Raw genomic sequence first — 65,851 nt, forward strand, 5'->3', positions numbered from 1 at the left:
GTGATTTTTAGTTCATCTATATTAAGAATAAAATAAGGGGCCCGGAGAGATAGCACAGCAGTGTTTGCCTTGCAAGCAGCCAATCCAGGACCTAAGGTGGTTGGTTCGAATCCCGGTGTCCCATATGGTCCCCTGTGCCTGCCAGGAGCTATTTCTGAGCAGACAGCCAGAAGTAACCCCTGAGCATCGCCTGGTGTGCCCCCCCCCCCAAAAAAAAGATAAGGAACAAAAAAATAAGATAGGGGCTGGAGCACTGGCGCAAGCCGTAAGGCATCTGTCTGCCTTGTGTGTGACAGCCTAGGATGGTCGGCGGTTGGATCCCCTGGTGCCCCACATGGTTCCCCCAATCCAGGAGTGATTTCTGAGCGCATAGCCAGGAATAACCCCTGAGCGTCACCGGGTGTGGCCAAAAACAAACAAAAAACAAAAGAATAAGATAGTTATTTGCAGAAAAATTGTTGGTCAATTCTTTGGTAGGTAACATTACTACAGAGAAAAATGTCATGAAAAGTTTCTGCTGAGTGGTATCTGAATCCTCGTCCATTTGGAGATGCAGATAATCTGACCACCTCTTTCACAAACAGGAGAGTAAGAGAGTACCAGGCATACTGCTGTTTGGCATTTTAGCTTTGGTTATCAATACCTTACATCCTTACATTGAAGTTATTTTTATACATATGTATGTACGTTTATCACCTTACACTTGTGAGATTGGTACAAATGAAAGAGTGGAAATAATCAATGTTGGAGGTGATGTGGGGAAAAGGAACTCTAATACACTATTTCTGGGAAAATTGTCTGGTCCAACTTAATGGAAAAGAGTACAGAGACTTCTCTAAAACTTAAGAATTGAACTTTCATTGATATAATGACTATTTCTTCTCATTTATGCCAAGAACCCAAAAGCAATATATTGAAAAGACGTTTTTACTTCTTTACAATTCTACAACTGAACTTCATTACAATTCTATTTACAGTTGTCAAAGTATGGAAACAAATCAATTGGTCCAAAACAGATAAATGAGTAAAAAATATCTATGATAAAAAACACATGTCTATAAGTGGTATATTACTCATGTATACAAAAAATAAAATCATGCAGCTCATTAATATGTGGATAGAATTAGAGGGTAACATGCTGAGCAACATCAGAAGGGGGACAAATTCAGAATTATCTTTCACATGCAGAATATCAATACACATAATAATGGAATTAAAATTTTCAATGGTATCAGTCCCTTACAGTAAGCCTGCAAACTGAGTTTATCAAGGAGTGGGAAAATAAGGAAAAAATAGGAGAGGACATGAGAATGTGAGTGGAGAAATGATAATCTAGTAGAGGGTTTGGTGTTGTAAGATTTTAAGCCTTAAATATCATATCAACAGTGTTTTTTAAAAAACAGTATTTAGGTCATGATGCCTACATAAAAATCAGAATAAAGAACTGGAGTAATAGTGCAATTCATTTGCCTTGCACGTGGCCATTCTGGCCTTGTTCCCTGGTATCCTTTATGGGCCCTGAACCTGCTAGGAGTGTTTTGAGTGCAGAGCCAGGAGTAACCTCTGAGCCCTACTAGCTGTGGCCTCAAACCACACACACAAATGGAATTGGAAGAATGTGTATATGTTGCCTATAGTAGACCTTTTGTTATATATGAACACATTAATATATTACCCTAAATTATTCTTTTCATTAATTCATTGACAGAAAAAAGATTAATATTTATTCCTCCTTGGCTATTGCTTGATTCTATGAAAGCTAGCTTTATATTGCTATTATAAAGAAAATAATTTCATCTAAGGAAAAGAAGAAATTAGACAATCATTGCCACTAATCTATAAAGTTCAATGTTTTGGATTCCTAAGCGTACAACGAATTGGTGCATTGCACACAGGTATTATTTCATCTACTCTGCTAAGATAAGTGCTATTTCAAAGGTATAATGTTCCAAAATGAGCCACTGATATAAATAACTTTTTAAGTTATATGGGCCTCTGGTAGTTAACTTGAGAATAACCATTCATATATGTTCCATTAGAATCATTAGTAAAACTAGGTCAGAAAGAGAAATATTCTCTTTTTTTTTTTTGTGAAGTTATAACAGTGATACTCAGGGGTTACTCCTTGCTTTGCATTCAGGAATTACTCCTGGTAGTGCATGAGGGAACATATGGGATACTGAAGAATGAATCCAGGTCATCTTCATGCAAGGCAAGCACCTTACCTGCTGTAGTATTCCAGACCCAGGGAATATTTTCTTTAAAAATAAATCTACAGCTTAATTATTAATGCTATGGTCAAAAATAAATCTGGATTCTTTGGGTAAAGGTTAGTAGAAGAGAGAGGAGTAATGTAATTAATGGAGGCTGAGAATTCATGGTCAAAGTCTAAGGTAGAGTTTAGGATGAAGGAATAGTTTATCCTCAACTTATTTGTCAATAAATTACTTCAAGAGGAAAGGAAGAATTTTTGTGTGTGTTTATGTTCACACCAGGCAATGTTCAGGGTTTGCTCTTGGCTCTGGACTCCTGCTGGACTCTAGGAACCATATGGAGTGGCAGGGATTAAACTTGGTTAAGAAGTGAGCAAGGCAAGTGCCTACAAACTGTAACATGTCTTAGATCTTCCATTTTTGACTTTTTGTTATTTACCTGATAGCTCTCTGAACAGTTTTTTTCTTTTTCATTAATAATGGAAAGAGTAGCACACACTTTAATTCTTCTCTAACTGCTGAGTGAAAAAAATGGTATGGTATAAAACATATTTGTTATGATCAAGTCTTTTTTGTTCTTCCCCTCCAAAGGACTAAATATTATATTCTGGAGTAACTTGGGAATAAAGTTGAAAATTAAGAAAAATGATACCTAAGACATGACTGATTCATAATTTATATTCAAATTTTATCAATAAAATAATTGCTTTATCTTAAAGTGAAAAAATTAAAACACAGGGAATATAGCAAAGGAAATGTTTTCCAATTACATGTCACCAAACTCTCTTTTCATCTTCTTTACCCCTACTTTTTATTGATAATTTCCAGATGAATTTAATTTTCTTGAAAACCAAAATCAACATTTTTCTATCTTTAAAAATTAAGTTTTACAATGACTTCTTCTCTTCAATGCATTTTAATTATACATTCCTACTTGTCTATTTTCATAGCCTCTTTGCTTAAGTAATGACCATAGGCATTACTTGTCTTGATGTATTCCATCTGTCATACCATAATGAAAATCTTGCTATTTGCCACAACAGGACTGTGACAGATTTGGGGGGGGTCACACCCAGCAGTGCTCCGGGGTTACTCCTGGCTCTATGCTCAGAAATCACTCCTGGCAGGCTCAGGGAACCATATGCTATGCCGGGGTTCGAACCACCAACCTTCTGCATGCAAGGCAAACACCTTACCTCCATGCTATCTATCTGACCCCAGTGTGACAGATTATTTTACTTCCTGGAAATTAGTTCTTGTAAAAGAGGGATAGAAGTAAGAATTAAAAAATACATATAAAGACAGACATAATCTGTATATATGAACATTGCGTGCAACAAACATTCAGTAGCTATTATTACCCTGAAATTAATTTTTCATTGTGGCATAATTAATACATAATTTATAGTACTTACAGGTGTTCAGTACAAAGACTAGAAATTTGTATATCACTGGCAACCATGAATTTGAAATCAAGTCTTCAAGTCTGTGCTTGATACATTGTGTTATCAACTATTTTATACTCACTTAAAATTCTTCAATATTATCTTGTCACATCTTGCAACAAAATGTTCTTATTTCCCCAGGCTCTGTCTTATGCAAATAATTCTTTGAAATTAGATCATGAGACTCTTTGCCCTTCTTTACCTATGGTTTACTGTTTCCTCTGGAAGAAAACCAGGCATCTACTGTAGCAGACATCCACAGGGTTAAATCTAGTTGCTGAAGCCACTTCCTCTTCTCCTCCCAGTACCCCTTTTCACAGCAGGCTGGGCACTGCCCCAACTGTCTACCAAAGCCAAATGCTTGAGGAAGGAGAAACTAAGGAACCAGCCATGAATCCCTTCCAGAAAAATGATTCCAAAGAAACTCTTTTTTTACCTGTTTCTACTGAAGAAGTACTCCTTCAGCATACCAGCATTCCAAAGAAGCAACCTCCGGTGAGTACCATATTTGGTTCTGTGTTTGACAGGAGCAGACTTGTTCTTTGCTCTTTTTCCCTCCTTGAACTCTGTTGCTGCAGGCTGAATATTATTAAAGTATAAAACTGATCTTACTGGAATCAAAATTAAACAAAATCAAATATAAGCAGAAGTGTTCTTTATTTAGAAGAGAAAGCAGGAAGAAGAATTAGAGTTCTTCAGTTGAGATTCAGGACTTTGCTATATTCTATTGGGTATTCTGAATTTTTTTCTGTGACAAAATAAAAGCAGTGTCCAGGGGAACTTGGCAAGCACTCCTATCTAGAGAACTGTATGTGATTGTTCTTTATTTACTAATATAAAACCTCAGTCCTTACTTCCCTGTATGCACAGCCTAATGCTGCATACCAAGGAAATTTTTATAGCTCTATTCTTGTTTATAATGGGACAGAATCACAAACTTAAAGCAATGTTTTATATTATACACGTTTTACTACATATTCAAATTGAATTTGAATATTCAAAATATTGAAAGTTAAGAGGATAAACTAATAATATTTACTGAGTTCTTACCACTGATCAAAAGCTGATAGCATTTCCACTTCTTTGGACTAGCTAAGTAAAAGTATCAAAACAGATATGATGACATAATTATAATAATATGTTAATATTACACATGGGTATTAAGGAATGCATGACAGTAAAACATAGTTAGGGAATGTGTTGAGTAAAGTTTAAGTTGCATAATTATTGAGCTGTGATCTGAGAAGGTTAGAAGCCAGTTCATTCAATCAAGTTATTATAGTAACATATTAAAATTTAGGAGAGTTGTTAGTCCATCCATATAGGTTAAAAATGAATACATTTATTTAATACTTTAGTTACTTAACTTCCCAATCAATTTAAGATTGTCCAGATGGTCCAGAGAGATAATATGGGAGATAAGGTATTCATCTTGTATGTGGCCTACCCACGTTCACCACATATGGCGCCACATATGGTTTCTTAGCCATAACTAGGAGGGAGGGATCTTTAAGCACAGAGCTAGGAGTAATTCCTGAATGTTGTGTATGTAAATATTTTAGGGGATTATTATGTTACTGACCCTAACCTGATTGATGATTGTGCCCTACCCTAGGGTATGACCTGGCATTCTGCCCCCACCCTAGGGTGGTACCTGATTCTGCTTCCAGCATTGGGTGGTATCTGATCCCACCATTGGGTGGTACCTGATTCTGGGGGATAAAAACAAGGTCTGTGGAAGGCGAGAGGCTTTTTGCTGGAACTGAGGCTGAGTCTATGGACTTCAGTCTTGTCCACCGAATAAAGCTAATATTTCCACAAGCCTGACTGTCTGCGAGCTTTTTACCTGCCGCTTCACCTCAGGACCGCTGGCTGAACAGGGTGGCAGATGCATGCTCCAAGCTGGAGGGGAAAGACCTCATCCTCCATCCTTCCATCAGTCAACCCTGTCAAGGGCTGACTTGCAACACCTGAACACCAACAAAACTAGTGATTTGGCTTCCAAATCACTCTTGCATGTTCCTTATCCCATCCTTCCCTCAAAAATACAGCTCATAAAGTTAAGAGGTAATTTCTTGTGAAAGTAGGAATAGTGTAAATCTCATGAATAAGATTTCCATGTGCAAATCTGGAGAGTAGATATCATAATACCCCTCTCCTGCTAGTTAGATTACTGTAATGACTAGAGGTTCTCTGACAGATACAATGCATAGTCCTTTTAATGTACAATATTATTAACATGATAATGCGATAGGAATTCTGTAGGAAAGCAGGTCATTTAATTTTTATAAGATTTAAGCACTTGCTCAGGTTAATTTTAAATGATCAATCAGCTTAATTTAGTAATATATATATAGAATTCTTGGTCTGATTCTAATAGATGCTTAATGTTATTCCTAATATTCCATGATTCGATATCCACGCACAGTTAGCAGGGCATGTGGGGACAAGATGTTAGTCCATATAGTAGAGCTAAAAAGGATATAGGCATTTAAATGCAGCTGTTTAGACGTGAGGTGCTTCACAGGCCAACTCTTTGTTTTAAAGTATTCTCCTTTTCAGAGTCCTAGGCTTTCAGCTAGTAGTTGTGGGAACATGAACAGGTCTTGGTATCTAGGATCATGGAAGAACTGAGTAGACCACGTTAAATAAGTAAGGACTGGCTAGGGAGATAGCACAAAGGGCTGGGGACACATGCTTAGAAAACAGAGGTTCTGGGTTCAATTCCTGGTACCACATGATACCCAGAGCACCACCATAGTGACTCTGGTGGACCCTGTTCTGGTTGGCTTGAGCATCAACAGTCTGAAGTGATTCTTGGTTCACTGAGAATGACTTGGAAACTCACCTAAATAATAGTAATTAATAAATTAAGAACAAACTGATACTCTAAAAAATTCTATTTTTCATAAGTTTGCAAATTTAAGTATTTAGTGTGATAATAGCTTAATAGCTATTTCATGATATGTGGAGGTCATTGTCTCACATTACCTCTCATACTGACATAAATTAATTTTATCTGTTATGTGGAATTCAAGTTATTTAAATTGAGAAATTTAAATAAATAGCATCTAATTTTTGAAATATTGATTTTATTTTTGTTTTATAGAAAATCTGTGGCTCCAATTATCCACTGAGCATTGCCTTTATTGTAGTGAATGAATTCTGTGAGCGCTTTTCCTATTATGGCATGAAAGGTAATTTTGAATCCCAGAATTGTGTTGTTTCCCACCCATTTTTAAATATATAATTACTTTATTTAAGCACTGTGGTTATGAAATTATTAAATTGAGTTTGTCATAGAATATAAACCATCCTTCACCAGTGCACATTTCCCGCCACCAGGGTTTCCATTTTCCCTCCCACCCACACTCCCCAACCTGCCTTTGAGGCATGCATTTTACTTCTTTCCCTCACTCTTCTTTTTTGATACTGTGATTTGTACTATTGCTAATGAAAGGGTACCATGAATATCATGTTATTCCCTTTTAGCATCCAGTTCCTGTCCAGAGTGATTAGTTCCAACTATCATTGTCACCACGAACTACTTACTATCCGAATGGCATTCACCATTCTTTGTGGCAAGCTTCCTATTATGGACTGGTCCTCCTCTTGGTCCTCATCTCAATTATCTCTGGATATTGTTTCACTGCTATCTTTATATATATATATATATATATATATATATATATATATATATATATATATATATATATATATATATATATATATCCCACAAATGAGTCCCACTCATTCTTACCCTCATTTCTAGCAGCCTGATCTTTCAGAATATTCTTATTTTCTTTGTCCACCTGCTTTGTCTTCATCTAAATTTGTCTTTTCTTTTGGTCAAGACTTCCAATAAATTCTTAATAAAATTTTTTCTAGTAAATTTTATATCTCAAGAACAGAATTATCTAAAGGAGGCAAAATTCAGGAAGTAGGAGCTATAGCAGAGCAGAGAGGGTATTTGCTCTGTATATGGCTGACCCAGGTTCGATTCCTGCCATTCCATATGGTCCCCAAGCCTGCCAGGAGTGATTCCTGAGCAAAGAGCTAGGTGTAACCCCTGAATGCTGCAAAGTCTGGCCCCAAAACCAAAAATAAAAGTTTTTTTTCAGCCTATCAGATTCTAAGTGGGGCAACTCATTTTATATCTAGAGTTCCATTCCTCATACTGTTTCTTGTCTCTGAGCTCTGTTTTTGCTAAGTAAGAAAAAAGAAGAAATATTAAAACTATAGTATTATCTTTGTGATTGAACTAAGTGGTTTATGAACATAAAAATTTGATATTTGAAGCATTTTATTTGTACATTAAACATAGATCCAATCACTCTTTAAACTAATATAGATCCTGCTTTAGTTCCCACAAAATTATGCCTCAATCACTTCACTGATAGGAGTATTGAAGGCTAAGATTATTGCCATTCCATATAGTCCCCAAGCTTCCCAGGAGTGATCCCTGATTTCAAAGACTTAAAATTAAATGTATTTCTCTTCTATAACCACTTTAATACATCTGCCTTATTTTGTTTTTATCTTTTATTTTTTTTCCTTAGCTGTGTTGACCCTGTATTTCCTTTATTTTCTGCACTGGAATGAAGACACCTCCACATCTGTTTACCATGCATTCAGCAGTCTCTGTTATTTCACTCCCATCCTAGGAGCAGCTATTGCTGATTCATGGTTGGGGAAATACAAGTAAGAAAAAGTGGGCAGAAGGGTGGCATCCTCATAAGTTTTACAGATTAATTTCACAAATCACTTGAAGCATCTTGCTTCTAAGCAAGAATGGACTTGTGTCATCCACAGTGGATATTAATCTTCTTAATAATGCTGATGATAACACATAGAGTATATATCTTCATTATTAGTTTTTCTATTATTTTACCATAATTAGTTTTTATTCTATCAAGAGAGAATTTTATTAAATATAATTTTCATATTCAATTTTATAAGTTTAAGGATAAAGAGATTGAAGAGAGGTTATATAATATTTGCCTTGAAGTGGACCCCAAGTTGATTTCTGATGTTCAGGTGGTCTTCTAGGCACACTAGGAGTAATCCCTGAGAACAGAGTAAAGGGTAATCATTGAGTACCACTTACGTGGCCCAAATCTTCTAGCCCCAGATAATTTTTGCTAATATCAAGGGCAATAAAGATGCTACTGACCAGAAAGTATATAGTTGTAGGTACTTTAATATAGTTATTTATTATTTTTTAAACTTCTCCAAATCAAATCATCCAAATTCTTTGAATATAATTCTTCTGAGTTCTTCTTTCACTTTATCATCTGTTTCACTTCTCGAACTTCTTTATTTAAGTATCTTCTTAAGAAGATAATAATTATTTTCATGAGCTAAACTAATGATCTAATGGTTTGGTATTTTTTAACTTCTTGAAAGTAGCACCAAGATACACTTAAGAGATAATGTTATAGAGGGAAGCTATAACCAACTATAATTAGCTTATAGTTGCTCACTATAACACTACACACATAAGCTAGAGGTGAATCTTGAATATCTAGTACCCAGTTATTGTTGATGGACTTTTTTATCTATGGATTTATCTAAATTAGTATTTTTCAGAGAGCATTTTGTTGAAAACAAGTTGGATAGAATATAATGACTATTATGTAGGAAAGTAATGGTCAAGTAAGTGTGGAAGATGTTAAAGTGAACAAAACTGAAAAGGTTTCCTGACTTATCAGTTCTTATAGTCTTGACTAAACAAATATGTATTATAAAAGTCTCTGAGAAGGTTATGATGCATAGTGTTTCTTGGACTTGATGATGGAAATGTTTTGCAGAGTATCTTGAAGATCTACTGTTTCAAGGAATCATTTTTTTAAACTGCCTATGCTTTATATTATTTACTTATTTTTGGGTTTTGGGTCACACCCAGCAGTGCTCAGGGACTACTCCTGGCACTACACTCAGAAATTGCTCTTGGCAGGCTTGAGGGACCATATGGGATGCCAGGATTCAACCCACAGTCTTTTTGCATGCAAGGCAAATGATCTACTTCAATGCCATTTCTCCAGCTTCATATTTTATTTATTATTTTTAATAATATCTTTAAACACCTTGATTATAAACATGCCTGTAGTTGGGTTTCAGACATAAAAAGAACACCCCCTTCACCAGTGCAAAATTCCCACCACCAATGCTTCTTATCTCCCTCATCCTCAAACCCCTACCTGTATTTGAGACAGGCATTCTACTTCTCTCACTGACTAACATTGCCATGGTAGTTGTTAGTGTAGTTATTTTTCTAACTGCACTCAGCACTCTTTGTGGTGAGCTTCATATCGTGAACTGGTCCTTCCAGGCCCTATCTCTGGGCATTATTGCAATAAAGTATTTCATTTTTCTAAAACCCATAGATAAGTGAGTCTCTCTTATTTTTTTTTTTTTGTGTCTCTCTCTGACTTATTTCACTCAGCATAATAGTTTCCATGTCCATCCATGGATAGGAAACTTTAATGGCTTCATCTCTCCTGACAGATGAATAATATCCCACTGTGTTTATGTACCACAATTTCTTTTTTTCTTTTTTCTTTTCTTTTTTTGTACCACAATTTCTTATCCATTCTTCTGTTGAAGGGCATCTTGGTTAATTCCAGATTCTGGCTATTGTAAATAGCACTGCAATGAATATATGTGTAAAGAAGGTATTTTTATATTGCATTTTGTGTTCCTAGGATATATCCCTAGGAAAGGTATAGCTGGATCATAGGGGAGCTCAATAAAGGCTGGACCAGCTGACATTCCCGCCAGTAGTGAATGAGAGTTTCTTTCTCACTACTCCCTGCCAGCACTGATTATTCTTGTTCTTTGTGAAGTGTGCCAGTCTCTGTGGCGTGACATAGTATCTCATTGCTGTTTTGATTTGCATCTCCCTGATGATTAGTGATGTGGAGCATTTTTTCAGTGCCTTTTGACCATTTGTATTTCTTCTTTGCGAAATTTGTTTGTTCATTTCTTCTCAACATTTTTTGATGGAGTTAGATGATTTTTTTTCTTGTTAAGTTCTGTCAGTACCTTGTATATCTTAGATATTAGCCCTTATTCGTTGGTGGCTTTTGTATTCTAGACACTGCTTCCTTTGAGATGCAGAGGTTTCTCAGCTTAATATAGTCCCATCTGTTTTTCTCTGCTTTGACTTGTTTGGAGAGTGCTGTTTTCTCCTTGAAGATGCCTTCATTTTCAATGTCATGGAGTGTTATATCTACATGTTGTTCTATATACCTTATGGTTTCAGGCTTGATATCAAGGTCTTTAATCCATTTGTATTTGACCTTTGGGCATGGTATTAGATACAAGTCTGAGTTTGCTTAGTTGCAAGTGGTTGACCAGTTGTCCCAATACCACTTGTTGAAGAGGCTTTCCTTACTCCATTTTTAATTTTTTGTCCTTTTGTCAAAGATTAATTGATTGTATGCCTGGGGAACAATCTCTGAATACTCAAATCTATTCCACTGATCTGAAGGTCTATCTTTATTCCAATACCATGCTGTTTTATAATTAAATTTAAAGTTAGGGAAAGTGATGCCTCCAATATTCCTTTTCCCAAAGGTTGCTCTAGCTTTTCATGGGTGTTTATTGTTCCAAATGAAATTCAGAAGTGTTTGATCCACTTTTTTGAAGAATGTCATGGGTATCCTTAAAGGGATTGCATTAAATCTGTGCAATTCTTTGAGGAGCATTGACATTTTAATGATGTTAAACCTCCCAATCCATGAGCAAGGTATGTGTCTCCATTTCCTTGTGCACTCTTTTATTTCTTGAAGAAGGGTTTTATAGTTTTTTTAGTATAGGTCATTCACATCTGTAGTTAAGATGACTTCAAGATATTTAAGTTTGTGTGACACTAATGTGAATGTTTTTTTTTTTTATTAACAATAATATTGTTTTTTGTTTTTTTCGGGCTACACCAAGTGATGCTAAGGGGTTATTCCTGGCTATGTGCTCAGAGATCAGTCCTGGCTTGGGGGACCATATGGGAAGCCGGTGGATCAAACTGTGGTCCATCCTAGGCTAGCGCCAGCAAGGCAGATGCCTTACCACTCGGCACCACTGCTCAGGCCCCAAGGGGTTCTTTTTCCTTTCCTTTCCTTTCCTTTCCTTTCCTTTCCTTTCCTTTCCTTTCCTTTCCTTTCCTTTCCTTTCCTTTCCTTTCCTTTCCTTTCTTTTTCCTTTCCTTTCCTTTTCCTTTCCTTTTCCTTTTCCTTTTCCCTTTCCCTTTTCCTTTCCTTTCCTTTCCTTTCCTTTCCTTTCCTTTCCTTTCCTTTCCTTTCCTTTCCTTTCCTTTCCTTTCCTTCCTTTTCTTTCCTTTCCTTTCCTTTCCTTTCCTTTCCTTTCCTTTCCTTTCCTTTCCTTTCCTTTCCTTTCCTTTCTCCTTTCCTTTCCTTTCCTTCCTTTCCTTTCCTTTCCTTTCCTTTTTCCTTTCCTTTCCTTTTCCTTTCCTTTTCCTTTTTCTTTTCCCTTCCTTTTCCTTTCCTTTTCCTTTTTCTTTTCCCTTTCCCTTTCCCTTTTCCTTTCCTTTCTCCTTTCCTTTCCTTTCCTTTCCTTTCCTTTCCTTTCCTTTCCTTTCCTTTCCTTTCCTTTCCTTTCCTTTCCTTTCCTTTCCCTTTTCCTTCCTTTCCTTTCCTTTCCTTTCCTTTCCTTTCCTTTCCTTTCCTTTCCTTTCCTTTCCTTTCCTTTCCTTTCCTTTCCTTTCCTTTCCATTTCTTTCCTTTCCATTCCTTTCCTTTCCTTTTTCCTTTCTTTCTTTCTTTCCTTCTTTCTTTCCTTCTTTCCTTCCTTCCTTCCTTCCTTCCTTCCTTCCTTCTTTCTTTCTTTCTTTCTTTCTTTCTTTCTTTCTTTCTTTCTTTCTTTCTTTCTTTCTTTCTTTCTTTCTTTCTTTCTTGTTTTGCTAGTAGTTTATCAATCTTATTTATTTTTTCAAAAAAAAAACAACTTTTGCTTTTGTTGATATTTTGGATGGTTTTTTGATTTCCAGTTCATTGATTTCTGTGCTAAGCTATGTTATTTCCTTCTACCTACCTATTTTTTGGTTTCTTTTGTTGATCATTTCCTAATTTTATAAGCTGTGCCATTAAGTTATCTATGTAGGCCCCTTCTTTTTTTCCTGATCTGTGCTTGTAAAGCTATAAATTTCCTTCTTGATATAGCCTTGCTGTGTCCTATAAATTCTGATAATTTGTGTCTTCATTGTCACTTGTTTCCTGTAATGTTTTGATTTCTTCCTTGATTCCATCTTTGAACCTCTGATTTTTGAGTAGAGCGCTGTTTAATTTCCAGGAATTAGATTTTTTCTTCAGTGTCCCTTTGTAGTTCACTTCTGATTTTAGTGCTTTGTGATCTGAGAAGGTAGTATATGCAATTTCTATCTTCTTATTCTGGAGAATAACCCATGTACATTGGAGAAGGTGTAACTAGTTTTCTGTGCGTGAAGAGATCTCTCTCTCTCTCTCTCTCTCTCTCTCTCTATATATATATATATATATATATACACACTTTCTTCCATTTCTCTTTTCAGAGCTAGGATATTCTTGTTGGGTTTCAGCCTGGTTACCCTATTATGGGGTGACAAGGCAGTGTTAAGGTCTCTCACTATAATTGGGTTGCTATTGATGTCTTTTTTCAGATTTGTCAACAATTGTATTAAGTATTTTGCTGGTCCCTCATTGGGTGCGTATATATTTAAAAGAGTGATTTCTTCCTGCTGTACATATCCTTTGATTAGTATGAAATGACCATTTTGTCCATTACAACTTTTCTGGGTCTAAAGTTTGTGTCATCTGATATTAATATGGTCACTCCAGCCTTTTTAAGGCAGTTGTTTGCTTGGAAGATTTTCTTCCAGCCTTAGATTTTGAGACTGTGTTTTTTCTGACTACTTAGATGTATTTCTTGCAAGCAGCAGAATGTTAGATTCAGCTTTTTGATCCATTTAGCCACTCTGTGTCTCTTAAGTAGTGCATTTAGTCTATTGATGTTGAGAGAGATAACTGTCATGGGATTTAGTGTCATCTTTGTGTAGAAGTTTGGTGTGTCTGTTTGTTTGTCTTGTTTAAAGTAGACCTTTCAGTTTTTCTTTTAAGACTGGTTTTGAGTCTGTAAAGTTTCTGAGCTGTTATTTATCTGTGAAACTATGTATACTTCCTTCAAACCTATTGTGACTCTGACTGGATGCAGTATTTTTGGTGAAACATTCACTTTGTTAAGTTTTGTCACTATATCCCACCACTGCCTTCTTACCTAGTGGGTTTCTTGTGATAGGTCTACTTTAAATATTAAGGGTGATACTTTGAATGTAATTTCCCTTTTGATCTTGCTGCTTTCCGTATTTTATTCCCATCTGTTGGATTCGTCATTGTGATTAGTATGTGTCTTGGATGCTTTTCTTCAGATCTTTATTAGCTGGTACTCTTCAGGCATGCAGGATTTGGTTGCATGCTGTCTTTAGCTCTGGGAGTTTATCTTCAATGATGTCCTTGACTGTTGATTCTTCTTTAAGATTTTTTTCCTGTGTCTCAGGGACTCCAATGATTTTTATGTTGCTTCTGTTGAGTTTATCAAAGACTCCTATTTTCATCTGTTCACATTCTTTATGTACTTTTTCCATTGTCTGATCATTTGCATTAAGGGTCTTTTCCAATCTCTTCTTCTATATGGAGTTGTTTTGCATTTCATCTTTCAGCTCGCTGATTCTGTCCTCAGCTGCTGTTACTCTGTAGGAAAGGTTTTTCCATTGAAGTTTCCATTTTGTCTACTGAGTTTTTCCGACCTGTTATTTCAGTTTGGAGTTTTTTTTATTTCTATCTTTATGTCTTCTTGATTCTTATTTGTGTTCTGTTCAACTCGATCTATGGTTTCTTTGATTCCTATGAGGATCCTCTATATTTCTTCTCTAAACTCCTTCTCTGAGAGGCTAATTAGGTGGTTGGCACTTTTTGGGTAATCAGAGCTGCCATTTTCATTCTCTATGCCTGGTGTTTTCTTGTGTTATTTTCTCATTAGCACGCTCTTGTGTTTTTTTCTAAGTGTTATGGTGGAGTATACATTGGCTAGTTGTTGTGTGCGGCCCTGAAGTGAAGTGGCTGCACTCCTCTGGCTCCACCCTACTTGGGCATTTCCAGCTCACCTCCATCACCTGCTTCAGCCTGGAGTTCTGAGCTGGGGTTGGTTTCAAAAGCCATAGAAATGTTCAGGTTGCTGGCCCTTGCAAATTTGCAGTGATGGCAGTGGCCCTGCCTATTCTTTAGAGACATTCAATGATCACAGCCTAAAATCAAAGAATTACTGATTGATTTTACATGATGAATTAATGCTTAGTTTGTGATTTTACTCCAGATATGAGTATTTTTAAAGATAATCTCAAGGAATCACTTTCAATAAACTTTGACTTACTTCTCCCTTGGCATATATATATATATATATATAATATATATATATATATATAATTATAAACACAGTGCTTCTAAACAGTTTCTTGACTTGGGAGAGGGATACTAGGTAGGTTGCTGAACTCTGCTGCTTATATGTCACCAAGACATTCCAGATAAAAGATTGGCACAATGTGTATATTGAAAAGTATAAGATTTTATTTATTCATTATTAAAATAAAAGTTTCACATTAATAATATAGTATTTCAAATAATTTTCTATAAAATAAGGGAATTATAATATCATGCTTTGGTATTTTTTCTATTTTATATGAAAATTAAAAACTTGAACTTATACTGTAGATATAATTCTATTGGGGTACTTATTTATTTTCAAAATTTCTTTGAGGGTGAGAGCAGTAACAGAAGCTGAAAAACATGCCTAGCCTGTGCTAGACCCTGAATTCAATCACTTACTGTTCGATCCCCTGAGCACCCTGAATGGCCTGATGGACCTCAGACACCACTGATTCCAGCATCAAATCATTGAACCTGCACTCCTGAAAAAATTATTACTATTTTTGGAGAGGAGAAAAAATGACCCAGTCTCTCATTTTTCACAGGTGTCATTTAATGTGGCCCCTATAAATAACAACAATAATTTTCTTTTTTATTGAAATATAAACTATGAAAATTCCAAAACAGTACAGCTCAGTGAATTTTTACATGTAAATCCAATCAATTATATCACACTCTCTAGTTTATTTATCCATTATTTTTCCCTTTGCCTTCAAGTTTTCCTTCAGAAATAGTCTATACAAATAGGCACACAAATTTTTGATAGCTCTTAACACAAAATTATTAATAAACCTCCTATCTTCTCTGACTTTTTACCATTATTTTCACTTTTTAAAAAGAATATTTTTGTTGCTTTCTTTTATCATACTGTTATTTGTTAGGGGAAATAAACATAAAGCAATGCAATCTAATCTGAAAATTCAATTTACTCTAATCAAGGTTAATTCAATAAAATTGATTAAAGCCATATTATTTATATGAAGATCTATCAGAGTCCAAAAATAAGGGGTCTGGGAGAGAGCTCTAAGGGAGAGAACCCTTGCTTTGTATGTTGGAGCCTAAGAAACCTGACCTCACTAGGAGAGATCCCTAAGCACTGAGACAGTAGGATCACCTGATTACCACACAGTGTAATTATCCTCAGAAAAAGAAAAAGGCATAACACCTGTTTCATATTATTCTATTCACTTAGCTTTAATGCAGAGCAGGTTTTGGTATGTGAAATTTTACAGTAAGTTCTACAAATCATTGTTTCATTCTATTAACATCTTTCTAACACAGCTGATAATGAAATAATTGTTAACAAATTTCAGTTGTCTTCAAAATTCTTATTAGTTTTTAATTTGTTATTTTAAGTTTACCATTTTTATATTCCTAAAACTTTATGAGATTTTCTGTAATTTTCTTGTTCTCTTCTTTTTTTTTTTTTTTTTTTTTTTGTGGTTTTTGGGTCACACCCGGCAGTGCTCAGGGGTTATTCCTGGCTCCATGCTCAGAAATTGCTCCTGGCAGGCACGGGGGACCATATGGGACGCCGGGATTCGAACCGATGACCTTCTGCATGAAAGGCAAACGCCTTACCTCCATGCTATCTCTCCGGCCCCTGTTCTCTTCTTTTTACTTTTTTGGTTTCTTCTGTATTTGACTTCTCTTTTGCCTTTTGTTTACTTCACTCATTCCTAGAAAATACCCTCTTTATTCATATCTTCCCTTAGCAAAGCCTGTGGTATTAACTATGTATTTGTGCATTCTTTTGCATATTACTTGAAATACTTGGAATACTTTTCTCATCTCTCTAAATTTATACAGATAAAAACATTCCTTGAGAAAAATGACTTAGGTCAGAGTATGCCATTTTGTTTTTCTTAAGTAAAAACATTCTCATTTAAATATGAATTCATCCTGATCTCTGTTTATGTATGGGTTGAGTGAAAGGGGGAAAGGAGGTCAGTATGAGTAAAAAATTGAAAGAAATATTTGTTACCTTTAACACTAAAGGTAAAAACTTGCTCTTTTCCTAATTTTTTATTACATTCACTTTGTTATTTTTCCTACTTGCCTTTTTGGGATAATTCCTTCAATTTTTATCCTTACCATCTTTCACTCTATACAGATAGTAAAAAACAGGGGTCCTCAAACTTTTTAAACAGGGGGCCAGTTCACTGTCCCTCAGACCATTGGAGGGTCTGACTATAGTAAAAACAAAACTTATGAATGAATTCTTATGCACACTGCATATATATTATTTTGCAATGAAGAAACAAAAACAGATAGAAATACAATATGTGGCCCGCGGGCCATAGTTTAAGGACCACTGAAACAATATGAACTTTGAATATGTCTCAATCTAGTATCTGATTATATGTGTATTCCCACTGACTAAACTCTCTCAACAGGACAATAATCTACCTTTCCTTGGTATATGTACTTGGCCATGTGATCAAGTCCTTGGGTGCCATACCAATACTGGGAGGACATATGGTACACACGTGAGTAATATCATGGAATAAACTGAACCAATTTTGTTCCCTTAAACAGGTAAATGTCTCACACATTTATTATAGATGATTTTCTATTTTCTTACTAGAAATGTACCTTCATTTCCCAGCCAGTTATATTGCCAAATTTTGAAAAAACGATGATACATTGTGTGATACATTGAATTCAAATTATTTACTATTTTATCTGAGTTTTCTTTTTGCTAAATATTTTGGCACTCATAGGATTCTCTTCATAAGAACTTTTCCTATGCTTAAAATGATCAAAAATTTAACTCAATTAAACCACTTATTCATCTGTACTTTACCAATTTTATAATGTCTTTATTATATTGTTTTGTTTTTGTTTTTGGGTCACACTTGGTGATGCTCAGGGGTTACTTCTGGCTATGTGCTCAGACATAGCTCCTGGCTTGGGGGACCATATGGGACACCAGGGATCAAACTGCGGTCCATCCTGGGTCAGCCATGTGCAAGGCAAAAGCCCTACCGCTGCGCTATCGCTTTGGCCCCTCTATTATTTTCTATAAAATATTATAGAGGTCATATTACAATTAAAATAACTTCTATTTATTTACTTATTACATTGCTATATTCATTCCTATTTTATTAATATTCCAATTTTATGGGATAAGGCACTTTTACTAGATTTTAATGTCAATTGGTGCATTCAGCAGAGAAAATCACAATTTTTCAAGAAAAGGATCAAATGTATTTATATCAACAGTATACCAATAGCTTGTTAATTATATTAGAATTCTTCTTCCCATTAAAAATACCTGATATCTCTGGAAACAGCCAAGATGCTCTTCAACAGACCAATGGCTAAAGAAACAGTGGTACATATACACAATGGAATATTATGCAGCTGTCAGGAGAGATGAAGTCATGAAATTTTCCTATACATGGATGTACATGGAATCTATTATGCTGAGTGAAATAAGTCAGAGAGAAAGACGGAGAATGGTCTCACTCATCTATGGGTTTTAAGAAAAATGAAAGACATTTCTCAACAATTTTCAGAGACAAAAGAGAGGAGGGCTGGACGTTACAGCCCACCTCATGAACCTCACCACAAAGAGTGATGAGTTTAGTTAGAGAAATAACTACATTGCGAATTATCTTAACAATGAGAATATATGAGGGAAATAGAAAGCCTGTCTAGAGTACAGGTAGGGGTGGTGAGGGGAGGAGGGATATTTGGGTCATTGGTGATGAGAATGTTACACTGGTGATGGGAGGTGTCATCTTATATGACTGAAACCCAACCACAATCATGTTTGTAACCAAGGTGTTTAAATAAAAAATATTAATAAAAATACCTGATATATATTAATTATGGCAAACTTTTATATTAAGAGTTCATAAGGTTTTTTAAACTGAAGAGTCCCTGTGACAGAAAATATATTTAATTTAAAATAAATAAAATTAATTTTATTGATTGATTGATTGATTGATTGATTTTGGGGGCACACCGGTGACGCTCAGGGGTTACTCCTGGGCTATGCGCTCAGAAATTACTCCTGGCTTGGGGGAACCATATGCGAAGCCAGGGGATGGAACTGCAGTCTGTCCTAGGCTAGCTTGGGCCTTACCACTTGCACCACCGCACTGCCCCCTGAAAAAATATTTAAAACCACTGCTAAATCAATATTTAAAATAAAAGATTAAAAGGATTTTGAGCTTTGAAGCTCACGAAAAAAAACCTTCCTATGTAATGTATTCTGGTAGAAATTTAAGTGTCATAAAGGCTATAAGGTTCCCCTCATAACTATTTTTTAGGGTGAGAGAAAGTACCCACAAGATAGAACATATAAAAATCTTTGCAATTTAGGGGCCGGAGAGATAGCATGGAGGTAAGGCGTTTGCCTTTCATGCAGGAGGTCATCAGTTCGAATCCCGGTGTCCCATATGGTCCCCTGTGCCTGGCAGGAGCAATTTCTGAGCATGGAGCCAGGAATAACCCCTGAGCACTGCCGGGTGTGACCCCCCAAAAAAAATCTTTGCAATTTTATGTTTCCCCAACCTATAACTCTATATTCTATTTATATATTTTTCTTGAGGATCAATATAGTTGATAATGTCTCCTCTCCGTTTCAGAGTTCTATCATTGGTTGGTCTGATTCTGATAGCTTTGGGAACAGGGGGTATTAAACCCTGTGTTGCAGCCTTTGGTGGAGACCAGTTTGAAGAACAGCATGTAAGATTTCTTTTGTATCTCTATTTTCAAAAATGCAAAGAAGGCATTTAAGGAGGAACCTCTTAAGTACCTCATTTGCAAGATTGAAATAATTCACTTGTCCTATTATAATCAATCAGTTGTGTTAGTGTTGAGGTTCAGTCATTAAGAGAGGAAAAACTGAAATATGTTCAACACAAAGTGGCCAAAGAGACATTTCTTGAAGATAAGGAAAAGAGAAATTTAACCTGGGAAAACAAGAATTACTGAGGATATTCTAACTCTGAATTTAATTATTTGTCAATAATTAAAGCAATGAGTGACAGCTAGTGGAAATTAGTTTTTCACATAATGAAAGAGAAAGCCTCAAAATAATTGAAACAGTGGATTTTCTCTCATTTGAGGTATTTAAAATGTATTGTGGCTAGCACTCTGAGCATGGGAAGTGATAAGAAGTGCCAAGATAATGTAAACACTGCTATATAATAATAAAGTAATAAAAATCCCTACTTTTGAGATTCTGTATGAGAGGGAAATAATCATTTAGATAAAATGAAGTGAGTCTTTATAGGTGACCTTGCCTATTTTAATCTTTCCCAAAGCATCTGTGGTGATAAACTAGCAGAGATGGATGGAATTAGCCTCAGGTGAAATGAAATGAGAGGTCTTTTGTTTTCTAAAGAAGGTAGATTTTAGACAGGTTCTGAGAGGTAAGAAAACCTCTGATTATTTCCTCATTTCTTAAATAGTTTTCACTATTAATAGAAAAAAAACAACTTTAAATAAAAGACCCATTTAAGAAATTGCTGATGATTAAGCAGGAAAAATAGTCTTTATTTTATATAGGCAACATTTCTAATTCTGACTTATAAAACACTATTGCTTTTATGAAGGGGTTTTTTGTTTTATAATATTTTGGTTTTTGACTGGCAGCATTTGGGGGATCATATGTGGTGTTGGGGATTATAACCAGGATTGACTGCATGCAAGGCAATGCTTTACCTGCAGTAATATCTCTTCTGCTCCCTGTTTTGTTTTGTTTTGTTTGTCTTACTGTTTCCATGCCACTCTTTTTACATTTCACTTTTGATAATTATTTGTCAAAATTTTGGTTTTTCTATCTCTTTTCTCTCTTTGTGTTTTGTCTTCTTGTGATTTCTTTTACTCTCCAGACCATTTGAGTTAATTTATTTTCCTTGTCTAAGAGTTTATAAATTAGAAGTGCTTTCTAATTTTGGAAAGATAACCAAATACTAATCATGGGATTAATGAACAATTAACTGCTAAATAGATGACCAGAATAAGCATATGGGGAAAAAGTGTATAAAAGGCAATGGGTATCTGAAGAGGAAGTAGAACATATGGTAATAGAAAACAGGGAAGGACAGATTGTGTTTATGCATCAGAAAAAGATATGAGGTGCCTGGAGGAAATTCAACAGTACAATGAGAAAATCCAGCAACTTTATCTGAAAGTTGCTGCACTTGGTAACTGTCCTATAAAGATATTTCAATAATAAAATCACCCACACATTTCCAACAGCTACTTCTAAGCCCATGGACTTCTTTTATTCTCTTTGGCAGATATTTTGTGCTTGATCAACAGTTTATTTTTTTCTCCTTTATTCTAATCCTGTTCCTAGAACACATTCCACAAAATCTGTTATTTAACTCAATCTTCCATTTACTTATTTCAGTCAATAAACATCCTGTAATATTTGTTTATTTTATTTTTGGAATTTTGGGCCACACCCAGTGTGCTCAGGGGTTACTCCTGGCTGAACTCAGAAATCACTCCTGTGACCCAGGATGGACCAGGTTCGATTCCCCAGCATCCCAAATGTTTCCCTGAGCCTGCCAGGAACAATTTCTGAGCACAGAGCCAGGAATAACCCCTGAGTGCTGCTGAGAATGGCCCTAAAACCTAAATAAATAGATGTTAAAAAAAATTCCTAGTCAAAAGTTTACTAACATTAATTTTTTAAAACTCTTTAAATTTATTTTCAATGAACTTTATTAAACTCCTGATTATTCTTTCCAAAATCTTTACCTTTTAGGAGTTCATAACATCTTATTATTAACCCATTCCTAACCAATAAGGACATGATAACATGAGTTTAAAGCGTCTAAACTCCTTTTATACAAAATATTAGCTCATTTCTAGTTTAGAGACACTAATAATAATAATCCAGTTTGATTATACGGTTTCTTTCCTTAGTACACATTATCAAACCTTTTATACATTATTTTATACTCTGTAAATTTTCTCTTTTCCTATTTGAAACTTACTGGTTACACTTTCACAGAATTTCCTTCTTTTTTACAGTTTTCATAAATCCATACATTATCTTTCTTGCATAAATAACATACCTGCACTCCTTTTTCTAACATCTCTTTTCTTTCCCATCCACTGAGGACACTTTGTTAAAGGATATAGCTTGTATCAAAATAACATTTAAAATATGCCAACAGTAAATAGCTGTAATAATTTCTTAAATTTCCAATTGTCAAACACAAACTATTACTATTAAAGTTAACCAAAACTGACTCAACAAACAAACAAATGTCCCTACTTTTTGAAGACCTCAAGTTAATAATTTATATAATATCAGGATTTTCATTGTGTCCTTTAAGGTATGTTCAGCCTATTTTATATTGTCCAAAACTAATGAGTAGTTCTTTTTAATTATTTAAGTCATATTAGAAAATTTCTAGTTAAAATATTGAACCAAAGTTAATAAATTCAGAAGCTATGGTCTCTTATTGTGCTTCTAAGTGTTCCATGTTAAAATTCTATATGTCAGATTAACAAAATTACTAGACCATTACAAAATATAAATTTTCTTAAAAACAGTCTCAAAAAAAATAGTCTCAAGTGGGCTGGAGAGATAGCACAGCAGTAGAGATTTTGCCTTGTACGCTGCTGACCCAGGATGGACAGTGGTTCAATCCCCCAGCTTCCCATATGGTCCCCCAAGCCAGGAGCAATTTCTGAGTGCATAGCCCAGAATAACCCCTGAGTGTCACTGGGTGTTGCCCCTCCAAAAAAAAAAATACTCTCAAGATTTGTCATCCAGACTAATTACAATTTTAAAACATGACCTCATCACACACATTATTAGTTACTCTGTTCCTTTCTCAATAATGTAGAACATTTTCCAAAATAATTCTCTTTCTCTAGTTGTTTTAGGCATATTATTTTGCAATTTTAAAATATATATCTTACACACATATCTTGTAGTTTCTTGCTGATTCAATGCTTTAAATGATAGCTAAATTTAGTTCATGCAAATCGTTTAATATGTTATACTAATGTGAAGCAAGGAGGTTGCTTCTTGCCTTAACAATATAAATAAAAGGTTTTTATCTGCAAATACTTCCAAACAAGTAATACAATTAAAATTTAGTGTTTGCTTACAATAAGTCTAAAATAGTTCACTACAAAACAATCCTGTAGTTGTCCCTTTTATTAATAAAAATCCAAATGTCAAATTTCATTATAGGGTCCATACAGGGGTCCTCAAACTTTTTAAACAGGGGGGCAGTTCACTGTCCTTCAGACTGTTGGAGGGCCAGATTATAGTAAAAACAAAAATTATAAACAAATTTCTATGCACACTGCATATATCTTATTTAGAAGTGAAGAAACAAAATGGGAATACATACAATATGTGGCCCGCGGGCCGTGGTTTGAGGACCATTGGTCCCTAATATATAGTTCTAAATACCAATTACTAAGTTACCTAGACTTTCCAAGATTACTCAATGTCAGCAAATGAGAAATAGGCAATTTGCAATAGTTCCCAAATTAACTTGTCAAGGATAATGAGTGTTTCTCAAATCTAAACATTATAGTAAGTTCCATTTTAAAGCCTCAGAAAGAGAAAATAAAACTAATTTTACTCTAATTTTGAGAAGTCTACGTTTTATCCAGATACTTGAAATTTGTACTGCCTTTCTTCCAATTTTGAAAACAAGTTGCTCGATTACTTATATGTGACAGGACTAAATTGTTCTTATACTTATTAAAGACATTTAAAGCACTTTTATGTTTTAGATCTTATGACCAACATTAAATTTAATACCTGGTGACAACAAGTTATGAAATTTAGTTATCTCATCAATATTAACAAAATTACTCACAAAATTAACAATATATATACATATATATATATATTGTTTGTTTGTTTTTGGCCACATCTGGTGACGCTCAGGGGTTACTCCTGGTTATGAGCTCAGAAATCGCCCGTGACTTGGGGGACCATATGAGACGCCGGGGAATCAAACCGTAGTCCGTCCTAGGTTAGCACGTGCAAGGCAAACACCCTACTGCTTGTGCCACCTCTCCAGCCCCCAAAATTAACAATATTATCTAAAAAGGCTAAGCACAACATATTCCACACAATTTTCTATTTTTAGATACCTTTAAAAATCAGAACTTTTCTCCAATAGAAATATAAAAGACCCAACTTTCAAAACTTTTGTAGCCCGCTTGAATTTAAAATGACCAAAGTTTCTCTTTACTGATAGTCTGTTATTTATAGCTGGCACCTACCAGAGTTTAAATTATGTCCTTGTCCCTATTTGTTGCTGGAAGGGCGGGTGGAAAAAAGGGAATTCAGTGTTCTTATCTCAAAGTTTCTCAGCATCTTTTTCTCTGGAGGATTTTAACTATTACAGGCCTAAACTTAGAAAGTCTCCCAATTGCCAGTGTCTTAATTATACCCAAAGCAACCCACCTTCAGCTCTCATCTGTTGCCTCGACTGACTTATTTGGCTTTGTGCCAAGCACTCTTGCTGCCTGCATTAATACTCACAGTCCAGCTGCTTCCTTAGGGAGTGGAGAAGAGGGGCTTGATCTCATGGTTTTTCCTTGGGACTTGTAGCTTGGCTGCGGTGGTCTGGGTGCAATCTCGCCTGCAGGGAGGGTCTCAGGTCTCACACTTAAGTATGAAGTGCTTAAATAAAGTACTTATTTAAAAATTATGAGTGTTTCATTTATGGTAATATATGTAGAATGGGGTCAGGAAGATGGCTCAGGAGTTGGAGTTGGAGTACATGTCTGGCATATTGAAACTTTTGGTTCAATTCTAATGACTATATGGCCTCCTGAAAATTGCTAGGCGTAGCTCTACTGACCTCCAGTACCACTGAATTGGACCCAAAATATCTAATATGATAGTCAGAAATTAAACCTGAAACTATCATTATGTATCTCCAGCTGAGTGTATACATGCCAGGATGCAACTAGGAAAAACTTTGAACTGATTTGTTCTATTTGTTGCAGGCAGAAGAACGAACTAAATACTTCTCAGTCTTCTATCTATCCATCAATGCAGGAAGCTTGATTTCTACGTTTATCACACCCATGCTGAGAGGTTAGAATCATTCCTGGGGAAATTTGTTAAAGATTTTACTCTTATCCAAAAATCTCTCCTGGGCTTTCTACTATCTGTACTCTTTCTCTCTTCTTCCTATCTTTCTCTTTTCATTCATTTTTCTTCCTTTTCATTCCTTCTTCCTTTTCATTCTTTTTTCTTCTTTCTTCTTTTTTCCTTTTCATTCACTTTCTTTTTCCTTCTTTCTTTCTTTTTTCTACTTTTTCCGTCTTCCTTCCTTTCTTTCTTTTTCTTTCTTCTTTATTTTTTCTGTCTTTCTCTCTCTTTCTCTTTCCTCCTTTTTTCTTTCCTTTACTTTTTCCTTTCATTTAATTTCTTTTCTTTTTCCTTTCCTTTCCTTTCCTTTTTCTTTTCCTTTCCTTTCCTTTTTCCTTTCCTTTCCTTTCCTTTTTCCTTTTCTTTCCTTTCCTTTTTCCTTTCTTTTCCTTTTTCTTTTTCCTTTCTTTTTCTTTTTCCTCTCCTTTCCTTTTTCCTTTCCTTTTCCAACTCCTTTTTTTCCCCTCCTTTCCTTTTTCCCCTTCTCTCCTTTTTCCTCTCCTCTCCTTTCTCCTCTCCTCTTTCCTCTCCTCTCCTTTCTCCTCTCCTCTTTCCTCTCCTCTCCTTTTTCCTCTCCTCTTTCCTCTCCTCTCGTTTCTCCTCTCCTCTTTCCTCTCCTCTCCTTTCTCCTCTCCTCTCCTCTTTCCTCTCCTCTCCTCTCTCCTCTCCTCTCTCCTCTCCTCTTTTCTCTCCTCTCCTCTCTCCTCTCCTCTCCACTCCTTTTTCCTCTCCTCTCCTTTTTCCTCTCCTCTCCTTTTTCCTCTCCTCTCCTTTTTCCTCTCCTCTCCTTTTTCCTCTCCTCTCCTCTCCTTTTTCCTCTCCTCTCCTTTTTCCTCTCCTCTCCTTTTTCCTCTCCTCTCCTTTTTCCTCTCCTCTCCTTTTTCCTCTCCTCTCCTTTTTCCTCTCCTCTCCTCTCCTCTCCTCTCCTCTCCTCTCCTCTCCTCTCCTCTCCTGTCACACCCTGTGATGCTCATGGGTTACTCCTGGCTCTGTGCTGACAAATTATTCCTGGCAGGCTTGGGAAACAAATGGGATGCTGGAGATCAAACCTGTCTGTCATGTGTCAGCAGCATGCAAACCAAATGCCCTACTGCTGCGCTATCACTCCAGCCCCCTGTCCTCTCCTTTTAAAAGGTTTAAAATTTGAGAGAAAGGGCTCCAAATGTGATGCTGAAGATAGAACTTCAGGTCAGCCATGTGCAAGCAAGCACCTTACCCACGTACTGTTGCTCTGCCCCTGAAAGAATATTTTAAAAATCTAGATTTGTCTCATTCAAATGAAGAATGAAGTGTTGGAAGAAAAAAGGAAGAATAGTTTTGTCTATGATCTTAAAAAATCAGAGTTCAAAAATAGACTCATGATATCAAGTGTAGCAAGACCCAAGATTAAAGGCCACTTTTTTTTTTTTTTTAGGAGATGTGCAATGTTTTGGGGAAGATTGCTATGCATTGGCGTTTGGTGTCCCAGGATTGCTTATGGTGCTAGCTCTTGGTAAGTGCAATAGAGCAGGGGTAGATAGTTTATTTTTTCTTAAAGTAACTTATTTGATATTAGTTATTTCCTTAATAATAAAGAGAAGAAATTTTAATTCTTGAGAGCTTATGGGAAGATATCGGGAGTTAAAACACTAGGTAGAGGCACTCCTTTGTATTGGTCATAATCTTTGCAGTTTTGGTGGTGGCTGTGGTATAATATTAGACTTTCTTTTTTGAAGAAGTGTAAACCTATCTTCCTAAATTCTAAATAGTGACTTAAGCCAATGTAATCTCAAAAAGATTATTCAAAAATCTAACAAGAAAAATTAAAAAGATCCCTAAAGATTGCATTCAGAAAACTAATAACATTTGTAAAACTGTTTCTGACCTGCTCTGTAATGTGTTTGAAATTTTTGCTTTTGAGTAAAGAGAGTAAGAGGAGTCGAATAAGTAGATGGAAATTTATGCAACTTTGATCAAGTGGCTTTCTCTTTGGAAATGAGAACTAAGTAACGTGAGAGTGTTGCTTAGCTTACAGTTTAAAGAAAAACAGTTGGCGATTGTTTATGATCATTGACCTGGAAGTTTGCTCTCTCTGAGCATTTGGGAAAAACCCCTTTGAAAGATATCCAGTCCAAAACTAAAATAGAGAACTTCATGAAGGAAAAAAGAGCCCAAAGACTCAACATTCTGTATGCTTATTTTCTATGGATGAGGTAAAGAGGGTGCTAAAGGTAATACTCAGATTCCAATTTTAATTCCAGGGAAACTTACGTTATTCAGAAGAGTTGTGTTAGTACATTTCCTGATTCCATCTCTCTTCAAAGCCAAATGCTTTTCACAACATGTTTCTGGTTTAGTGATTAGTACTATGTCTTTCTCTTAACTTATATAAGAATAATACTACCTATATATCTTAGAAATTAAAAAGACATAAATATTCCCTTAGTGCATTTTTATAATTTATGAAATATATATCAAGTGTTATGTTGTTTTAATATAAATTAAAGAGTCCTAGAGTTGGTGTGGGGATGGTGAGGCCTTTCTGGGCTCAGCCCGGCTCCTGCAGTCCCTACAGCCTGGAAGGCCTGAAGGTTGCAGAATGAGGGCAGAGAGATTCACAAAGCAGTCAGATAAAGTTCCAGGAGTCAGCCAGCTTTATTTTATGGTCCTAACCTAATATATACATTTCCTCACATGGCTTCTATGCTAAGCCTTTTCCTAGCAGCTACTTCTCTACTTCTGGCTCTCTTGGCCTCTGTCTCCCTTTTCCAGGCTTCCTTGGTGACTAATTTCCTTTGCTGATCTACTGCTGATGCTTCTTTGCTGATGCTCAACTGCTGATGCTGAATCTCTCTGTTGAATCTCACTGTTGGCTTTTTCTTCTGCCACACTTCTCTAATTCTCCTTCTTATCCTCTATCTTCCCCAGTCAGCCTCTTCTACCCACCCATTTCAGGTGTGGGCAGTTCTGATCATCCAGATGGGATAAATAAAAAGTTGGGGGAGGGGATACCCACAGTGTTAGGAGCTTCAGTTTTTCTAGGTACTAATAAATAATGCAATTCTATGGGTCTTGACTCTAATTTATTAATTAAATTATCAATATTTATTACCGATTATGTGATAGATTCTAAATAGATACTGTGGTCACTATTAGAATATAGAATTATTCTTTCAAAATGTATTAGTTTAAAAATAAAAATTATTAGTTCAGCAGGAAAAATATGAGTAAATAGAATGTATACATGATTTATGTCCCTAAGAATAGCTAAGACTTTGGGGCCCGGCGTGATAGTACAGCAGTAGGGCCTTGCACGTGGCCAAACTAGGACAGACCTAGGTTCAATCCTCAGTGTTCCATACGGTCTCCCTTAGCCAGAAACAATTTCTGAGCGCATAGCCAGGAGTAACCCCTGAGTGTCACATAGTGTAGCCCCCAAAAGCAAAACAAAAACAGAAGAGTATCTAAGATTTTGAGGATTACAAAAGGTTTGCTTAAAATAAATTGTCTTAAGATGAGATCTCAAGGAGGGGAAGCCTTATATCTCTTAGGTCTAGAGAATTTCCTTTCCAATTTCCCCAATTACTGTGCCTATGCAACACAAAACAAAACAAAACAAAAAAACCAAACTATATGTAATAATCTTGCACAAATCGCGTATCTGCTTAATATTCAATTTATTCATGTATAAAATGGATACAGTACTGTTTATTTTGTCATATTAAGTCAGTTATTATATGTAAACTGCTTAACACCTTATCTAAACCTTCAATAGCTGTTTAGTGACAATAACTATCAGGTTCATAATGAACTTGACCTGGCCTTCCATGCTGAGTTTAGACTTATTAGGAATGTCCAAAAGAAGCTTTTAATTTGGTATAAGATAAGAAAAACATGCGAGGAGAGACTAAAAATCATTTACTGGATATATTTTTTATTAATTAAAGTTATAAGATGCATCTGGGAAATAATGTAGTGGTTAGGGTAGTACAACTTTTTTTGGGCTCTGTCATTGAACTAAAATCACCAACTGCCTATCTCCTACCACTTGTGGCCCCCATGCTTTCCCTCCCTCCATATCCAGCACCTGCCATTTTCTTCCCTTTCTGAGATTTACCGATGACTTCAACATCCTGTCCTTAGCATTGATAAACTGAAATTGCTAAATGAGACACGTAATAACCTTGTTTGTGTAACAACTTGCAGTTGTGTTTGCAATGGGAAGCAAACTATACAAAAAACCACCTCCTGAAGGAAACATAGTGACTCAAGTTATCAAATGTATCTCGGTAAGTTTATTTTTGTTTATCTGCCTTTTTCAAAGGAAAGGAGATGCTAAAATGAACATATAGACCTTATAATATGGCTGTAGTTTTTTCCCCCTCAGTGATCTCTATTTTACTTTTGTGGTTTTTGGCAAACTGAGATTAGTACTCTCCTTTATAGCAAATTAACTATTTAGTGAAGCAAGTAATTCTTTTAAACTAGTTTTAAAATCTTAAACATAATGTCAGCACAAAATCATGATATTTAATATCTAAAATATTCTGCAAATAAATGATGAAATCAAAGGGCTGGAATAAATCACTAAGTGTTTCTATTAGTGGAAAGGATAATTTGTTAGAAAATATGGGGAGTAATTTTTTTTTCGCCTCTCTTCTGATATCTATGCTCTCCCTTAGTTTGCTATTTCCAACCGATATAAGAACCGTTCAGGAGACATTTCAAAACGACAGCATTGGCTGGACTGGGCAGCTGAGAAATACCCAGTAAGTAAAAACTTCAGAAGCATCTTAAGCTTCTTAGACATTGTTTATCTCAAAACTAATTTCTTCTTACTGTATTTGACCTCTTGTGTTACTGTTCTGCTATACTTCTGATCCAAGGAAGAAAACTCTGATAATTCAGCCTGTCTCTTCTTTCCCTTTCTTGCAGCAACAACTCATTATGGATGTAAAAGCACTGACCAGAGTACTATTCCTTTATATTCCATTACCCATGTTCTGGGCCCTTTTGGATCAACAGGTAAGAATAGCTCCTCTGAAACAACTCTGAAGAGTTGTTTAACTTGTCTTCTGATCATTTCCCACTCATAGCAAAAGGATTTCTCATAAGAGCATCTCTTTTTCTTAGGGCTCACGATGGACCTTGCAAGCCACCAGAATGAATGGAAATTTGGTGAGTGTGAGATTTTTTTCCAGAAAAACCTGCTTCTTTCTAATTTATACTAAGAAAATATTAGTTTTTAAGATTTTATATGAAGACTCACATAAGGTCATAAGAGTGTACCTTTAGAATGAAGGCCTGAATATGTTTGAAATAAAGAAATCTAGTTTAAAACTAAAAGTCATGGGGCCGGAGAGATAGCATGAAGGTAAAGCATTTGTTTTTCATGTAGAAGGTCATTGGTTCGAATCCTGGCATCCCTTATGGTCCCCCAAGCCTGCCAGGAGTGATTTCTGAGCATAGAACCAAGAATAACCCCTGAGCGCTGCTGGGTGTGACCCAAAAACCAAAACCAAACAAACAAAAACTAAAAGCCCAAATCTAATCTTTAAAAATCAAAGACAAAGGATGGGAAATTTTTTTAAAAATAATTTTTATTGTGCCCAACGCAAATTACAAATCTTTCAAAGTAATATTTGAGATACTAGGGGCATTGAATCAAGGGTTTTCCCACCACCAGTGTTATCCTCCCACTACCCCAGTCCCCAGCATTCCCCTCCTTTGCCCCCTGAACTGCTAGAATAACTGGTCCCTTCTGTGTATAGCTTGTTGAAGCTTGGCTATCGATTCTGTGGTCATTGACTTTGGGTTTGGTGTTTAAGTCTGATCCTTTTTAATTTCTACTCAATGTTCATATGACTGTTTGGTTCTGGTACCATCCATATTCTCCCCCCTCAATTTATGAGGCAGAACAAGATGATTCAAGTTATGTGGTTCTGTTTAGAAGAAAAGAAAAGAAAAGAAGAAAAACATAACAAAAAGAAAAGAGCAAAAAAAAAAAAAACCCCAAACAAACAAACAAAAAAAATGACAAGGATGGGAAAGTTTTAATGTACATATAGAAGTATTTAAATACTAGACAACAAAGTAGTATAGGGATAGTACTGTTTACTCCCATCAAAGCCTGTTCAAGGTAGCACAGGGCTAGTTTGAGTGATGCTTTTATATTTAGGACCTATATTTCAGGCATGCACAAAGCAGAAAACTGAAGTGGAATTTTAGAAAAGTTAGTAACTGTGAATAACTTTATTTATGATTGGGTTTCAGATATATAATGTTTCAACAATCCCTTAACAGATTCTACTTCCCTTTCACCCTCCCACCTCAGCCTGCCTCTATGAGAGGTACTTTTTAGCTGTTGGTTCTGGTAAAATAACTTTTCTTTGCTGTGTGTTTGAGCCTTGAGGGTATACTCCAAGAATTGGAATTGATGGGTCAAATGGGAGTTTAATTCCTAGTGTTTTGAGAAATGCCCATATTGTTTTTCACAAAGGCTGGACCAATTGACATTTCATCTAGCAGTAAGTGAAGGTCCCCTTTCTTTCCCCCACATTAAAATTGAATGTATTGTACATGGATTATGAAAAACTTGGTAATGTTGTAAACTTTTTAAAAAAATCACTTTTAAGTTTCCATTCTTGGCCAAATGCAATTTTATTTCTATTCTAAATTATTCTACATCTTCTACTATTGCATTATTTTTTATTTGTATCCATTTTAAGGCATGCAAGATGAAATAATATCAATATATTATTTAGCCCATCTATTTGGAGCTGGCCAGAAATAATTTTTCCTTCCTCTAGTTGTGCATAATTCATTTTCAATGTTTATCTTTCATCCTTTCTTTGGAGAATTACTTTGAAAACACTATGCAAGTGTGAGACTTCGCCATGGTATCTTGTCTGTCACATTATCACTAAAAAATGTAGTTACTAAGATTAATAATACATGCCCACTATTTTCTATCATATTAAGAAAAACATAGTGCAGTTAAGTAAAAAGAAATGTGTACTTAGTGCTATTTGCCTTCAGTAAGTTATCTTATACAGAAAATCCTATCCCCTGTTCCCTCCATCCTATTAAAAATAAGGTGATATCCTTGAATCATAGAACTTAAGTGTTGTATTTGGGAAGATTGTTTTTTTTTTCTATTTTTGTTTGTTTTTAGGCCACATTTGGCAGTGTTCAGTATTACGCCTAGCTCTCTGCTCAGGGATCATTCTGGGTGGACTTGGGAACCATATGTGATGCTGGGGATTGAATTCAAGTTTGGTACATGCAAGCCAAGAACACTATCCACTGTATACAGGAATGGCCCCTTGTGATAAAAAACATTTAAGATCTACTCTAAGAGTTTTCAAACATAAAATAGTTTTACTAACTGTAATATAAAACTGTCCATGATAGCCCCATGACTTAAAACTTCTATTATATTTGCTGTATGTACCTTTGATCCTCTTCATCCATTTCTCCCTTCCTTCACAGTGCCTTTGGCAACCTCCACTGTGTTTTCTCTATTAGCATACATTTTTGGGTTTGTTTGACTTTAGTTTTTGAGCCACACATGAAAGTGCTCAGGGCTTACCCCTAGTTCTGTGCTCAAAAATCAGTTCTGTCGGTGCTCAGAAGGTGCAGCTTATGTTGTGTTAGGGATCAAACTGAGGTTGGCCATGTGTAAGGCAACCTATATTATCTGCTGTTATCTCTCAGGTCTTGACCAGAAGGCTTTTAACTTATCTGCTAACTAACAAGCTTGTTGATCTACACTTTTCTTCTCTTTTTTAATTTATTGTTAAGCAATTATCTAAAGATAATTTGTTATATTTCAGGGTCTTTTTGTTCTTCAACCTGACCAAATGCAGGTAAGAGTCTTCTCTAGCATTAAGGGAATTTATTTCTTTATCTCTATCTGTAACTTTAGAAATATCAACCAAAATTTGATTTTTTTTCTTCCTCTTATGCAATAGATGACTACAAGAGATGACAATATTCTCCTTAAGCTTATGCTTCTCTTTCACATCTTTTGTTAAGTAGATAGTTGTGCCCAGCTTCAGAAAAATGAATTTGACTTTACAGGAAAAGTATAATTATGAAGCTCCCTTATCCTATGTCAGGTAGTACAATTAACATATTGCAGAAGAAAATGTAAGACCTTGTGTGAGCAATGAAGTCAGATTCTCTTATTTATTTAGGATTCTAGTTTCTCTTATTTTTTTTTAACCTTTGTTCAGCAATTTATAATTTTTTCTTTTTTCGTTTTATTTTATTATTTGATTTTATTTGATTGGGCTGTGAAACTGTAGAGGGCAAGTAAAAATGGGAGTGTAGAGCTATCTTAAGATTGACAGAAAAACAGGTTTTCAGGGGACCATAATAATATTACAAAGGTGAGGCATTTGCCTGGCATGTGCCCCACCTGGGTTTCTTCCATCCTTGGCATCCCAAATGGTTTTCTGAGCCCTTGAGCAGTAATTTCCGTGTGCAGAACCAGGAGTAGCTCTTGTTTGCTGCTAGGTATGGCCAAAACAAACAAACAAACAAACAAAACAGAAAATAGGTTTGCCATAAAATCAATTATTTGAGAAATTGGAAACTAAGTGAAATAGAATATTGGTTTTAAATGGCCTAGCAAGTGTGGGGACATCCTGTAATTAATATGACAAAAGTGTGTTTATATGTGAGAAAATATGAACTTGCTCACACTCTTGATAAAGGAACATTTTAACTAATCTCTTTTACCCTGGCATTATAGGTATTAAATCCCTTTCTGGTTCTTATCTTCATCCCACTGTTTGACCTTGTCATTTATCGTCTGATTTCCAAGTGTGGAATTAATTTCTCGTAAGTCCTCACTATACATTTGTTGCTCCAAATTGACTAAATTTTGCCCAGTTTGACAGATTTAAAATCAGTATTTTTCTGATTAATGGTAATTTATTTTGGTTTGTCAGTTTTTTCTTCTATAAATGCATGTTTAACAGTATAATATCTGTTTATTTATTTTTGTACATAATTAAAGCTTTTACTGCAAACTGATGATAAAAAATATGTTCAAGTTTCAGGGAAAGTTAAGATGAAGGGAGGTTAGGTGTCTTAACCAAGAGGTAACTTTTGTTTTTTCAAAATACCTAGTCTTTGATGACAAATAGTTCCTTTAAATTTCTCATTGTGCCAATAAAACAAGTAGTGAGAGGATATAATTGTCTCTAATTATTGCCACCCATGTGTGGGCAGAGAGGCCGAAAAATAAGGAGATTTCTGCAAACTGGCCTTGAATATAAAAGAAAGTCTCTGTTTAGAGACTTGTGTCCCTGCTGTTTTGAGTGCAGGAGAAAGTCTAAAGGTCAAAGAACCTATCTAGGCTGACAGTGCTACAAGCATTGCAACCGATCTCTTTATATGCTTCCTGATTTAATGATGCATGGACATTGCTATGCTATCTTTACTTGCTTCCTGATTTAATGATGCCATAGGCATTATAACTGCTACCTTTGCATACCATCCAAAGCAATGATGCCATGTACCTTGTGACTATTGTCTCTGCATACCAACTTGTTGCTGTAATGTCTATACTGTATTACCCACATTCTGTTTCCCCCCTAAAGTTTACCCTTAAAAGCCTAGTCCCTACCTTCAATAAATGAAGTTCATGGCTCTGACAATGCTTCCCTGTGAGTGGTTTGTGGTTCACAGTCTTCCCTCTCTTTCTTGGGTCTGGCCTGGAGGCCACGGACTGGAAGAGACCCTTACCCACCCTTGCAGTGCAGTTGTCAGGGGACCTGGTGCCAGAATCCTACACCTATGCAGTAAGATAAGCACTACTCCTGATAGGTTTGACCAAGGACCTTACAAGCACCTTCTAATGCCTGCTTATTAGTAATTGCCTCCTAGTAACTTACCATGACCTTTTGGTACTTATTTATTGAGACTTTAACTATAAATCTTTCCTTCATGGACTCTACTGTTTAGTAAAGCAACTACAATATGTGCAAGGACAATTATTATACAAGGTAAAATATGTTGAGTATCCTAGGAAAGGAAGCAACATGTCAGAAAAGTATAGAGAAGGGAGAGTCCCTCCTGCTGCCCAATAGCAAGGAGAAAATAAAAAAAGTAATAATAAATTACTTCTGGGATGTGGTATGAGTTCCACAAATATACTCATATTATATTATTTTTATTAGAGTATACTTAATAGAAAAAGTATAATAAATAAAGGTAGAGGTAGGGGAAATGTTGTGCATATAAAAAACAATTTATGTAATTTGAATACATGGAAACAAAAGGATCTGTCAGGAGAATTTCAAAATGTAATTTCAAAAGTAACGAGCCAAATCGGAAGTTTTTAATGGTAGGCAGGGGATACTTTTTTCTTTTGGTGTAAAGTCTACATGTCATTTTTCTATCTTTCTTCTGTAGATCACTTAGGAAAATGGCTGTTGGTATGATACTGGCATGTCTGGCATTTGCAGTCGCAGCAGCTGTAGAGATAAAAATTAATGTAAGTATCAAGATCTTAATTTGCAATGACGGCAGGATCAGGCCTATCTTGTTCACCTTTCTGGTATCATTGTTAATTCCCTAAGCCCTATCATAGTGCTTGTCTTACAGAACATGTATAATACATATTTGTGAATAGATATAGACCAAAAACAATAGTGCAAAAAAGGTCCACTTGCCACCAAAAAATTTCAAGAATTTGAGTGTCAACCTTGCGCAGGAGCCATGCTAATCTCTGTATCATTCCAATTTTTGTATATGTGCTGCTGAAGCGAGCACCCACCAACATTTTTTCAAAGTACAATGTAAAGGGAATCCCTAAACATTATCATAAAACAGATTTTGTGATTTATTTATAGAATTTTATTTTATTTTAGTTTTTGGGCCACACCTGGTGACACTTAGGGGTTACTCCTGACTATGCACTCAGAAATCGCTCCTCACTTGGGGTACCATTTGGGACGCTGGGGGATGGAACCGTGGTTCGTTCTATTTTAGCGCTTGCAAGGCAAATGCCCTAGTGCTTGTGCCACCGCTCCTGCCCCTCAAATAAATACTTCTGTGTCTTGAGAGTAGACTTAAGGAAGAGGAATCACTGAAATGTATAGAAGCTCTATTCGTATCTTCTGAGAAATCTCCATATTGTTTTCCATAGGGATTGAGGCAGTCAATATCCCCATTAGCAGTGGATGAGAATTATCTGGTAACTAAAAAAAAGGTCTCTAGTGATTTATTATGGGATACAGATCTATTTAATGTGTTACCAGATATTTAAATAAATATTCTTGGCAGATGATATAGCTGCTATTTAAGAAATTATATAAATGAGACCATAGTTAAATACAAAGGGAATTATTATTCCATTAAAATGGTATTTCCTTTCAAGCTATCTTTATTGTTTTCTAAGCTAGATATTTCTTTGAGTAAAGAAAATGTATCCTGAATCAGTGGTCTAGTCTGTCAGAAATAAGATTGAAATACGTGCTCTATTTTAATGGTTGGTTTATTTGTTGATGATTCTCTGTTTGAAGGAAATGGCCTCTCCCCGGGCAGGTCCACAAGAGGTTTTCCTACAAGTCTTAAATCTGGCAGATGATGAAGTGAAAGTGAAAGTTCTGGGAGATAAAAACAATTCTCTGTTGTCAGAGTCCATCAAATCCTTTCAGGTGAGATATGAACCTGAATGAATTCAAACACAATTACATTATATGCATCAAGGCAGCAGATTAATGTCGTGATTGAGAACATGTTCTTGTCGAGTCAAACTGCTCTAGTTCTAATCCTGGTCCTGCCACTACCTAAATTCTAAACTAAAACTCAGATTCACTAATTCAATTACAGCAATAAGTATAAAATTTTAAGTAGTTTGAAGGTTAATTATTATGTATATAATGTTTACTGTTGGGGACAATGTAAATATTGACTTGCCTTTTTTCATCACTATAAATATATATTTTGTGAAGTATTTTGAATATTAAAAATTTTAATAATAAAATTAATGTTATTATTTACAATGGAACATTTAATTAGAAATACTTAAAATTAAAAGATTAATATTAATTTTGAAATTTTATGTACCATATTTTCTGGCATATAACTTTTTAACCCATGAAAAAACTTCTTAAAAGTTGGGGGGTTGTCTTACACATCAGTATAAGGCATGCTGAAACTTACTCAAGTTCAGGACAAGTGATCTACCCCCCTCTTACTGACGTATCTCATCAGCTGCCAGGCGCCATCACTTAGTCCTCTTCTTGTCCTGATTCATCTTTCAGGGCACACAGAGGAGCTGAGTTACCAAGCGCCGCATCTCATCCAGCCACTGGGTATGTGGCTTTTCAGTGCTCAGTTGTCTGTTCAGCTTTTCCCAGAGGCAGAAGAGGTGCTCTGTCTCCCTCTCTCCCTCTAACTGTCCTATTAATCACTGCACTTCAGGCAGTTGCTCTTGGAGGAGCCCCCTCTTCCTGCTCTCAATGTAGATCACAATTAAAAACCACTGTTACTCACTACAAATGACAAATGTAAAATGATTGTTGGCACTCCAAAGTCTATCTTTATTAAGTATATACTGTTAATCTTTGAGAGTTCTACTCTTTCTCTTACGTTTTTAATTTCCATTTGGTGTACATTAAAAGAGAGGTAGTCTTATAAGGTGAATGTAGCCCAAACCCTATATTTTAACAGGAAAAACAGGGGGTCATCTTATATGCCCAGTCGTCTTATACACCAGAAAATATGGTAAATTAGTACATTAATAAAGATATTCAAACTTTTTATAATACATCGACTCTGAGATTTTCTTAATATTTCCAGGCATCATCTTAGATGACATTTTGAGAATTTTTTTTTTTTTAGTTTTTGGGTCACATCCAGCAGTACTTAGGGATTTCTCCTGGCTCTATGCTCAGAAATCGTTCCTGGTAGGCTCTGGGGACCATATGGGATACCGGGAATCGAACCTATGTCCATCCTGTGTTGGCCCCATGCAAGGAAAATGCCCTGTCACTGTGCTATCACCCCAGCCCCTGGAGAAATTATTTTAATAAACACATTATATTCCATTCTGTGAATATTAGTTTATTAAAATTTAATTATAGCACTTGATCCTTAAGAATATTATTATATATCATTCTATGATATATATTTACTCATAATCTAACATATACACATAATTATTGCAATGATTATTTTTTGCTTTTTTGGGGGAAGGAACACACCTGATGATGCTCAGGGATTACTCTTGGCTATGTGCTTAGAAATTGCTCCTGGCTTGGGGGACCATATAGGACCCTGGGGGATCGAACCGTGGTCTCTCCTAAGTTAGTGCATGAAAGGCAAACTCCCCATTGCTTCTGCCACCGCTCTGACCCTACAATGATATATTTTTATAAATAAAATTATTAGCTTAAAGGGTAATACTGAAATATTTGATGACGTCAGGTATCCTGAGATGTCATATGATTGTGATTTTATAGATAGGGTAGAAGGTGAATATGTCATATTATTTCTACAGAAAATGTCACCCTATTCCAAACTTCATCTGAAAACAAAAGGCCAGATATTCCATTTCCAACTGGAATACCATAATTCATCTATCAGCACTGAACATTCTGTGGAAGAGAAGAACTGGTACAGTCTGATAATTCGAGAAAGTGGAAAAAATATTTCTACCATGATGGTAAGTTGTAGAAAGTTATAGTTTTAAAATTATTGTCTTAGAGTATAATGTCTGGCTCATCTCAGGAAGGAAATGCCTGATGACAAAATTTTCTAATTATTAGATCTTCATGTCAACTATGATTCTTTTTTCCTTTTGATTGTAGGTGAAGAATGCAGAAAATGAAACAATGAATGGGATGACAGCTGTGAGGTTTGGATGCCAAAGAGATCTCAGACCATTTTTGAAGCTCCTGATCAGTGGAGCTTCAGATAAAGAGACTTAACAGTCTCCTAATCTTATATTGGGACATTTCTAGAATGTCAGGGTCATGATTATAAGAAAGCATTTTCCAGAATACTGAGTCAGATGGGATTGTTCTCTATTGTAATATTCAAAGATGACCCTGTGTCTGTGCCTCTGTGCTCCAATTCACACTTTTCTTCTGCTGTTCGCAAGAATACTTGTCTCTATCACTAGTGAGAAATCTACAAACAAGCAGATTATTGTTGAAAATGAGTATCTCTTATTGTTACTATGTTTTAAAACAGAATTATTTTTATTATAAGTTAGAGTTTTTATTATAAGTTATTGTTAAGTTAGAGAGGAAGAAAAATGAAAAAATCTGGTTGTATATAAGTATTTACATAAAACTGATACTTTATCTCTTCATAAATAAAGTTTGATCTAATTTATGCAAAAATTAGACTACTAGTTCTAAAAAGTCAACATTTTTCAGGGTCTGTAAATAATCCTAGGTTTTTCTAGAACTATCTATCTTTTTTTTCACATTCAAGAAATAATTTATTATAATTTTATAATTACTCTTTATTAAATAAATACATATATACAAATTTTATTTGGCCTATTACTGGCCTTAAATTGTAAATGAGGTTTGGACTGGACAACTTCTCATTCATCTTTCAGCCTTATTGATGAGTCTAGAAAATATTTAGACAGCAAAGAAAATAATTCCAAGATATGACTCACAGTCAATACATGGCATTTTCACATTTTATAGGTCTTGTATGCTACCATCACAAAGCAATACAGCAACTGAAAAACACAATGCCAATTTAGAATCATTTCTTTTTTTTAAAATAAAATAAAGACATCTGTTTTTAAGTCTTCTGGTGGGCCCCCTTTGAATTTTTTACCCTTCTAGATGAATTTTTGGCACATTTATATTTCTTTAGGTTTTGCCTCAGTCTGTAACTCATTCTCACTGTTGTTCCTATAAATTTATAAACTTTAGATCACTCTTCTCTCATCTAATAATTACCCCATTTTATCTTTTCTGGAGATTTTTTTTTATTATAAGTTAGAGAGGAATCATCATATAGAACATGTAAGGCATTTGGAGTTAGAAATATTTCTTTGAACCCAGATACAATTAGAGGTCTTCCAGACAACCTGGGACTATTATTGAGATTGGCTTCTAAGAAGTCTTTCGCCCTCTGTGTCAGAAATATGATGTTAATAATAAGATGCACATGCCTATGACCTCAAAATTAGGTGATTGCTGTTGAAAACTGAATTTTATAGGATAGTTCTTTAAATGAACAGTGTAATATTGTTAAAGGATTAAATAGTGATATTAATTTGCTTTTCAGTATGCTTTATAGCAAGCAAATAGCTCAAAATAAGTAAGGTAGGATTCCTTTGTATCAGAGAACTGTAGCAACCTCCAAAAAGGATAAACTGTGGTAATTATGAGAAAAGAGTGATCTAAAGTTTACACATTAAGAAGAACAACAGTGAGAATGAGTTACAGACTAAGGCAAAACCTAAAGAAATATAAATGTGCCAAAAATTCATCTAGAAGGGTAAGGGATTCAAAGGGGCTCAACAGAAGACTTAAAAAGATGATTCTAGAAAAACCTAGGATTATTTACAGACCCTGAACAATGTTGACTTGTTAGAACTAGTAGTCTAATTTTTTCATAAATTAGAACAAAATTTATTCGTAAGGAGATAAAGTTTTATGTAAATACTTATATATGACTAGATTTTTTTCAAATACTTCTATAGGTTTTTTTAATTATAGGACAAGTCTCTCATTTTTCAAAAATTAAAGATATTTCTTAATTGAATCATCATGAGATGCACAATTACAAAGTTTTTGAGTTTCATGATTGAGTTTCAGTCATAAAGGGTTCAATACCCATCCCTTATTCAGTGCACATTTTGGCTACCAATATCCCCAGTTTCCCTCATACCCTCCCTGCTGCTTGCCTCTATGACAGATATTTTTCTTCTCTTTCTATATCTCTCTCATTTCTTTTAGATACTGTGATTTGCAATATTGTTACCAAAGGGACATCATACATATCACTTTTCCTCCTTTCAGCACCCAGTTTTTATTCATTGAATAGTTATTTTTTATTATTAATCTTAGTTGATGGATACTACAATCATAAGAGAGGAAAGAAGATTAGTGAAGTAGTCCAGACTGTTTTGATAGTGTCTTGATAGTATCCATCCCAACTATAGCTCAGATAGAAGTATGGACTACAAAAAAAGTAATACCACAGTAAGAGGAATGAGAATAATACTACTGATTAACTCTTACATGTGAGTTCTTTCAATTAAAAGCATTTATCATGAAGATTCTTTATGCCAGTAACTGTTTAGAAACTGGGATATGGTGGTAAACAAAACAAGAATGCTAATCTTTTATAAGGTATCACCTTATGGAAGAATGTGTCTTATTTGTAATACTGTCTTTGCCCTAGGTTTATTAACTCTTTGCATAAAAAAATTCATATCTCCCTGGATGAAGATACCTCTCTCAGTATTGAAGAAGACTATGGTGTATCTGAATACAGATTTGTACAAGGAGGAGAGTAAGAGAATTATTTAAACAAAATCAAATAATATTTTGAGTACTTCTTTTGCATATAGATGGAGGGATTAGGTATGTTTCAACTAAATGAAAGTACACATGTACTGCTTTGTTTTTAGTCTTCTTCCCTCGGTCTCTCTTTTTATTAAGCTCAGATATAATTTTATCACAATCATTGTAAAGTCCAACTGTGTAGTTAATGAGGGTGTCTCTGGGAGGTTTGAAAAGTTTACTATTGGATCTTATTCCTACACTTTGGCATCTCTGGTGAGCTCCTCATTAATTTATATTTATCTTTCTAAGGTTACTAGTTAACACTGTTCAACTAATTCATAAGACTTAGTTGGAAAATAATAAGGCTTTCGTGAGAAAATGCACTTAAAGTCAAAAGAAGGTTATTTTATGCCTTGTTTAGTTAAGTATAAATAAAAAACAAACAAACAAGCAAAGAAGATTGAGGCAGGAAAACCTAACATGAATTTCTAGATTTTATCTCTTTAGAAAAAAACCCTGTATTTTCAAGTTTAGACTCAACATCAAGAGAGATAGGTTAACTCTTTAACTTGGAGCTAGAAATGTTATTCAAGCCGGAGTCAACAACAATGAAGTCATGAGACCCAAAATTTAACAAACAACATTTAAAATGACCTATTATGCTGGCAGGCTAGTTGGTGTTCATATAGAATGTACTCTGGGAACATTAGTGGAGGGAGATTGCCACTGGTAGTGGGATTGGTCCTGAAACATTTTATGCCTGAAACTCAACTATGAAGAACTTTGTAAATCACAATGGTTTCAATAAAATTTTTTAAACTTTATTTTACTGAAACCATTGTAATCTACAAAGTCCTTCATAGTTGAATTTCAGATATACAGTAAGTCAGGACCATTCCCACCATCAGTGTTGACTTCCTCCACCAATGAACCCAGAGTGCATCCTGCATCCTATATACCACCTTCCTTTGCCCCCTGGCCTGCCAGTATAACAGGCTCATTTACGTTTAGATTGTTAAAGTTTACGACTCTTGATTCTATTGTCATTGGCTTTGGCTTAGATATTTAGTTCTGTCTTTATGAAAAAAAAATTTTAAATTGTGATATTTGATCTCAATTAAACTTGTCCTGTTTCAGATACCCTGTAGTACTCTGTAGAACAGAAGATAAGAACTTTTCATTGGATTTGGGTCTTCTAGACTCTGGTGCTGCTTATCTGTTTATTATTACTAATGTAAGTAGATTCTGGCCATTTCTACTCTCAATTTCAACATATATTTACATTTATTTATGTGTATATATATATATCTACTTGCATTTTTATGTTCCCTAGATTCAAAGAAGACTGCACTTAGAACCACATACTTATTTCTAGTATAAAATGACTTTATTTGCCATGATTTTGGAATATCTACTAAAGTCTCAATTGAGATTGTTAAAAGATATAAAATCAGCAGTACCAATAGAGTCCAGGGTCATGGGAGACATTGTTTTCATTCATTGCTGTAAGAATCAAAGGAAATAAAGTTATTCATGTTTTCTTGATTTACTTCATATGAGAGTATCTTAGCTTCCTGAAAAATTATCTATTAGCATAACAAATATGATAACTTGTCATCAATATCATAGAAAATGCTAATCTTTGTTAGGAGTCAAAGTTCTAGTAGGTCAGAGCTAAGGAGTGTCCTGTTAGGAAAACTCACCTGAAGCAAATAGTTCTAGTAAGGTCAAAGCTAAGGAATGTCCTGTTAGGAAAACTTACCTGAAGCAAATAGTTCTAGTAAGGTCAGAGCTAAGGAAACTACTGTTAGGAAAACTTACCTGAAGCAAATTTCTCTAGGCAGTAAAACAATTATAGATGTTTTACTAGGCTTGAGGGTCTTACTTGTCTTGTGACAAGGAGACCTTGGAAACATCCTGACCTTTCTGAGAAAGGAATGTTGACAGCTTATTGTACATTTTTCTGTGATTTAATAGCTCCTGTTATCATGAATATTTCTCCTGCCCATATTTGCTAGTCTATAACCTATTTAAGGTGCTTATGCTGTCTTAATAAACGGAACCTTCCCATTCTCTCTCTGTCTCTGTGTCTCTTTGTCTGTCTTGTGTTTATTGTTTGTCTTTGTTTTGTGTTAACTTGCACATTCTCCCCCCCCCCAGAAATACCCACGAGAAAAGTGTCCCACGGGTCCAGCAAATCTTTATACAAATTTGGAGAGCAATTAATTGGATCCATCAAAAGCAGTTGTCTTAGTGATCAAGTCAGGATGCTACATATTTTAATCAGTGGCTTTAGTCATTTTTATTAACATGTGTCTGGAATGTTTTTATTTGGATCACCATTAGCTGATATTTATCAGGCCTCCAGGATGTGGACACATGCACCCTCCAGTTCTGGAAACTTCTCAGACTAATTCCTTTTTTTTCTTTTTTTGAGAGAGAGATTATTCCTTCTTTATAAGGAATTTCTTTTTTTAACTTTATTTATTGATTGATTGGTGGGCCACACCCAGTGGCGCTCAGGAGTTACTCTTGACTCTGCACTCAAAAATCACCCCTGGCAGGCTGGGGGACCATTTGGGATGCCGAGAATGGAACTGGGTCCCTCGAGGGTCGACCACATGCAAGGTAAATGCTCTACCACTGTGCTGTTTCTCTGTTTTTTTTTTTTTTTTGTTGTTGTTGTTTTTTGGGCCACACCCGGTAACGCTCAGGGGTTACTCCTGACTATGCGCTCAGAAGTTGCTCCTGGCTTGGGGGACCATATGGGATGCTGGGGGATCGAACCGCTGTCCGTCCAACTCTAGCGCAGTCAAGGCAGGCACCTTACATCTAGCGCCACCGCCCGGCCCCATGTGCTGTTTCTCTGACCCCTTTATAAGGAATTTCTTTCTTGCCTTCTGGGACTCTGATTATTTTTAGATTTATCTCAAAATTATATATATATATATATAAAGCACCTCTTTGAGGAGCCAGTGATATGATTTAGTGTTAGAGTGTCATCTTTTAGTGTTTGAGGCTTCAAACTCCACTACCAAAGCCATTTTTTATATCAATTACAATTCCATGCCATTTGAGTCTGGTGTCATAACCAAAGTGTCTGATATCTGGCACACACTGCTATTAAAGTGTACCACATTTCATAAAGGAAAGGGAAGAAAGAAAAGTGAATATCCTTTTTTTCTGAAATTTGAATATATAAAATTTAAGTAAAATATGACCAAGCTCATGGAAAAATTTAGCTTCACTTTTTATTAGTGAAATGCAAAATGTAAACACAAAGAAATATCATCTACTTCCTCAGAGAGATTTTTTTACATGTCTAAAAATTGGAAACAGCATTATGGTTGTAGAAAAAGGAACTCTCAGAGACTCGTTAGTGAGAATATAAGCTGGTACAACTTATATGGAAAGAGAATTCTTAAAAATACTAGGACCAACCAGATATATGATCACTAAGTAGTTAGCTAGACATAGAGGGGACCTCTTATTCTAGCAGCCCGGGGGTCAGGGTGGGGGATAGGGGAGGCAGGATGGGAACAGGGGTGGAGGGAGGGCAAATTTGGTGATGGGAATTTCCCTGATTCAATGTTAATATGTAACTAAAATACTACTGTGAAAGATATGTAAGCCAATATGGTCAAAATAAAAATTATATATATAAAACAAACAAATAAATTAATAAAAATAAAATAAAATAAAAGATAAAGGGGCTGGAGCGGTGGCACAAGTGGTAAGGCATCTGCTTTGCCCACGCTAGCCTAGGATGGACCGTGGTTGGATTCCTCGGTGTCCCATATGGTCCTCCAAGCCAGGAGCTATTTCTGAGTGCATAGCCAGGAGTAACCCTTGAGTGTCACCAGGGTGCCCCCCCTCCAAAAAAAGATAGAAACAATGTGATATAACAATGACACTTAGATGCTTACTCAAAGTACATGAAAACACTTATTGGGAAAGCCAGGAGCTATTTCTGAGTGCATAGCCAAGAGTAACCCTTGAGTGTCACCGGGGTGCCCCCCCCCCAAAAAAGATAGAAACAATGTGATATAACAATGACACTTAGATGCTTACTCAAAGTACATAAAAACACTTATTGGAAAATAAGTATACACTTCTATGAAATATAATTCACAATAGCCAGGGCATGGAAGTAACCCAAATGTTTACTGGTGGACAGCTGGATAAAAATGTGATATAAGAATTCAAAAGCTATTAAAAGCAATGAAAATAAATGTTTTGTGGTGCTGGGAATTGAACACAGGACCTCACATATGCAAGAGCAGTGCTCTACAACTGAATTACATTCTCAATCAAAAAAACTTTTTCTTGTATATCATAGTGGATGAAAATTGAAGTGATTATGCTAAGCAAATAAGTCAAAAGTGAAAACAGGTTAAAAGATAGCTCAAAGGGTTAGTGCTCAGGTTTTTCAAGAAGGATGCCTAGATTTGATTCCAGGCACTACATGCCTCCCCCTGGTACATTAGGAACAGCTGTGGTGCTTGTTCTTAGTAAGGAAAATTATGGCAATAATTATATTGAGAATATCAGGTATTATATGTTACAGAATTTTAAACATTAATCAAGAAAATATTTAAAGATTTCTAAGAAAGCAATTCTTCCAGCTCAAATAATTTTCTTAAAATAAAACTTTAAATGGAAATGATTAGAAGTATGCAGTTAATTTATACATAATATGCAGATAATTGAATGAGGATTGAATTGAAAATTGAATAAGATTTTATGAATAATCTTTATGAAAATTGATTATATAATTTAGATACTACTTTATATAGGATCAAAATATCTAATAGTTTAAAATGGTGAGACTCTAAATTACAGAATCAATCTTACCTGCCATTTTAGTACTCTGTCAACAATAATATTTGATAGAATCTTGGCTATTCAATACTATCAAATACTATATAATAGAAATCAAATATTATGTCAACTACTATACAATATTATCCAAAGTAATTTCAGAATGCTTAAATTGTGTAAAAGTGACTCATTTTTAAGTAACAAAAGGATTCATATAAAACAGAGTAGTTGGGTATAAATCAAAATTCATAAATATTTACTCAGTGTGTTGACAAGCCCATTTATTCTTTCCTTACTAAGAGAACCAGTGAAGGTCCTCAGGCCTGGAAGATGGAAGATATACCCACCAACAAAATGTCTATTTTATGGCAGCTACCACAATATGCCTTGGTTACAGCTGCAGAGGTCATGTTTTCAGTCACAGGTCTTGAATTTTCTTATTCTCAGGTAGGTTTATGCAAGTAGAAAATAAAGCTGAAGGGGATGGTGAATTTTTTATCCTTGACACTGTCTTAAATAGATATGTGACCACAACCAATACCACCATAATATTTGGTTCCTTATCTTTGGGGTTCCTTATATATGATCCTTAATAAAGATCTGCACTTCTGTGATCTAGCAACTAAATCAAACTATCTCTCTTGCAATTTTGGCCGTTCAATCTGGTATAACATTAAGCAAAGAAAAATTATTATCTTTTTAATGCTAGATATGTAGAAAATAACAATAATAGAACTTATCTCTTAGGACTTAATGGAGGTTATGTGATAAAATAAATTAAAGTATATGAATAAAATCTTCATTTTATTATTTCTGTTAATCCTTAGTTGATGTCATAGCTAAATTTAGCAGAACAAGTTAGAATCTGGAAGCTTAGTTTCTAAGAAAAGTTTTCTGAATGAATACATGGGGGCATGTAGGTATTGTGGTGAGTAGTTTACTCAAAAAATTGTGTTTTCTCTAGGCTCCTACCAGTATGAAATCTGTTCTTCAGGCAGCCTGGTTATTGACAGTTGCAGTTGGGAATATCATTGTTCTTGTTGTGGCACAGTTCAGTGGCCTGGTACAGGTATGGATCTGAGAAAAAACGGGGGTTTGTGTCTACTTAAGATTTTCCTTCCAAATACTTACCTTATCTTCCCACATTGTCTATTCATTGCTGTAATGAGTTAGGTATATACAAACTTTGTCAGGAAAATATTCATGTAAGTGGAAATACTAACCCTGTGAAAAGTAAGGATAAGTTAGTGAATACAATTTTCTAACAAACTTTTCTAAACAACAACTCTGACTTTGCCTCTTTCCAATACTAATCTTATGACGATCCTTTTAATTCCAGGTCTTCTGTATTCTTTTCATGTATTTAATTTGTTCCTACAGTGGGCTGAATTCATTTTGTTTTCCTGCCTCCTTCTGGTGGTCTGCCTGATCTTCTCTATCATGGGCTACTACTATGTTCCTGTGAAGTCAGAAGATATTCAGGGAGCAGCAAGTAATCAGATCTCTCATACCAAAGGCGATGCAATCAACCTGGAAACCAAGAAAACAAAATTCTAATGGCTTCATGGAAATTCCCTGATAACAATTCCTGACTCTGGTCTGGCCATCAGCCATCTGAAAGACTTTTTCTAATTGATTAAGATACTAAAGTAGTAACATAGCTGAATTGATCCCCTCTACATTTTTTTCCAGTTATAAAGGCAGTTCTAGGACTTGTTTTTTCAGTACATTAAATAATAAAGTTTCTGAGATTCTGTCTTCCAATTTCTCTGTGAATTTGGTAAGGCTTGTTTATTGCTGCTGAAACCCATTTTATGTTATCAAATGACCATGAAAAACAAACTTGGGATATATGTTCGGGGTGTATATAGACTTGGGATAAATTCTTCCAAGTATGCAAAGTTTATAATGCAAATTACTTTAAATGCCTTATTATCTCACTTTTGAGGTCTGGTTTTCAGGGCAAAATTTCAGATTTGCCAAAAGCTGATATTTATGTTCTGTTCACAAAGATAAATAATTAATATGTCTCTTGTGATGTTAACTCAGGTGCTGGTTTTCCAGATGTCCAGATTTAAAAAGATCTTAGTAAAATGTTATGTCCTGGTACTAGGTGACAGATAACATTTTACTAACAGGAGAATATATACCTCTTTTGATAATTTTAGTATATAATCTATAAACCCTAACATCTTATTTTTAGTACGTATTAATACAGCTACATAAACCAAAAGAAGATTAAACATTGGTTAACATGGTTCTAAAAAAACCAGAACAGATATAGATTATAAAAATTGTGATGTGCCATTCTTCTGCTGTGCATCTTCTTTGCACTACATACAGCATTTCTGCCTAGATTATACGTATTATGGAAAATTGTAAAACCTAATTATAATATTAATATTATATATTTTCAATGTTGTTAGCCAACTTTGTCATAAACTCTATTATGTCTTAATTGAAATAAATATTTAATAACAAGAATATCTTTATGAATACAGCATATTTTTATTATTATAATCTTCAAAATCAAAATTAGTGGCTCTGTATTGAGTTTATTTTTGTTTTGTTTTTTTGTTTTTTGGCTTTTGGGCCTCACTCTTTTTTTTTTTTTTTTTGGTTTTTGGGCCACACCCGTTTGACGCTCAGGGGTTACTCCTGGCTATGTGCTCAGAAATCGCCCCTGGCTTGGGGGGACCATATGGGACGCCAGGGGATCGAACCGCGGTCCTTCCTTGGCTAGCGCTTGTAAGGCAGACACCTTACCTCCAGCGCCACCTACCCGGCCCCTTGGGCCTCACTCTTTGATGCTCAGGGGTTACTCCTGATTATGCACTCAGAAATCACTCTTGGCTTGGGGACCATATGGGACACTGGGGGGTTAAACGGCGATTCGTCCTAGGTTAGTGCATGCAAGGCAAACACCCTACCACTTGCACCACCACTCCAGTCCCTGTTTTAAATTTTTCATATATGACCTTTCCAGTATTAGGAAAAAAACACATCTTTTTGGCCTAAGGATTCTCAATTTATTTTAAAAAAAAGTTGAATTAATTCTCAGTTTACTTCTAAAATGGTGTTACTCAAAAAGGGCAGGCTTTCTTATGAAGATTATATCAAAATCTGGGAGTTGTAGTATCAAATAAGAGAACAAGTGTTGTGACAGTTTTTTGATTGTTAATGAAAAATGGAAAAGCATTACATTGATCACAAAGAATGAATGTGTAGAAACACATTCATGCCAGTAAAAGTAGAACTACTGTGCTAACAAACCTCATTATATATATATATTTTTTTTTAATTTTTTTTGCTATCTTAGTCTTATTTAGAACTCTGGCGAATCTTACATTATAAATATACAAATAACCACATTTGTTCTAGTTTCCAAGCATGATATTCTTTAGCTTCAATGACCAGTATTTTAGAAGTATGTAACAACAACATCATCCAGTTTTCTCAAATATCTTGATGTGACCCTGATGGTACTACTTCAGGAGTTTCTGTTCTTTTATTAGCTATTATTTGGAGCTGATTGAAGAGTAAATCCATAATTTAATTTATAAATAAATTTACTTTTCTTGGACCAGAATCAAATTGCTCATTATTTTATTTTTTTTTGGAACTCTTACAAACTATTACCAAGATTTTATATATAAAGTATTTCATAAGACACCCCCTTTTAGGTGAAGGGTGTGGCATGGAATTCACAATTGCCTCAGTATCCCTTATCCACTTCCCTCCCTGGGTGTTAGGTTACACCTTATTTTATCCAAAACCAAGATCATCCCCATTTTCTTTTTATCTGTTTATTTACAATTTGATTTCACCCAAAACAAAGATCATCCCAGATTCTTTTGTATCTATTTGCTTACAACTTGATTTTTACCCCCAAGCAGAGATTGTCTTGCATGTAAACCTGGGTGGGACTTGCTCAGGATAGCCTGAGCTATCTCTACTTACGCAGTTATTACAGCCCCACGGGGGGGGGGGGGTAATCTTTGTACTCAATAAAAATAGTTCTGGCAGGCAGCTGGCTCTCCATATGAGGTAGAAGATGGCCAGACTATATGTGTTTTACCCTCAGTCTGTTTTGTATTATTTTATGGCAACACTTATTTAGACTTATTCACCTGGGGTTGGAGATAGGGAGCATGGAGTTATTTTACAGGTATGCTTCCTACTGAAGACAAATTCTTAGATTCTATTGTCTTTGGGCATTTGCTATTAACCTGTACTATTTCTTTATGCCCATCACATAAGAGAAATCATTCTGAAATCATTCTTTTCTTTCTAACTTGTTTCAAGATAGGCCTACAGTAGTTTTTGAATAAAATTTTCTAGCAATAAATACATTTTGTAAAAGAGAAATATTGTATCTTTTTTTTTTTTTTTTTGAGGAGGAACATGTGTCTGTCTTTATTTTGGGGTGGGATTTTTTTTTAAGCCACTATGATTTCACTTCCTATTTCGGAGACAATAAATTCCCCATAGGCCTTCTTTGCATGAGTGTGATGGTTGAGTAGTTTGCAGAAAAGGTGGAATTTGTTCTGGAAGGATCTTCATTCCTGCTCATTGTCCTGATGGGGCATGTAATGGAAGCCTCATACCCCAAGTCCAGGGCATTGGAGAAACATGGGTCTGGAAGCAAAAGCCAACACAGGAAATAATCCACACATGATTAAGAGGATAAAATATGTTCAGAAATTCTCACACCCAAGCCTTGTACTCCTAAAAAAGCAGATAGCTCAGTGGAGGAAAACAGAAACCACAAGTAGTTTTTTTTTTTCCCCTGAGACCTGGGCTCTTTATTAGCAAGCTCCAGACAACACCCTGGGGTGGAGAATAGGTGATCTAAGGTTCCAATCTAAAGGATGCTTCCATCCAAAAATTGCTTTTGACCAATGAGTACCCAGCATACACTGAATAGGGTGGAACTCAGTTAATCCAACAAGAGCATAATAATGCTGGCCCTTTATGTGAGGTGCAGGGGTGATGCTCACGACACATGTGACCTCAACAGCCTGCATCACACATGGCTGATATTAAGACAAACCCCACCACCACCGCTCTCTCATTCTAAGCACTAGCAAAAAATATTAGGCTGAGGCAGATGCATACTGTCAGCTCCAAAGAAATGATTCCCTTCTATGAACAAGCACTGATGACAGTGACAATTATTGTATCTTTTTTATATTACATATTATATTATATATATGTATTGCTATTTGACAGTATTTTGAGAAATTCTGCAGTAAAGACAATAGACATTTTTTTAACTAAAAAGGTAAGTGTTTTGCAAAGTGCTGCCTTGGAGAAAATGGTGTTAGATATTTTTCCTTATATTTAAATAAGTGCTCTGGAAACACCATCCCATTTGTTTTTACTTTTATAACAAGAATAAGTAAATTATTATCTATAATAATAATAATAGGTATGTCTTTCTATCATGTGGCATATTTTGCTATTTTTGGGAAAGCTTTCATGCTCTCCCCAATCTTAAAATCATTCCTGAAGCTAAAGATTCTAGGCTCCTTTAATGGTAATCACTTTGCTTTTCTGTTTTCAGAAATAAAGATTAATTTCCTGAAATATACTAGTAGATTAGAATTCCTCTTAAAATATGATATCCAGCTCAGACTAGCGTGGTTACCACCATTGTCACACATGGGGAAGGCGGTGAAGAGGGGATCTGCACCTTCTTGCAGGTAAAGAGAAAGAGGAGACTTGAGGGCATGCTCGGACCTGCGTGGTCACTGACATTGTTGCTCTTGGGGAAGGGGCATGGAGAGGGGAGCTGCACCTTCTTATAGGTAAAATGAGAGAGGAGACTTGAGGGCAGGGCCAAATCTGTGACCACAGTCATCGTACCCACTTAGGGCCACACTCCAGAGAAGGGACCCATGCCACAGGTGACAAGGGAGGGCTGAGACCCAAGAGCAGAACACTCTAAGCCACCAAATGCAAAAAAAATGGGTAAACTAAGGAAGACACTAGTAGCCTGGGATATAGAAAGAAATCCTAGCAAGTTTCCAAGTCCACCAAAACGCACAAGTGTAATAATAGGTGAGGACCTAAAAGTGGCAATGAATGCCATAACAAAAGAAATCAAGGAAACACTAGTTAGCGAGTTTAAGAAATCCATAGATGAAAAATTTAAACAACTCAAGGAAGAACTACTACTGAAGATGAGAGTATCCATACAAATGGAATTAAGGAGAATAAAAAAATGTCTTAGCAAGCCAGAATAGCAGAATTACACAGTTGGAGAATTGCATAGAAGAACTTGAAGAATAACTACAAGCCAAAATGACAAAGCCAATAAGGAAATAAGAGGTAAAGAATTGGAAGAAAATGCTAGGTATTTAATGAACAAAGACAAAAGAAATAATCTATAAATTGTAGGACTACCAGAAGGGGAGAAAATAGGGAAAGGTAAAGAACAAGTATTAGGGAAATAATAGCAGAAATTTTCCCACCTCTGGAAAGAGGCACCCATACAAATCCAAGAGGCAAAAATGTCCCTAATAAAATAGACCCTAATAAACCAACACCATCTTTTTTTTTTTTTTTTTTTTTTTTGTGCTGAGACTTTGTTTTTTGGGCCACATCCAGTAATGTTCAGGGGTTACTTCTGGCTATGCACTCAGAAATCACTCCTGGCTCAGGGGACCATATTGGATGCCAGGGATCAAACTCAGGTTTGTCCTGGGTCAGCTGTGTGCAAGGCAAACTCCCCACCTCTGTGCTATTGCCCTGGCCCCTATGATGAAACTTTCGAAATCAGGATGAGGACAGAAAGTCCGTCATAATATTGTATGTGAACAAGCATTTAGAGAATGCAATTGTTTATTTGTTTGTTGTTGTTGTGTTTTTTTTTTGAGCCACATCTGGTGGTCAGGGGTTACTCCTGGCTCTGTTCTCAAAATTTACTCTTGGCAGGTTTGGGAAACTAAATGGGATGCCAAAGATTGGACCTCAGTAAATGTCCTACTCACTGTGCTATTGCTCTGGCCTTAGAGTCTACATTTTGCTTCTCACATATATACTTCTCTCTCTTTTTTCTGTGTGTGTGTGTGTGTTTTTTTTACCCTGGGGTAAAGTGAAGGATGGCTTGGAAAATGCCTCAACCCTTCATCAGATATTCTATAAAATAAATTTTTTTGCCTTTGTTTGGAACTTAGTTCTGGAGCATGAGCTCAACTGGTTCTGCTAGTGTAACATACCAGTGTTTTCCCACTTCTCAAGGCATGCTGCTTGGTTTTTTGTTGGGTTTTGGTGGGAATTTCTGCAACCATAAGAACCGGTCTCATGCTCTATGTATTTAATGTTGAACCAGTTATGGTGGCGTCAAAGAGAGAAAACAACAGGCTTCTAAGAACACTCCTGAGGTTTATTCATTTAAAGAAGGACGCCTCTCTCCCTTGGAGAAGAGCCAGCAGGCCCCTGGAGAATCTCTTGGATCTTCTCATTCAGGCCCTGGAGGAGGAGGGTTGCTTGAGCATGTAATTGGTCATGCTCCAAGAATTCACTGATTGCCAAAGCCACCCCAGATGGTTGGGAACAACTCCCTGCTCTGCCCATGACCATAAACTTCTAACTTATTTTTTCAGTCAGACCTATATAACCCCCCAATTCAACCTGAGATGAACATGGCGTTGTTGTTGTTGAGGACAAGAAATCCACCTTCTTCTCAGATTGCATCCTTGAATAAACCTGTTTTTTTTTGTTTTGTTTTGTTTTGTTTTCACATCACGATTTATCTCTTGAGTAACTGGCCTTCTAATAGCAAGCACCTGAACTTGGGTTCGGTGATAGTGTTGGTGTTCTGACCCACGAGAGAATGAAACTAAGGGCAGACCCAGGAACTTCTGAGCATTACACAAACAGTGAACAGACAGGGCTTCTTGGCCAGCAGGTGCAGTGTGGGTGTGTGTGGGGAGGGACTAGACTTTAACTTTTGTAAAGTCTAATTCTCCTAACTAGTGATGAAATAAAAATCCTTGAACCAGAGCTTTAGTACGATGGGTAAGATGATTGGCTGCAAGTTGCCAGCCTCAATTCAATTCATGACACGTTTTTTTGTTTGTTTGCTTTTGGCCACACCCAGAAGTATTCAGGTTTACTCCTAGGTCTGTACTGAAGGATGATTTCTAGTTGCTTGAGGGTGCAGGGAGGGCACATTGGGTGCTAGGGATCAAACCTACGTCAGTCATTTGCAAGACAATTGCCTTGCCTGATGTACTAACAATTTCATTGCCCTGTTTTATACTTTATACAGGAAAATAACTCACAGGGCAGGAGAGATAGCATAGCAGTAGGGCACAAGGCCAATCCAGGACTGACCTGGGTTTGATTCCCAGCATCCCATATGGTCCTCTGAGCCTGCCAGGAGTGTTTTCTGAGCACAGAGCCAGGAATAACCCCCGAGCATCACTAGGTGTGAACACCCCCCCCTCCAAAATAAAATAACTAGTGATTCTGTCCCCTTGTATTTGAGGTAAGATATCAAAACCAGAAACATTTGGAGTTAGAGGGGTGGAAGCTCTGAAGTTGTCGCAGGGACATACTAACATCAGTTCAATTTGGGGTTCAAGATACATGCTGCAGCACTGATGCAGGGCAGCAAGGGAGAAAAATCACAGGGTTCTGGGACTTTGGGGGCAGGAAGGGATCAGAGCCCTGAATGCACCTAATTTTTTTGTTTGTTTGTTTGTTTTGGCCAATTCAGCACTGTTCAGGTCTTACTGGTTCTGCACTGGCAAGTGGTTTGAAGATGGGGCATATTGGGTTCTGGGGATCAAACCCAGGTCAATCACTCAGAAGACAATTGCCCTGCCTCCAACCCCTCCATATTTACCACCCCCTTTTTCCTTTCCTTTTAGGCTATGCACAAGTGACATGAAAACATTACTCAGTTACGGGTCAGAGAATATGGCTCTAACCTCCTTGATCTGTGGCCAAGCTATACTGCCAATCAAATATCCTGCTTGGGGACCAGAAAGACAGCACAGGGGTAGGGCACTTACTCTGCAGGTGGCTGACCTGGGGTCAGTCACTGACATCCCATTTGGTCCTTTGAGCATTGCAGAGATTCCTTAGTGCAGTCTGTTTAGGCCCCAAACAATTAATGAACAAAACCAAATCTTATCCTTGCCATGGATAACTCACCCTCTCCACCTTTGCTAGAGGCTGGTAGGTATTTCATAACCTCTTGACCCAAATCTCTCAGATCTTCTTTGAAGCTGGCCATTCAGAAAGCACATTTCAGATCAAAAGATCTTTAAGAGACTTCAGACTAATCCCAGGTCCACTTTTTTTGTTCAGAGAAGTCTGTGAACAAGCAGTGTCTTATTTTTTCATCTCTAAATGATCATCTTTAATCAACATTCTGCTCCTCCAAGATTTGCCTCTGCTAGAAGCAGTCTGATTCTTTGTTTCTCTTCTTCAAGTTTTCCAAAAGATTGGGTATATCTTCTTCTTTGTTGTTGTTTTTGTTTTTTTGTCAAAAAAAACCAGCGACGCTCAGGGGTTACTCCTGACTGTGCTCAGAAGTCACTCCTAGCAGACTCTGGGACCATATGGGATGCCGCAAATCTAACCGGAGTCCATCTGGGGTTAGCCACATGCAAGGCAATGCCCTACGAATATGATGTAGCTCTGGACGTTCTAACTGTCATAGTGGACCTTTCTCTAACCTAACTGCACTCACTACTCTGTGGTAATATTCCTATCATAGACTGGTTCTCCTGGCCCTCATCTCTATTGTCCCTGATATTTTTTGTTTGTTTGTTTGTTTGGTTTGTTTTTGGTTTTGGGGCCACATCCAGTGATACTCAGGGGTGACTCCTGGCTCTGCACTCAGAAATCGATTCTGGCTTGGGGGGCCATATGGGAAAACAGGAATCAAACTCAGGTTCGTCCTAGGTCAGCCATGTGTAAGGCAAATGTCCTACTGTTGTGCTATTGCTCCAACCCTGTCCCTGGATATTATTAACATACTTCTATTTTTCTTATATCACACAAATGAATGAGATTATTCTATGCCTACCTCTCTCCCTTTGACTCATTTCACTCAGAAAAATACTCTCTATATCCATTCATGTAAAAGCAAATTTCTTGACTTCATTTTTCCTAACATAGTATTATTTCCTAACATAGCATAGTATTCTATTGTGTAGATTTACCATAGTTTTGGGCACTTGGATTGTTTCCAGATTCTGACTATTGTAATAGTGTTGTGATGGACATAGGAATGCAGAAGGCTTTTCTGCATGGTGTTGTTGTATTTACTAGGAGTGTTATTGCTGAATAGTATGGAAGCTCACTTTTTGTTTTTGTTTTTGTTTTTGGGTCACACCCGGCAACAGTAAGGGATTACTTCTGGCTCTATGCTCAGAAATTGCTCTTGGCAGGCTTGGGGGACCATATGGGATGCCAGGATTTGAACCACCATCCTTCCTCATGCAAGGCAAATGTCTTACCTCCATGCTATCTCTCTGGCCAGAAAGCTCAATTTCTAGTTTTTTTTAAAGGAATATTTATATTGTTTTCCAAAACGATTGGATTAGTCTGCAATCTCCAGAAGCAGTGAATGAAAGTCTTTTTCTACCAGCATCTGTGCCAGCATTGGTTGTTCTTGTCCTTTGTGATGTGTGCCAGATGCTATAGTTTGAGATAATATCATATTGCTGTTTTGATTTACATCTCTCTGGTGATTAATGATGTGAATCATTTTTTCATGTGCCTTTGGCCATCTGTATTTCTTCTCTGAGGAACTGTTTGTTCATTTCTTCCCATTTTTGCATGGTGATGGATATGGAGAGTATTATACTGAGTTGAAATAAGTCAGAGAGAGAGATAAACATAGAATAATTTTACTTGTGGGATATAAGAATAATAAAAAGATAGTGTGCTAATAATATTAAGTGACAAAAGATACGAGGGCCAGGAAGACCAGTTCATAATAGGAAGCTTGTCACAAAGAGATATTAGTGCAGTTATGTTAGAGATGGTTCCACTATGACAATGATAGTTAGAACTGATCACTGGAGAAGACTGAATACTGGTAGGGAATAAAGTGATCTGCATGGGACCTCTTCATTAATAATAGTGCAAAGCATGGTGTCAAAAAAGAAAAGAGAGAGAGAAAAAAAATTAAACTGCCCAATAGGCAGGTAGTGGTGAGGGCAGTAGGAAACTGGAGACATTAGTGGCAGGATATGTTTACTGGTGTAGGATGTATGATTGAAATTTAATCATAAATAACTTTGTAATTATGGTGCTTAAATAAAGTAATTATTAAAAACAAAGAACAGATAAATAAAAGCAAAGAATTCAAGAATGAATAAACTGAATTAAATATAAAACTGCCTATGAAAATTATATTTATATAGGTGAAACAACTCTATCAAAATACATATGTGGAAACAGAATAATGACTCTTATATGTAAAGAATAAAATATGTAACCAAAATTTTAGTCTCCTTCTGCAAAAGTTGAGAAAAACTAAAAAAGGCATGCCTTTTTCAGATTTTCTAAAATAAATATAAATAGGAACTTAGTTTATACTAACAGCAAATCTAAGTTGGGAAATGAGGAACAGAAGGATTAGAGGAAACATGAGAATTGAATGTGCTCTTATTTTTGTACCAGGAAGTTAATTCAAAACATGAGGTTTTAAGTGCAGTGATTCCAACTGCTCAAGGTTCTCTATTGTCATTTTTAATAATCTTGGATGGGTCTTTTCAAAAACAAAATCTCTTAAAAGATTTGATGTTGAATGATTCCTGGTTTCACTTACATTTCCTTTTCTTCTGTTAAAACATAAAATATTGAATAAGATCTGCAATTCTTATGGACTCATTTAAGAGGATTTCTAAGCTATGAAAAAAGACTGCTTAATATAAATATACAAATTAATGATGAAGTAATTTGGCTGAAGCCATTGTACAGCAGACAAGGCTCTTGCCTTCCATGTGGCTAACCTGGATTATATCCCTGGCATCCTAGATAATCCCTTGAAAATCACCAGGAGTGATTACTGAGTGATTACTGAGCCAGGAGTGATCTCAGAGCATTTCTGAATATGTTTCAAAACAAAATTTACAAAGTTGTATTATCAACAAACACTATAATCTAATTTTAGAACATTTTCATCACTATCATTTCTAATTAATGCTTATTTCCATTCCAAATCTAACTACTAATCTAGTTTAGTTTTGTACAGATTTACCTTTCTGGATATATTGAATCATACATTTTCCTATATGTGGAATCATCTTTTAGGTGACTTTTGTATTTGGCATCATTCACTTAGCATAATGTTTTAGAAACAAACTTGTAGTGTGTATCAGTAATTTGTCCCTTTATATTACTGAGTAGAATTTTATTTTATTGGTATGCCATTTGTTAATTAAAACGATTTTTATCTACTTATTAGTAGTGATAAAATAAGGTTCTATTAATATGTTGTTGTATAATTTCTGTATGGTATATTCCAGATAGTAGAATTGGTAGGTCATATGATATATTTATGCTTTATTTTTTTCTGAAAATACATTCTGAATGCTTACAATACCAAGGACAAATATATATTCACTCATTTTTACATTATTATTTAATTAAATCTTAATTGAATCACCATGAGATACACAGTTAAAAGTTTTTCATAACCGAATTTCAGTCATACAACTGTTAAACAGCTTTTCAGTGATTTTTTTATTTCCATTAATAATGATGAGGCTTACAGTTTCTCTCTATCTGTGCCATCACCTATTATTGTCTATCTCTTTATTAGTATCACATCATGGGTATGAAATGGCATCTTATTATAGTTTTAACTGGTATTTCTATAATGTTAATTAACTATATCCTTTGGTGAAGTACCTATTCAAATCTTGCGTATTTTATGAAATCTGAGTATTTAGGTACTTTTAAGGTATTTTGAGTAGATGTATTTTTATTAGAAATATGATGATGTCCTCCAGAGAGATTGTAAAATAAATCCCACACTATATTTCCAACCCCAGGTGAATGACTGAAGCCAGGTAGCAGTGAAGAACTAATAAACCAAGCCAATTATAGGAATAAAATCCTGGAGTTAGTGGATTCTTGCCTTATGGTCTCTCTGCATCCACCAAACCAAAACCTCTCTTTATTGACTAGTTTAAATTCAACCAGAAGAGGGAGGGTCAAGTTAGAGAAAAAAGCATTTATCCAGGTGGACTTTTATAATTCAAAGGGGTTAGTGAAAAGAATGAGGAAGTTGGGGAATGCCTTTGTTTTGGGTAAAAGCAGAGTATAATCTAACAAGAAATGGTATTGGAGATATGGATCTTGCCTTGTATCCTGCTGGTTCTGTTCAATCCCCATTACCACATTTCCCCTCTGTACCACTGAGTATAATTCTGAGCATAGAATTGTGAGACAACCCTCCCCCCAAGTACTGATGAGTTTGACCCTAAAAAACAAGCATATTACATATCTACCATGTATGTTATTTCTGTTTAATGTATGGTATCTTTTGAAATGCAAAACTTAAAATTTTTATAAAGTCTAATTTATAGATCTTGCCTTTCAAGGATTATACTATTGATGTCTTATCTAATAACATTTTGCTTAATCCAAGGACACAAAAGTTTTCTTCTACACTTTTCTTAAAATTTTTTAGTTTTAAATTCAGTTCTATTATCCATTTTTACTTAATTTCTAATAATATGAAGTAAGGTTCTAAATTCCTCTTTTCTACATAAGACTATCCAAATGATCAACTCCTCTTACTGACTCTTTCCTTACTGAAAGTTACCTAAGTAATATTTTTCAAAAGATAGCTTGTTCAAAATCTAAGTATTTATTTCTGAAATATAAATTTTATTCAATTGTTCTTTAATTACTTTTATTTATTTTTTTACTTTAAAGTTATATAAAAGTCATTTATTTTCCATGACACAGTACAAATATACACACATAATAATGGAGCATCTACTAATGATTGCCAGTTTTGAAAGACTGGCTTTATGGAAAAAATATTCTTGATTTGCAGTTTTTGTCTTTCACACAATGTGCATGCCCCAAAATAATTTCAACTCTCAATTCTGTCTAATGAAAAGTCACATGTATTGACGCTTTGCTTTTGCAACTTTCAAGATATTTTTTTTAATTTTTTCTCTTTATTTGAATATCTTGATTACATAAATGATTGTGATAAGGTTTCAGTCATATAAAGAACACCCCTCTTCACCAGTGCAACATTCCCGCCACCAATGTCCCAAATCTCCCTCCCTCCATCCCACCCCACCCCCACCTGTACTCCAGACAGGCTTTCCAGTTCCCTCATTCATTCACTTGATTATGGTAGTTCTCAGTGTAGTTATTTCTATAACTGTGCTCACCACTCTTTGTGTATTTTTTTAAATTAAAAAAGTTGTTAAAGTGCTGTGGTTTACAAAGTTACTTATAATTAAGCTTTAGACATACAAACATCCTTCTAGCACTGATTCCACCACCAAAGTTATTTTCTCTCCTCCCTCCCATATTCCTCCCCCAAACTCAGCCTGGCATCTTAATATGAATCTTTTAAAGTTCAGTTGATAATGACTCATAACTCTGCCCCATGACCAGCTTGCTCCTCCATCATGCTACACATCAACTTCTGAAGAAAGGGACTCAGAAATTGCCCCTGGCAGGCTGGGAACTCATATAGGATGCTGGGAATAGAACCAGGTCTATCCCAGTTCAGCCTCACGCAAGGCAAATTCCCTACCGCTGTGCTCTTTCAGGCCCCATCCTCTTTTATTTCTTTAATCAGTGTTTTGTTGCTTTCTTTGTGTAGGTTTTTCACCTCCTTAGTTAAATGGACTTCATGGTACTTGAATTTCTGAGGCATACTTGAGAATGGAGTTGTATTTTTTTAAATATCTTTCTTCTCTTTTCTTATTTGTATATAAAAAAAACCTTGGATTTTTGCATGTTAATATTGTAGACTGCCACTTTACAAGTTTATTGTTCCCAGAAGCTGTTTTGTAGTCTGTAGATTTTTCTAGATACAGTATAATATCATCTGCAAACAGTGAGAGCTTTGACTTTTTCTTTTTCTATCTGTATGTATACCTTAATATATTTTACTTTCCTAATTGCTATGGCAAGTATAGAATTGGAGAAGGGATGACCTTATCTTGTGCCAGAGAAAAGGCTTTTTGTTTTTCCCCATGCTTGCCATGGGGTGTGGCAAATGATTTTGACAATATTGATGAAATTTCCTTCAATTTCCATCTTGTTGAGAATTTTTATCATGAATGGGTGCTGGACCTTGTCAAATGCTTCTTTGCATCTAATGATATAATCATTTGGTTTTTTCTTTTATTGATGTGGTATATTATATTGGTTGACTTGGAACATTCTTGCATCCCTAAAATGAATCCTACTTGGGCATGGTGTATGACCTTTTAATAAATTCTTGACTTCTATTTGTTAGTATTTTGTGGAGGAAGTTTATATCTGTGTTCATTAAGAATATTAGCTAAATTTTTGTGTGGTGTTTCTGTCTGAAATAAAACTTTCTTTCAAATATGTCTGACTTTAATTTGTTCTCTGGTACAGTTTATGAAGTGTTTTCTCCTCTTATTTTCTAAAAGAGATTGTGTAAATTATCATTTAAGGCTTCATATAATTAATAACCTGTGTATAGGATTTGCTTGTGATCTCATTTTGGAGCACCTTTTAATTAATTTTTAATTTTCTTAGTGATTTTAGGATTATTTAGACTATCAGTCTCATTTTTGTTGAACTTAGAATGTTTCTTGTTTTTTTTAAAGCCAGTCAAATTGAGCAGTGGGGGGTTATATACCAACTTTTGTGATACTAAAGTTAATAAGTTCTGATAAACCACTACCATCAGACCACCCAGAATGTTTCTTGTTTTAAGAAATTATATTACTTCTTCTAAATTGTTATATTTATAAACATGAAGTCTGTAGTACCCCCTAATTATTTTTAGTGACAGTATTATCAAGAGTAATATCTCTTATTTTGTACCTTACAGTGATTTATGTTCTATTATATTAAGGCTTTTAGGGTTTTATAAATTTCATTCCTTTTAAAAAAAATCACTCTTTATGTCTATATTTTTGCTTTCCTATTTAGCTTTATTCTGCTTTTATATTAATCATTTTACTTTTAATTAAATTATTTTCTCCTTTTTCTAATTTTATTGAGGAAAAAACTTAAATGACTGATATGACACATTTTCTCATGTTTACACTAGTATTTACTTCTATAGATTTCCTGACATCCCTACATCTTTTACTACATCCTTTGATATATCATGCTTTATTTTATTTATTTTGGGGGAGCCACAGAAGCGACGCTCAGAGCTTACTCTAACTCTGGGCTCAGGTATCCTCATAGTGCTCAAGGAGTTGTTACCAAGGGACCATATCTGTGCATAGGTCATCCATGTACATGGGCAAGTGCCTTACCTGTTCTACTATTCCATTGGTGCCCAGAATTCATTTTTATTTTGGCCATTTAAGATTTTCTTTTTGGTTTTATTTTTATTCCTTGATACAGAATTATTTATTTATTTATTTATTTATTTATTTATTTATTTATTTTGGTTTTTGGGCCACACAGGTGACACTCAGGGGTTACTACTGGCTATGCGCTCAGAAATCACTCTGGTTTAGGGGACCAGATAGAACGCTGTGGGATCAAACTGCGGTCTACCCTAGGCTAGTGTGGGCAAGGCAGATGCCTTATCACTGTGCCACTGTGGTAATTATTATTTAGAAAAGCATTGCTCATATTCTAAAACATTTGAGTGTTTCCTCTTTCCTTGTTACAGAAATCCATTCTGCTACCACTATAATCAGAGTGCAATTTTTCATAGTTATTAAGGTTTACATTATGGCATATTGTATGGCTTTTCCTTCTATTGGTTAGTGCATTACAGGTTGTGGAGAAAATTTATGTATTTTGCTATTGGATGTTTCATATATATTAATTATAAAACATATAAGTTGTTGGATAGAAGAGACTTTAGGAGTCCTCAACTATAGTAGTCTATTATTTTTCTCATTTCAACTCTTAGTTTTTTGTTTCATGCACTTGAAGTCTTTCTGGAAGGTTTATATTTTTATTGAAATATAATAACACCCTTTTCTCCTACAATTTTCTTTGAGAGTCACTCTAAGTAATATTAAAGTCAATAATATTAATGTGATATTGTTAATTAACACAAAATTGTTATTGTTGTCACTATGGCTCTTGTTTGGTAAACTACTTTATTTAAAGGCCATGATTTACATTGTTGCTCATAAAACATTTGCTTCTGCCACTTCATGTTCCAACACCAATCCTACCACAAATGGAAAATTCCCTCCATCATTGACCCCCCCAATTCCTACCCATTCCCAATCCTGGGTCCCAGGTAAACAGCATGCAAGGCAAATGATTGTGCTATCATTCCAGCCTCTCTTTTTCCCTTTCTATTATTATTTATTGCTTCTTTGCTTTTAGTATATTTCCTAAAGCTTCTTTCTTATTTTCTTTTTATTTGAAGAATTTTCTTTAGCCAGTGTTTAAGGTTAGTTCTTTTAACTACAATAATTTTGTTTTCATTGATTTGAGTTTTTATTTTCTTTATTCATAAAAAATAGTTTTGTCAGGAATATAACTATATATATCTCTATATATAACTATATATAGATATATATATATATCTACATATAGATATATATATATCTGGGGTCTGGAGACAACTTAGCGACTAAAGGGCCATCTTTCAAGTAGAAGTCATGAGTACAACACAAGGTGCTTTGTGCCTGGAATCTCTGTTATGATCCCTGAAGCCACAAGCAATTTCCCAGTTGCAAAGTAGTCAGGTTTGTGCAAACATCACATCTTGAGGTATCACTGCTGGCAAGCACCCAAACTGACAAGAGATTAAAGCACCATGGTCAGTGTAATGCAACAACTAGAGTGTGTTGTAAGCCACACTATCAAGTGTGGGTAATCTTGGTTATCATATAAAAGAGAAAAGAAATTGGAAAAGCAATAGGGTCAACAGGTTTTTTTTCTTACCTAGAAATATTTTTCTTCTTTGTTTTCTCATGAGTAATCCATTCAAATGACCTTCTACTGGGAATGTAGTTTGACTGCTTTCAAGATTTGTTTAACTAAATTACTTTATTTAAAGACTATGCATTACATAATTTATTTGTGCTAATACCAATCCCACCGCCACTGTAAAATTTCCACCACCATTGTCCCCTAAATTTCTACACATTTGCAAGCCTATACATTTGGCAGGCACAAAATAATATATTTTATGTTGCTTGTTACATTGAGTTTATTCAATCTCTAAGACAGAATACAGTTTAAAATTCTTTTGGCCATTATTAATCCAAAGTGTCATTCTTTTCAGCGATTTCTGAGTGCATAGCCAGGAGTAACCCCTGAGCATCATCGGGTATGGCCCCCCCCAAAATAAATTATTTTATCTTGATTCTATTTATTTATTACCACCTATTACAAATTCATAATTATGAAACTTTAATGATCAATTATTTTAAAATCAATAACTTAATTGGAATTTTCACAAACCCTTTAAATATCTTATATATTTATGCATAATTAATTGTGCACTTCTATAAGATATAATTATCATATAAAAGGTACAGTTATTATATATTATATTAAAACAAAATGCTCAGAATATTCAAGCCAAATTGTCTTTCATTCTCATTCTTTATCTTCGAGGGTTCCAATATATAGAAATTCTGAATACTTAGTTATTGTCCCACAAGTTCTTAAGCTTCTGTTCATAGAATTAAATGCATTACTTGGGACTATTATTTAATTTTCAGATTCACTGAGTTCATTCTCCATGATCTCAACTCTATTTTTGGACCCTTCTAGCAAGTTTAAATTTTTTAGGTTAATAATGTTCAATTTTGAACATGAAGTATTTTTAAATTAGACTCATTTCTTTTATGAGATTTTCTATTTAAAAAAAATTTGGGGGGGTCACACCCGGCACTGGTTCTGCACTCAGAAATTGCTCTTGGCAGGCATGTGTGTGTGTGTGGGGGGAACCATATGGATGCTAGGATGTGACCAAAGTCTGTTGGGGTTGACTGTGTGCAAAGCAAACACCCTACCACTGTGCTATCTCTTTGGTCCCTATTTAAAATTGTTTAAGATAATTTGAAATTATTATAATATTTTATAATACTTGCCTTAACATTCTGATAATTCCAACATCTGATCCATCTCAATTATTTGTCACCTATTGATATCTTTTTCCATTGAC

At 35.4% G+C, this 65,851-nt stretch overlaps 1 protein-coding gene and 1 pseudogene across 1 annotated transcript; one reads left to right on the plus strand and one right to left on the minus strand.

Moving 5' to 3' along the window:
* The first annotated feature begins 4,015 nt into the window (after positions 1–4,015).
* SLC15A2 (solute carrier family 15 member 2) lies at positions 4,016–49,076 on the plus strand. Its single transcript, XM_049785891.1, has 22 exons — positions 4,016–4,153; positions 6,768–6,855; positions 8,218–8,359; positions 17,526–17,618; positions 19,728–19,827; positions 25,093–25,183; positions 26,655–26,732; positions 29,426–29,508; positions 29,902–29,988; positions 30,155–30,244; positions 30,353–30,397; positions 33,055–33,087; positions 33,978–34,066; positions 35,645–35,726; positions 36,757–36,891; positions 38,739–38,903; positions 39,049–39,095; positions 41,618–41,728; positions 42,859–42,955; positions 46,843–46,989; positions 47,507–47,611; positions 47,923–49,076. Exons 1-22 carry the CDS (start codon positions 4,016–4,018, stop codon positions 48,097–48,099), a joined length of 2,223 nt encoding a protein of 740 aa, XP_049641848.1. The 3' UTR covers positions 48,100–49,076.
* On the minus strand, positions 35,909–36,004 carry LOC126026873 (uncharacterized; annotated as a pseudogene).
* Positions 49,077–65,851: the final 16,775 nt, after the last annotated feature.

The sequence above is a fragment of the Suncus etruscus genome, chromosome 13, assembly GCF_024139225.1.
Source record: "Suncus etruscus isolate mSunEtr1 chromosome 13, mSunEtr1.pri.cur, whole genome shotgun sequence".
NCBI classification, from domain to species: Eukaryota; Metazoa; Chordata; class Mammalia; order Eulipotyphla; family Soricidae; genus Suncus; species Suncus etruscus.

Excerpts from the sequence above, each read along its gene's own strand:
- SLC15A2 (XM_049785891.1), top strand. The coding sequence starts at position 4,016 with ATGCTTGAGGAAGGAGAAACTAAGGAACCAGCCATGAATCCCTTCCAG. Across the intron at positions 30,398-33,054 it reads CCAGAATGAATGGAAATTTG|GGTCTTTTTGTTCTTCAACC; the intron begins GTGAGTGTGAGA and ends GTTATATTTCAG. Across the intron at positions 36,892-38,738 it reads AGTCCATCAAATCCTTTCAG|AAAATGTCACCCTATTCCAA; the intron begins GTGAGATATGAA and ends TTATTTCTACAG.